The sequence below is a fragment of the Ctenocephalides felis genome, unplaced genomic scaffold (genome assembly GCF_003426905.1).
Source record: "Ctenocephalides felis isolate EL2017-DRISC unplaced genomic scaffold, ASM342690v1 CF-g0.4_SCAFFOLD_01492, whole genome shotgun sequence".
In the NCBI taxonomy this organism is placed as follows: domain Eukaryota; kingdom Metazoa; phylum Arthropoda; class Insecta; order Siphonaptera; family Pulicidae; genus Ctenocephalides; species Ctenocephalides felis.
In genome coordinates, this window is record NW_020537646.1 from 13,138,741 (window position 1) to 13,202,122 (window position 63,382).

A 63,382-nucleotide genomic window follows, 5' to 3' on the forward strand; every position below is an offset into this window, starting at 1 on the left:
CAGAAAATTATGATTTTTTTCTTCAATACCACATAACTCTACTAATATATGTAATAACACATGCATATTCATGCACACGTCGACCTTAATAAGAAAATTGCAAGATCTATTTGAAATACTATTTGCTTTGACATATTTGATTAATTAATTAGCGATTGAGAAAATGTCAACAACAAATTGAAATACCTAATAAAATCCACTTAGCCGGCTGTACTATTTATAGTACTTTGGCAATTCTACATCTAGTAATTTTTAATTTAATGAAATGGAATACTTGTCAAATATTTTAAGCAACATGGTCCTAAAATATGACATATGGACTCGATTTACTTCAAAATCTTAAATTTTAAATGAAAAAAAATTTTGAGTGCACTAATAGTATATCGATTTTTTTATTTTTCATGGATCTTAAATTATGTCATTTGAATATTTGATGTAATATTTAAAATTGCTAGACAAAATTAAGGGAAACAAGATATTTTCTAGGCAACATTAGATCCTAAGAGCAACAAAATTTGATTTTTTTTTACCGATTGAAATATGCAGTCGATTAAAATTACTGTCTTAAAATATGATTTTACAGTGTTATATTTGTATTAGACTACATTACTTTTATGTATTTTTGATAATTTTCCAATTTAGCAATTCAAATGATATAGAGATTTGGGAATTCAATCCCTATAGAAATCATCAAAAAGCCATACATTGATCTACAATGTACTAATCATAATTATTTATATTCATTATAATATACTATTTATGTAACAAATATTTAAAAAATATATATTCTTTAAAAAATTATTTAAAATTTATCAAAAAATTGTGTAAATAAAGAAAATTTAAAACAAATGAAATAAGCAGTCAATTCCTATAATTTTCAAAGCTCACGAGCAATATAATTGTTTAAGACACAAAGAAATAAGTATTTGATTCGGGAACAAATTGCTTGACTGATAAATTGAATACCTAATTAATGTTATTAATTTTTGCCAAAATTTGTCAAAATTTACTTTCAAATCAGAAAAAACGGGTGACGAGACAAAAATGTTATAATAACTAATGCGTGTTCAATATTTATTTAATTAAAATAATAAAGAATTTGTAGTTCAATTATAAAGTATGACAAATATATTAAATAATCAGTTATCTTCTGAAATTTACAATTCTCACTAGCAATTTAATTGTATTTTTAGCACTTAACTTTACAATTAGGACAACATCACTACATGTCTTAGAAATGAATCGTTTGTTCAATTAATTTAATTAATTTTAAATATAGAGAGAAAACGCATTATTTTTCAAAACTAGTCAGAAATGAATACTATATTAAATCTGTATTTTACTCTTATCATAATAGCTTAGAACTTGTATTATTTTGATTGCTATTGATAAAAATCAATAAAAAGTCAGGAAGAAATGAGGTATGAGAAAAGCAAATTATTATATTCCATTCAATTTAAATTTTTATTTAACACATTAATTGCCATGTCAGCCATATGTGTCTGACGCTAAAAAATCTTATATAATCACAATATTTTACGTTAAAAATGTTGTTAAATTCCATGCCAGTTTTTATGTGTAAATTTAAAAATCCTAATGTTTTTTCAGGAATTTTGAAAAAAAAATTCGTGATACATTTTCAAATAATTTATCTAATTAAAGTCCTTTGAAAATTTTTATGATATATAAAATAATGAAGAAGTTAGCTTGAATTCAAACAATAACAAATTTGTACTTACTTTTTGACGACTAAGTTGTCATTCATAAATGTTGATGCAGATAATAAACAAAGTTTGTCCTCAAATTTAAAAACCACGACACATTTGTTTATACACTAGAACGCACACATATATTTCATAATCAGTTCACTGTTTATCAACAACTTCGGAAACACATCAGGAACCAAAACAGTACAAAATTTCAAGCAAAAATACCAAATCAATTATACTAATTAATTTATATTTATTAACCAATTAAACCCTCTCACTATTTATTTACCAATATATCTATTACTTCCAGTAACTATAATTGAGTACCTAACTCGATGAGTTCTCATTTACAACTGTGGCGCCTTCTCCTCGACCCGGTTGTGCAAGCGATGGGTGGAGCCTGATCTCGCCGTGTTAAAAAGCCATCAGCCCGGTTAAAAAAAGGTTTCTGGTGTAGTCCCACTAATTGAATCCGAAGAGGGGCCTCCAGTTATAACACACTAGCACGGAAGGTAGGCGGTTTCCTAAGAATGGTCGAGATGGTACACAGGTAAGTAACAATAAGGTGTAAAGTAGGGTGTGCTCAGGGTGCGAGGGTAAAAGTTTTGATGGGGTTGTTTGGATGGAGTTTTTTGGATGAAGTGTTTTGATTATATATATGGAAAGCAGTGATCCATATTGTAGAAATAAGTTGGTTGATATTTGATGTATTGTATTTTATGATTAAATATTGACAACACTATGTGTAATCATATTGATCATTTATAAAATGTAGTTAGCATTTGCGTATTTACAATTAAAAAGAAAAGGTTTCAAGAATTATAATTTTGGCAATTAGACTCGGGAGAAACAATAGAGAGATCCGAACTGACACTTGCACTTTTGTTTTTGCGCTGACACTATGATGAGCCCAAAATAATCTGTCAAGTTGAGATGAGACGTGTGTTGACAGGCCGCTATATATATATATATAATATATATATATATATATATATATATATATATTTATATCTCGATAATTTTTTGAACGTTGAAACATATTTAAAAAATTTACCACGTATATACGGCAGCATGATTTTATGCTAAATTCTCCTTTTACCATTATTTTTAGTTTTGTACTAAATTTTCGTTCAAAAAACACATTTTTATTCAATATTCTTAAGTGACATGCCCTTAACTTAGTGATTACTGAATGATGTGTGTTTGAGTGTGTGTGTGTGTGTGATTTTATATAGCGAATAATGTGCCTTTAAGACTAAGTCTAAAATACTAAGTCTTTTGTCTGCGTATGTCAAGCTTTATACCGCCTAGGCATAATTCTATTAAGGTGACCATATTAAGGGTTCCTGTTTGGCCAGGACTGTCCGGATTTGCACCTTATGTTCCGAGTTTTTTTAAAAGCAAAATTTGTTCCGGATTTTCTATAAATATAGGTTTAAATTGAATCTTCACAGTTAGTTTATAATCAAATTAAAGAAAAAATATGCCGAATACAAAATTACAATGACGGGTTATAATAGCATCTCACATTAATATATTCGAACTTTTATTTTCAATTTTACGAAAATTAACAAAAGTTCTGAAAAACCAACAGAATTTACTTTAACAGATTTTTATACAAGGCTCAAAAGTGAAAAACACGTAGAGAAATATAAGATATGATGTAAAATAAAAATATAGCATAAATTCGAATACAAAGTTCTTACTAAATCCTTGTTTTGACATAAAAAATATGATCACCTTAATAATACCTACTAAAACCTCCGCTTATCTTTTGTCTTTTGTCCCCACGGAAACCACCTTTAGGCACTAGTTTATGGGGGGAGGCTCTAGAATTTTATATTTCTTACTCTTCTTTGTCCTGAGGATGTGTGTGTATTTGTGCTTTATATAATTAGCATTTAATTTGTTGAATCAAAAATGGTAAATTCATTTTTACTTCTTTATTTATACGTATGGACATTTGGTATAAGTTAGAACACAACAAAAAATTTAATTAATAATATTTTTAAAAATAGTAATAAAATTAATTATCAACAGAAACATAACTACTACTTTAAATCAAAATCTGACGAAACGGACATCCTGAATATTTTCACAAAACAAATTATACATCTCTCCATTCATCCAGAATGAATTAAGTATCATTGTTTTGTAAAATTATTCCGGATGTTTATTTTGTCAGATTTTGTTTTCAACTAATAGTTAACAATTAATATTTGTTTATTTTTTAAAACCCGCAGATTTTTAACTTTGATTCTAAACTTAATATACAACGTTTTTTAGAAAATGTTTTGAGCCAAGAAGCTAGGTACTGCGTAATTGTTTAAATTGAACCAAATTTTATTTTTAAGTCTAAATATCTTATATATAATAGACTATATATAATAGACTAAATATCTTCTTGTTAGAAAATGATGACAAATTAGATTAAATAATTTATTCGAATACAAATACAGTATTCTTGATCGAGATAATTGTGTAAGGCAAAAAGTCAACTACATTTTTTCAATTTACGGAATACAATCTAAATGATTTTGATGCACCTTTGGGTAAAAAAAAAATATCACTTCTTAAATGCGCCAAAGTCTGAATTTTTTGTAGTAATTTTAAAATTTCTGATCAACTCGAGTTTTATTCATCAAGTAGTTTATCTTCACCGAATTTTCTTCATTTTTGGACGGTGATGTCTCAATAGCTTTTTGTCAAAATTGTATGGGACTAAATATTTTAGACCATAATAGCAAATTAAAGTAGATAATTCATTCTAATGCAAAAACACAGAAATAGCAGGTGTTTCACTTCCAAAATATCAACTATTCCTAAATGAAAAATACTTATAAAAATTGAGTCAATTGTTAAGAGGTAGAAGAAAGGTTTCAACTAATGGTATAAAATAGAAGTATACAAAGGCTTATTATTTTCCATATTTATCTAGTTTATTCCTTTCTTTTGAAAATTATGAAAACAAATCTTTTATTCCTTCCGGTTTAAATTTCGCAGGTACTATATGTGCTAAAGTATATAATTGACAATATTGAATATTACATGAAAATTTATGACTAATTTATAGTAAAATAAATTTTATTAATATTTTTCAAATTAATTATAATTTCTCTTTATTTTAACTTTTTATAAAAATAATACATTTTATTTAAAAAAAAAAAATAATATTGGTGAAATATAAACAGACCAGAGATACAGATACACTGTCCGTAATGAATTTAAAAAATTAATTTTTTTTATGAAAATTTTTATGAATAATTTATTTAATTGAGTAAAGAGTTTTTGTCATTTTTGTTTATGCCAATCCATAAGTTTTTTATAAAGTCAAATTTATGTAAGTTTTAACTATAATTTATTCAATTTGTGACAGATTAATTGACAACAAGACATAGTAAATTTTAGATAAATTGGCCTCGATTTAGCTGAAATTAACGGTTAAAAAATTATAAATTTTAAGCAAAAATTTATGTTTTTATATTTTAATCAGGCTTTATAGCTATTAAAACAATTTTTAATAACAAAAAATACAAATATTCATTTTTGTATTAATTTATTAACGTTTTTGTATTGAGTTGTACTTGAATCTTGATATAAAAGTTTATAAAATTAATTAGATATTGTAAAAGATATATCAGTGAAAAAGAATAAATTACTTTATTTAAAATACTATTTTTATGCGTCTGCTTTTACTGATATTTTAAATGACTTAATTTAAAATACTATTTTTATGCATGTGCGAAATCTTTTAAAACTTAAACCTTTGAAGAACAAAAATATTTTTTTTCCCATATTTTTCTAATTATTGGTATCATGAATAAAATGAGTTATTCATGATACCAATAATGAATTATAATTATATTTGAAATGATTTTGTTACCAAAACATTAATTAGTACTATCTTTTATAATGACCAAGCAATAATGTTTAAAAACAAAAAGTTTAAACACAGATAAATTATATTGAGAAATAATTCAATTATGTGTTATCCAAATCTTTTGAGTCATATGTAATAATAACTGAATTGTTCGAAACATGATTATTTTATTGTTATTCATAATATAGAGCAGATAAATATGAAAATTTACAATCTTACATTTCTTTTATTAATGCAAATTAGACGAGCTAATTTACAACATTTCTAATGAACATGCATTCGAATAATAATAGATACAGATTTGTTTAAGAATAATATATGGACAGTTCATTGACCATAATATTTCTTTAATAAGTATGTGTTCTTTTAATACAACATCTTGATATGGCTTCTGTTTAATCACAACTGCACTAATTGATAAAAGTTATTGAAAGAAATAAAATAACAAACAATAATGAGAATCAGTAACGACTGATTAAAATATAGCGATCTGGTTTGCAGTTTTATATAAATAATTATGTTCATTGGGAATTAATAATTATTCTATATTTATTTTAAAAATCAATTTCTTTGATTGATATCAACTGTGAAAAATTATGAAAATAAATATAAATTATATTATCAATATAATAAGTTGAGGTGTATACACCTTTTGCAATAACCCTGCAAGGCCAAGTGCTAATGTTTTGTCTTTTCTGCAATTAATTTCTAAGATCTTACAGTAAATCACATTTCTGATATTATTATTTTGTTTTATAAAATTTTAGAAAATTGATAATATTTAAGTTTTTGGACTAATAAAATAAAAATTAATTATTATGTGGTAAATATACTGAGAAATGATGCATTTTTTGTTGCAACTTTTTTCTTTTTAATCATACCTAAAACAATTCTGTGAGCCAAAATTGTAAAATAATAACAAAAGATAATTAAACAAATTACATAAAACTTCAAAAATCAATTCGAGAACATAAATACAAAATTACAAGCAAATTGTGACGAAATTTGCATGGTTAAGTAGTTAATATATTTATTTTCATATCAAAGATTTGCTGAAGAAGTTTCTCAATTTTTTTTACTAAATTCTCCTCGTTTTATTTGTCATTGTTTATCGCTTACATATAATTAGAAAATTAAAAAAACGTAAGTAAAAAAAATCAACATTTACCTAACATACAGAGTATAAATAATTATTGAAATTATTTTTAAGTATTTATACATTATTTTCTTAGAAACTTCTCTTATAAACCTAAAACAAAAATACTTTTTGTAAGTAACAAAGTGACGTTTGATGCATAATAACTATTATTAATAAATCATCAAAGTAAATTATAATTTATCGACTAGGACTATATTGTTTGATTATGAAAAATAACAGTTTTCTCAAATCTCTATTTTTGACTTATTTATGTTCATTATATTTAATAAAATTGAATATGATGTTCAATATTACTGCTCTTGCCCATTATTTTCAATATAACAAGTAGCTATTATTTCGTAAACTTTGTAATATTACAAAATAGGAATAATGGTTATTTAATTTCTTTTTAAGTAATAAGGTTAACCTTATTTTTTTTTAAATTTCAAATACTCTAATCTCCAATAAGATGCTCTTAATTATTTTATCAATATTAATATATTATCAACTAGGTATAATTACAAAATAACAGCAAAACAATTACCTGCAATGTCAAATCTTTTTTGACTACTTTTTTCGTTAATTTGCTAAAAATTTACATTAATTACATTTTGCATATTTTACACATATTTGAATGCATTATTTTCAATTAGCTGATTTTTAAGTTGGAAAATCTTGCAAAGTCCTTAATAGATATTTGATAGATATAAACTTCCATTGACTATCTATTGATCTTCCAAAGTCGATTTTCATGGTTGAATGTGGCAACAAATTTGAAATTTAAGGGTATTCAAAATTTAAAAAAAAATAAGGTTAACAAATGGTTTTTTACAATACAGATGAACATGTATTTTCGATTCTAGTCTGCACTTTTGTTATAAAATCATCTAATAGATTGCCATAGATGTTGTCATTTACCCCTAAGGTCATCCTTCATCGACTACCTAAGTAATTTTTTATGCTTTAATACACGAACGTATTTTACTGATATAGATAAACACGAAACTTTTGACTTTGCTCTGTATTTAGTTTTAAAATTATTTAATAGATTACCATAAGAGTTGTAATTTTGGCCTAAGGGCCATCCTTCTATCCTTCCTAATCGGTTGGATCATCTCGACTACTAATGGATCTTCCAAAGTTAATTTTTATGGTTTAATATACAAATATATGTTACAATAACCATGAAACCTTCTGATTCTACTCTACATTTCGTTTTGAAATTATTTAACAAATTACCATAGAAGTAATAGATTGCCCATACCTAATCGGTTCGATGGTCTCATTCATCGACTACCGATGAAGCTTCCAAAGTCAATTGTATGGTGTAACACACAAACGTATTTTACAATATGGATAAACATGTAAACTTTGATTCTAATGTGCACTCTTGTTTCAAAATTACTTAATAGACAGATTACCATAGAAGTTGTCATTTTCTCCCTAGGGCCATCCCTTTGTCCTTCCTAATCGATTGGAATGTTGGATCATCTCGACTACTAATAGATCTTCCAAAGTTAATTTTTATGATTTAATATACAAATATATTTTACAATAACCATGAAACCTTCTGATTTTGCTCTTCATTTAGTTTTAAAATTATTAGAATAAAATAGAAGAAAAAGATTACCATCCCTCTACCTAATCGGTTCGAACGTCTCATTCATTGACTACCGATGGATCTTCTTCGACAAACGTATTTTACAATAAGGATGGAAATGTAAACTCTGATTCTAATGTGCACTCTTGTTTTAAAATTACCTAATAGATTGCCATAGAACTAGTCATTTTCCCCCTAGGGCCATCCCTCTGTCCTTCCTAATCGCCTCGATCGTCTCCTAGGCAGCATCGGCGCTGACCGTCGATATGGACCTTGTTGTCCGGCCGTACGCGATAAAACTTTAATAACGCAAATTCCGTAACGCCGTAACATCTACAAATATCCGTCCGATTTGATATATGATGCTTTTAGCAGACGCCATCTTGAAGACATCAGGACTGTCGGTGCGGTTAGTTTTGTTATTTTTGTTATTTTTGTTATTTTTACTGTTTTTATTATTTTTGTACATAATCCCATCCACAGACGTACTGCAAACGCAAAACTAATATAACAGACAGAGAAACGGTATAACTGGACAAAATCCTATATCAGTTCTTCATATCGAGAAGAGGAACGAGGAGATAATATTGAGTATGTGTTGATTAGACTGGTTTTAGCAGAAAAGATACCTAGGTGCTGATTATGTTAGAACATTAAAATTACCCTTAGCGAATGCCTAAATATTATTATTAGTAATAAAATGTTAACAGCATTTATATTTAATGTATAGGAATAATTCCTGGCAATGCTAGATTAGAAAATCTAGTATTAGGCGCCAATTCTCCGATAAAATAGAAATGTTACGGTAAAGCTATCTTATGGGTCTATCTTCGTATGATTTTATTTATTAATTTTATTCTTATTATTATTTGATTTTATTTTATATTAAATCATCATACTATGGATATCATTTTAATGTAAATTCTATCCTTTGTACTCTTATTTATTTAATTTTATGTTATTATTATTATTATTATTGCTAGATATTATATTATTTAACAGTTGTAATAAATATTATAATTAAAAAAAGAAATCTTCGTATGATTTGGTAGTAACTGCTGTGACGTTTTACACATAAAACCTAACCTACAAAACTCACAAACATCAAATAACAATTTTATCATAAGTGAATCTTTCTGATTTCTCATTGATAACACATACGTGAAGCAAATACATATCTTTTTGACAGTTTTTACTACCAATTCATACGAAGATAGATCCATAATATAGCGTTACCCATAACCGTTCTATTTTATAGGAGAATTGGCCTCCTAAAATTAATAATAATTGATTATTGTTAATAATAAAAATATTTCACATAAAGATGAGTTAGCTTTTGGGTTGTTTTTTTATTAAAGCGATGCTGTTAAGAAGTTACATCACAATAGAACTGCTGAATTTTTTTTGCTGCTAAAATAAGATTGTACTACTGGTGATGGCAGGTGTCTTAAGGCAAATTGCTGAAACTTCTCGCACCATCACTCAAATTGAAAAATTTTCAATAGGAATCGAATTGTTTCTAAATCATTAAAATCGGTTGATCTGTGCCCCCAAAATCGTGCACAAAAAATTGTTCTATTCTATTTTTTGTGATTACTATTACTTACCCTACGTAGAGTTAAAAATATGTTCTTCGATTAACCATTCAGATAAAATTTTTCTACTTACAAGGAAACGGTTCATAAAAATCTTGCAGTTCACAAAATAATATTCCTATATTTAAATTAAATTGAACCAAAAAGTTAGCATTTCTTATTTTCTAAAGTTTCATAAGATTTTCTAAACTTTTGTTCCACATTTTGTTAAATACTGAGAATATATTGTATTATATCTTGATTAATTAAACTGCGCATTTTATACTCAATCGTGTTATACAAAGAAACTTTCATCAATTTAAATAAAATTAATGATTAATCTAAATTCACATAAATACATTTATTAGTTTTCTTTTGAAAATAGATATTTTTATTAAAATTTATTTATTGTAAAATCCCAAATAATTAAAAAAAACTTCTAGTCTATAAATCTGTGTAGCAGGTTATGTACAAGTAAAACTTAATATTCAATTTGATTTTATTAATTTTAAATATATTAAATACAAAAATCCGATAGCTCATATTAATGTGAATAACGTAACTAATCAAAATATAATTAATTGGTATATTCCGAAATTGGAAAAAAAAAATTGTAAAAACCAGAACCAGGACAATTAATTATCAATGTTGTTTATATCAGTTTCTTATAACAAACAATATAACATATGGGAAAAATAACACTTTTGACTTTCTTAAAACCTTATAAAAATTTTTTAAAATAGAAACTGAATCCTTCTGATTTTTCATTTGATAATTGAGTATATTGTAATAATGTAGAGTATATAGCAGAACAAATTCTATAAGAAGACTCAATTTGATTAACATAATTATTGAAACCGATCATTTTCGATAATATGAATAATAGATAAAAATGAGTTAAATTAGTTAAAATGTTTTGAAACTGCAATTTGATTTATCATGAGTTTAAATATAAAAAAAAATATATGAATTAATGAGATCTTCAAATGAACATGCCATGATATCTTTAAACGTTTTCTTGTGCAAATGATATAAGAATTAATATCATAAGGACTTATAATATAATAAAAATATTATCTGCAGAATATAATGTTTAAAAATTTTATGTATATATTTAAAAAAAATTATATATAATTATACTGATGATGGGACAAATTATAGCCTCAAAACGTTTGCAACTCTAACATCAATATAATATATTAGTGCCAAAAAGTGTGGTATGTTAAAATTCTCAAAGGTAATATTATTTCCACTCATAATACAACTGACTCAATTATATAAATCAATATAACAACATTCTTATTCAAATCAATAATCTTTACAAATATGCTAATATATCCGTATGGCATACCCACCTTATTGCTCACTACCGTACAGAAACCAACGCCTTATTATCAAATTATAAAATCAACGTCTCGATTATATATAATATCAGATAATATTTATTTCTAATTTACAATCTAGAATTACCATGTTTTAATTTAAAAAACTATTTAAATCGAAAATAAAGTAGCTCTATTGCAAACAATACCGATACGAATCGATTCCACGATAAGCGTCGCTCGCGAGTTGCGATAAGTATTCGGGCAGTAGCATGTCGCAACCAAGCGACGAGGTGGCCGAGTGGTTAAGGCGTTGGACTGCTAATCCAATGTGCTCTGCACGCGTGGGTTCGAATCCCATCCTCGTCGAAAATTTTTTTTATTATTTTTTTTTTGAAAATTTAAATTTTCATTTAAATTAATTAAAATAATTTATTTTTGTATATAATAGTATTATATTTAGTTACGTACTTGATGTTTTTTTATGTTTCACACATTTTTCTTATTTTGATATTTGTAATTTATTTTATTGAGTATTCAGAAAAAAGTTGTTAAAACTAATAATTTTTATTTTTATAAATACATAATTTCATATTATATTAGGGGATTTGGACATAGTTATTGATTTTATTTATTTATTTATTAAAATTTTTATTAATATATTTTTTTCCTGTAATGAGGTCAATCCTGCATCCGAATGAAATTTTATCAACATCAAATTTATTAAAATAATCTATTTTTGAATAAATTATATTTAACAATATAATTAAAACAATTATAAGTAAAACAATTAATTTTTTTATAATTTTAAATATTTTTATTACATCGGCCAATGTTTGAACAGTAACGACAAATTTACTCATTTTATTTAATCAAAATTTGCATTAATATTATTTTTTTATCGCATTGATTATGAGGTTAATTATGTAAACATCAAATTTACTAAAATAATTTATTTAACATACTTAATGTTTTTTTAGGTTTCACACAGTTTTCATATTTTGTTATTTGTAATTTCTTCAAAGAAAGTTGCTAGAACAAATAATTTCCATTTTTTTAATTTAAATATTTTATTCCGTCATGCAATGCGTAAATAGTAGAGACAAATTTACTAATTATATTTAATTCAAATTCTTTTAATAATTTTTTTTTACAGTAGTGAGGTTAATTTTGTATCCGAATGAAATTTTATCACCATCAAAATCATCAAAATAATTCATTTTTGTATAAATTATTATTATATTTTGTTACGTACTTAATGTTTCTCAAATTTCACACGTTTTTCTTATTTTGATATTTGTAATTTATTTAAAAAAAATGTTAAAACGAAAAGAAAAAATATTATTATAAATTTTAAATTTTATTATTATATCAGGTAATGTGTAAATGTAGAAACAAATATCATAAAAATTTATATTAATTTTATTTTTTTACTTTAATTATTTATATATTTTGTTTCATATTTCATGTTTCTTATATTTTTCATGTCTTTTTTTGTTATTTGTAATTTATTTAAAAAAAATGGTAAAACGAATGATTTTAATTACATTAGATAATGTGTAAATAGTAACGACAAATTTACTAATTTTATTTAATTAAAATTTGTATTTGTGTATTACAGTAAAAATACTGTATTGATTGTGAGGTTAATTCTGTATCAGAATGAAAATATTATCTATATCAAATCACGACGGGGTCACCAATTTAGCGAATTTGTTTACTAATAATATTAATTATATATGAATTTATATATGTATATATATATATATATATATATATATATATATATATATATAAGTAATATATATGTTATAAATGCAATATATAAAAAGAGTATACCAGGATTATTTTTATTATTCCATCATTTGACTTTATCAATCAATATTAATAAATTAAAATTCAATAATTAGTCTGATTCATTTAAAAAATTTGCATACCTGGGTTTTTTCAGATAATTTTTAAGGTCGTAATAATAAATAAGAGGTTAATTACCCAAATATTTCTACTAATGTTCATTCAATATTCGATATTAGAATGTTTAATAAATTATTGAAATTGATCGTTTTTTAAATATATATTTTTTGGAACATGTTCTTTTATTATGTGAATGTTTTTCTTGATGTGTCATTATAAAATCATTTAGAATAATACGACAATACATTAATAATAAATATATACCAATACATTATCCAAAGTTATTAAAATAATATAAATCATCTAATTGTATAAAATAGTAAATAACTGGTAAAAAGTCTTTGATGTAAATCCTATTATATTTCCCTCATTTTTACTATTGATTGATTAATACAAAAATATTATTATACTCTTTCACATTTTATGGAGACTTTAAAAAATCAGGTAAACTAATTTTCACAGTATAATCGGCACAACTACATGCTCTATAGAAATTTTCTCTAGAAAATTTGAGTTTAATATTATACTGCAGTTTTTGTCCTATTATAGTAGTAAATATATGATTAAAGCATTCATTAAAAAATTAAATCTTAAATATCTATACCCTGGCTTATGCTGTAGTATTTCTTGAATTAAACAAAGTAAAAGCTGTAGACAAGCGTAAGAGAAAATTATTGAACTTAAAACTTTTACATTCGAAACATAAGATTTATTATCCGAGACATTTCGACATGAAAAGGAACTCCGGAAGTTTCCTTCTCAAATTAGTTAATGTAATCTGTATCGATAAAATTGCAGACAAGATTAATTTTTGTCATTAAATTTGCAACGATCATTTTATATATTACTTTGTTGAATTTCCGTAGGCACATGCATTTGATAAATTGCCATTCAGGCTTCAAGTCTTATGAGAAATATTGGCAATAAACCTACGTTGACTTGTATTAATGATATTCATTGATCAGATAATGCATTGAATTGATTAGGCATTAAATTATTTATACTCTAATCGTATCTTTGCAAACTATGACTGTTTTGAAATCATTTAATAGAAAACTATAAACAAATCTTATTTAAACCGACATTAACAGGATGGTAGTTAGGGAGGATGATCGGTCTTAAAGAAAAAAACAGATATTGTAAACTGCTCAAATGTTATTCTCAAATGTTGATTTTTTCCCAAGATTTTTCCATAACATAATAAAATATAAAATTTATACTTCCGAACAATATCAACATAAATTGCAAAAAATCGAAATCAAAATGTTTTGTACGTTTTACAGATTTCTCAACATGTTGGTACACTTTGCAAAAAATCGATGTATATGTGTGTGCATTTATAGTCTTTCGACGATTTTGGGAGCACGTACCAACCGATTTGAATAATTCAAAATTGATATTAATGTGGAGACGATAGCGACGTTGTTTGATTTAAGGTGATGGTTGATTACATACCTTTTTCCCTCTACTTTGTTAAAAAATGCTTAACTTTGCTTGTTTTTGAGATTTTGCTTTTACACCTTTTTAACCGCGGATCTTTAAGCCCCGCTTCTCCTTATATGACAATGTTATAACAGGGACGTTACAAATACATTAATGGATGTTTCTTCTTATTATGCATTTTATGATAACAATACCAAATTTTGATGATGACAAAAATGATTTTTTCTTGTCGTTCGAACTTTACAAGTACATGGGAATAAAATCACTAATTATGTATGAAATGTTGCATAACTTGTCATTAATTACATCCACTGTTAATCAACATTTTCAATCGTTTTGATGAATCTGTGCGCAAATCCCATTTGACAACTTTCTGATATGTAGGAGTATTTGTGATAGCGGCTGTCAATAAAAGTTCATAATTAAGTATCCGATATAATAGATCTGGTTCTTCTAATTTAATCAATTAATCATATAGCAAAGTCGATTTCTATATTTTACATTATCTAGTATTATATGAATAATTAAGTTAGGTAGAGGAAAGTGGATTGAGACCATCAATCAGGGGAAAATAAGGAGGATCTTCAGAGGAAATTCACCCAAGCTCTCGTACTGCTTCATTTTAATTCAAAAAAATATTAGATATCCTTCTCAACTGATAGATTTACTGTATATGTGTAAAAAAAATAAAAACAAAATTTGTGCTAATTATTAGAATCTCTTTAAAGTATTATTTTAGACCGCCAAATTGCATTTTTTCCATTAGATTTCTGAAACCGCTAGACCTGCTCCCCCAAATATTTAATCAATTTTTTATTTTGTCAATACAAATAAAAATTTGAAGTTTTTAGTTTCTTGAATCATTCAAATCGGACGCTACTCAGTTCTCTTGAAAACTGAATTACCATTTTTAGAACTTTTTACCCCGTACTTTCAAAATGGCAAATTACAAATTTTTGAAAAATAGTAAAAATTTACATTTTACTTTCCGTAGGGTAAGTTGTTGCAATGGGGCAAAAATAAAAAAATTAAAATTTTTGCATATCTTCATGTTTCAAAGCTTTCTGAACATTTTGGCATATCTCAGAAAAAATGGATGTGTGTGTGTGTGTTCTGTGTTCGAAATTTTTTGTACATGTTTTCGGGCGCACGGGTGAACAAATTTGAATGGTTCCAAAAACATTCGATTTCTATTGATAGGGAGATGTGCTGATTAGTTTTTGGCATAAGCAGGTTCAGCCGTTTCGGAGATACGGAACAACATTCGATTTGTAATTATTGGGAGAAGTGCTGATTAGTTTTTGCCAAAGGCAAAAAGGTCCAGGCATTTCAAAGATACGGAGATAAATGTACAAAAAATGGCTGTTTTTGAGAGAACTAAGCATACGATTTGAACTTTTTTTATATCGAAAATAATTCAAATTTTAATCTTAATTCTAGTTAAAGTTCTAAAGCTCACTTATATAGTTTAAATAAATAATTTGAACTTTGCAATTCAGCTTATATAATTCTTATAAATATTAGACAAGGTTACAATATTTATAATAATCTATTTGAAAACATTCAATATTCCTCGAACATTTCATTACGGTACGGGAAGTTCCAGCAATTTGCCTTAAGGCACGATGTCATACACCACTAGTTATAATTAGGAATTAATTAGGAATTTAACTGAACATAGTACGATAGTTGTTTGTTTGATACCTGTAAGGTAGTTAATTTGTTTTAGACAGTATAATAACTTAAAGTCAAATTGGACCCTTGTGGTTCGCCCTCTTGTAACCCTATCACTGTAATGAGAACTTAATTTTTGCTTTGAATTAAATACAGACTTGTAAGGTATTGAAATCACATTGTTTTAAAACTAGAACTTCATATAAATCCAACGCTAATTCCTAACAAATTTGCAATGCACGTCTCGATAAAAAAATAAACATCCATTAATGCATTTTTTATGTCGGTGCTTCAGCATTGTCATATACCTTCTTAATTAATGTCAATGTTTCGAAACTAACGAATATTTTAGACGTGCCCGCGTTTTCACGGCACATACATATTTATGGGGGAATCAATGAATGAATGTAACAAAAAAGCCTACTGGCGCCTAAAGGAACATTTCGATACCTGTTTCTGGCCGGGCGGAATGTAACCAATACTATAAAAATCGTGTTAGATCTTTCCGATATATATAAATATCTCTGTTTCTTATTCCTTTTATAATTCTCGTTTTCGGTTCTCAGAATTCTGAGCCCTTTACCGAGAAATGCTTTTGAATTCGACTCCTAAGAATCTGATTGTGAGGTGATGACTCAGTCGTGGAGCGGAAAACTGATGTATTTTGGTGCCTCCGGAGATCTTTTTATGATATCAGATTTTAGAGGTATCCATGCAGAAATTTTAACTGATAACCGGGTCTAATTAGCACCTAGAAGTGCTTAGATTTATGCTACTGTGTTTTCTAAATGATAAATCATATTTTTTGTGAAATATTTCGGATGCGTGGTAGAACTTTTGTTGGTTCTCTAAATTAAGTTTTCAAAATTATTAATTGCTACAAATTGAATTAGGAAAAATAATTAGAAATCAATTCTTTATTTTTTTTATTAATTTTCCACAAAGAAAACAAATATTTTCTGTTATCAACTATCGCCTTAAATCAGGAGATCAAAAACTATGCTTGAAGATCTATAACAAACGTATTTTCTTTTGTTGTTAGATTTTTGGTTGTGAGCACTGTTGTTTAGTTTACGAGACCTTAATATAATATTTAAGTTTACTTTATTTAAAAGTTTTATAAAATGTTTAGTTTATTTCAAGTTAAACTCAATAGATTTTCTTATATAAACTCTATAATAGCTTACAAGTGAGTGGGATAGAAAGAATTAATTAAACCTTTATCAATTAAAAATTATTATCACAAAAATCTGTTTTATCTCAGAAATCATCATGACAAATAAGTATTTATTATACATACGTATACCTATATCATAGTTATCATGAATATTTTTATTTGTAATAAGAAATAGAAATTTTCGCAATTAAGAGCTAGGAACTAGGATTACATCAAATAGGAAATATTTAAACGATTTTTGATTGGAAATATTTATACAGTTAAAGTGCCAGTGGTTATTTATATTTGAATCAATATTTTTCTAAATATAAGTACATTTTTGAAAACACTACGTAATTTTTGAAAAATTATTTTACGATATTAGTGAAACACTAGAAGTTATTTTTATGCATTTTTAAGGTACTTTCAGGTATTTTTGAGTAACAATTAATTTTTGATCACTAAACCCAATACATATATATATATATATATATAATATATATATATATATTTAATTTGAGTTAAAAAGTTGGGCGTTACATCAATAAAAATAGTATGAAGTTTTTAGAAATTTATTTATTTAAAATCTATAGGTTTCGGCTAGCATCTTAGCCTTCATTCAGTGGCAATCAATTTAACTATAAAAATTAAAACTAAATAAATAATAACTAAGAAATTTCATAGAAAAACATTACGGCTCTGAACGAAACAAACACGTGGTTCCTAAAAATTTTAAAAATTGTTTAAATTTGTTTTTTCATAATAACTGTTTCTTTAACTCAATTTATCATCCCACATAATTATTGACTACGTTAACTAATGTAATCCTTTTGTATTTAAAAATTATTCATTTATCCTTCGTTTTGCTTGCTTATTTCTTACCTAAAAAGTCACTTGTCACATTCCGTATACTATAGTCCAGAAAAAATTTTAGTAGAACGAAATATAATGTTTAATTTAAGTGACTAAAATTTTATATAGTATAGTTATACATTTTTTCGCATAGATTTATTATTATGTATTTGTAGTATATGTCGCCAGGTAATAATTAAATGTTGTACGATTGACTAATTCGACTTAAAAAAATATAGTGTATATATTTACAAGATATCACCTCTCTTTGATCACACGTGGTTATAAATGAAACAATATTTCTATTTATACATTATATATCTAAAGAATTCACTTTATAATAAAAATCTTTATCTAAAAAAAGTTCATTAATCCACAAATAAATCATAACAAAAACTATATGCATGCCACTAATAATCCCATAATTACTGAACCACTGCATTAGCTCATGGCAAAATCTAATCCAATCAATAATAATCCGTCATGATTAATCTCCATCTCCACGTATTGCTAATGCATTGCGAGCAGAACCGGATTTGTGGATTTACTCAAAAATGGATTAAAATAAAAAGAGACTGATTAATATCGATCGAATCCATTATCGATTCGGATATCGCGAGATAGATTCCTGAATAAAAAGGAATAATGTTGTTCTTAAGATGCACCCACACTCTTGAGGAGAATGGAGACCTGCTAAAAGGGACATAAATTCAGTCAGACGCGACGCGGCGCGATGCCAGCGCACGCTGTGATATAAAACGCGAAAGAATTCATAATGGGAGGGCTGGAAGAAAAATGTTACATTAAATTCTATATAAATATACAACATTTACATTCCCGAATTTCTTGTCCCGAACACTGGAGTACCGTTTTGTTCAATACTCCTGCGGCTTCAATAAATTTTCTTATTATTCCTTGAAGGAATAAGTGCAAATGATTCCAATAGCAACTAGTGAGACATGGCATCGTGCCTCAAGGCAAATTGCTGGAACTTTCCGTACCAAAATTAAATATTTGAGAAAAAAATTTAATAATCAATAAATATTAATCAGTAATTAATATCAATTGTCTTGAATGTTTTTAAAAACATAATTGTAATTACTATATATTTTATCGTTGAGAATGTTTAAAGTAACGAGAAACCGAATGAAACCATCTGAGGTTATATTTCTTAGAATCATGCAAATAAAATATGAACATTTTTTTAACTAAATTGTAAATTTTAAATTTATATTTAAAGTATAAAGCTTTGTATAATTATGAAAAAAATGTTCTAAAAATTTTGAAACTTGTTTGAACTTTATTATTATTTATTAAAAATCTTGGCACGAAACCCAAAAAATTGTAACAAAATTTGTACTTATTTTTAAAATCTTTATAAAATATCTGATAATTTTATGTGCATATGTCTAATGATCATTTTTGACCGCCAAATATCATTTTCTTAACTTTTTCCTCTGTAACCCCAAAACTGATGAACCAGCCTTTCCAAAAATCTAATCATTTTTTTATCTTATCAATGCAAGTAAAATGTTTTTTGATTTATTGAAATCAGACGCTCTGTTCTCTTAAAAACTGAATTACCATTTTGGGCACTTTTTGCAGCGTACTTTTGAAATGGCTGGACCTGCTTTTGCCAAAAGTAATCAGCACGACTCCCCGTCAATACGAATCAAATGTTTCTTTATTATTAAAATCGTTCATGAAAAATTGTATCCAAACATATACACACACATAAATCGCTTTTCTCCAAGGTATGCCAAAATGTTCAGAAACCTTTGAAACGTAAAGATATATAAACAATTTTATTTTTGATTTTTTTGCGATTACTATAACTTACCATACGGGTTAAGTTAAAAATCGATTGTTTAATGTTCCTAAAAATATTGACAAAAGTTTGTATCACATTCATTTTTTATGCTACAATGTTCAGTAACCTTTGAAACGTAAAGATATGCAAAAATGTTCATTTTCGCTTTTTTGCGATTACTATAACTTACTCTATGGGAAGTTAAAAACAGTGTATTATTTGATATATTTGAAAGTATAAGTGTCTGCAAGAATTATCTTTATTTTCATTATTCAAGCAATTTCAAATTTAAATATACATTTAATTTTTATCAAAAATACATAAAAGGTTATGATAATATACAAAAATTCCAATAAAGAGGTTTGATGCAATGCAATTCGATATTTTCGATTTATTGATGAACGATTATAAAAACAACCATGTCTAATTTAGATTTTCACTCATTTAATATGGACTAAATTGATATATTAATTTTAAACCATTATATTTCAATATTTATTTATTTATTTAATTATTAATTTTACAAGCCGTCGGTATAATAATATTATAATAAGGCTCAAGTCAATATTTTGCGGATTTAATATAATTTAATCACCTATTATCTATTTTATTACTTATTTTTTTATTATTTAACTTATTTACTATAGACTTATTCATATTTAGTTAATTCTATTTAATTTTTTTTATTTATTATTTAATTTATTTACTATAAACGTTAATTTTAATTATTTTTAAATATAACTAGTTTGTTACAAGTATTTTTTAAAAATCTATTAAGTATTTTAATAAGCTTTACAATCTGAATATTGGTTTCAGATATGTTTATATCAAGCATATGCAGATTTTAGAAACTGGATTTTCGTGTTGTTTATGAAATTACAATTACCAAATTGAGATTTTTATTCACTATGTCCTATATTTATTAGAAGAATGAAATGGACTAGACTCATATTTTATTGTTATCAGCATTGATTCATCTGAACTAAAAGAATTTTTATGTTGAAGTAATACTATCTACGATTGATTAAAGACAATTTGCAAATTGAGATTTTTACTCACTACTTTCAATATCATCTAGAAGAGCTATATAAACAAGTTTAATCATTTAATAAAAAAATTAATAATATCAGTATTTGCTGTTCTAATTCATATGTAACAAGAATGTTCAAGTAGTATTACGTTTATTACTCGTAGTACTACGATTACTACTCGTAGTACTACGATTACTACTCGTAGTACTACGTTTACTACTCGTGGTACTACGATTACTACTCGTAGTACTACGTCTACTATTCATTCATTCATTGAATATTCCTCGTATACTACTTTTAATTCTTTCATTGTAACTACGTTTACTCCTCGCAGTACTACGATTACTACTCGTAGTACTACGTCTACTACTCATTCATTCATTGAATATTCCTCGTATACTACTTTTAATTCTTTCATTGTAACTACGTTTACTCCTCGCAGTACTATGATTACTACACGTAGTACTACGTTTACTACTCGTAGTACTACGATTACTACACGTAGTACTACGTTTACTACTCGTAGTACTACGATTACTACTCGTAGTACTACGTTCACTACTCGTAGTACTACGATTACTACTCATTCATTCTACAATATTCTTCGTATACTACTTTTAATTCTTTCATTGTAACTACGTTTACTCCTCGTAGTACTACGTTTATTACTCGTAGTACTACGATTACTACACGTAGTACTACGATTACTACACGTAGTACTACGTTTACTACTCGTAGTACTACGGTTACTACTCGTAGTACTACGTTCACTACTCGTAGTACTACGATTACTACTCATTCATTCATTCAATATTCTTCGTGTACTACTTTTAATTCTTTCATTGTAACTACGTTTACTCCTCGTAGTACTACGATTACTACTCGTAGTACTACGTTCACTACTCGTAGTACTACGATTACTACTCGTAGTACTACGTTCACTACTCGTAGTACTACGATTACTACTACGAGAAATAGTTTGGTCTAATTATTGATAAAATAGCATTGTATATACAAATTGAAATTTTTGCACTCATGCACATTTGCTTGAACTATTTATAGGTAAAACTAGAATAATTTGATATCTTATCCAATGCTCATCATTGTATGATTTATATTTCTTAAATAACGCTCGTAGTACTACGTTTACTACTCGTAGTACTACGATTACTACTCATTCATTCATTCAATATTCTTCGTATACTACTTTTAATTATTTCATTGTAACTACGTTTACTCCTCATAGTACTACGATTACTACTCGTAGTACTACGTTTACTACTCGTAGTACTACGATTACTACTCATTCATTCATTGAATATTCCTCGTATACTACTTTTAATTCTTTCATTGTAACTACGTTTACTCCTCGCAGTACTACGATTACTACACGTAGTACTACGTTTACTACTCGTAGTACTACGATTACTACTACGAGAAATAGTTTGGTCTAATTATTGATAAAATAGCATTGTATATACAAATTGAAATTTTTGCACTCATGCACATTTGCTTGCACTATTTATAGGTAAAACTAGAATAATTTGATATCTTAGTTTGAAATAGTTTATTAGTCTATATTAATATAAACTGTAACAAGAAATTTGGTATTCAAGTAACAGTGCCCAATAAACTAGGGATTTTCCATCATATGATCAAATTCTCATTGATCCAATGATCCAATGCTCATCATTGTATGTTTTATATTTCTTAAATGACGCTTTTTAGAAATCAATAGTTTGGCCTATTGATGTTCTATCTATTTTTGATATATTTTAATTATCAAAACTTCTCTGATAAGGTAATGGCAGTTACAATTATTGAACATGTCTATCCAACTATACTTCTCTGAAACTGATAAATCTATTACCAGCCACCACTCTATTCTCCAGCCTGGCGTGTTCCATACAATAAAAAAATCAAACCGCGTATATCTCCGGCTCGCGATGTGAGATAATTGAATGGGCGGGGAACAAAACTCATTTATATTCTTGAAGTTTCCATTGGTTGCTATGTTGATATCGCGGTCCCAGAAAACCAAACCCACTTGATTCATTATTCCGAACGCATCAATTTTCCTCTTCTCTGAGGGCGACGGCATTTCCATGCAGCGTTGCATCCAGATTGGACGAGGCAGAGATCGCCAACCGTGAATTGATGATGAAAGAATGATATATTGTTATGACGGTGGTTTAACAGAGCATATAATAGTGTAAATTTAAAATATAATGAAAACTTGCGTTGAAGCTATTTGTAATTTCTTGGAACCAGGAGTTGATAATGAACGTGGGTTAGCAATTCCTAGATTCCAACCTCGGCCAGCTGAAAAAGCACTTCTCATAGGCCTATAATATTTTAGGGTGTTTGGTTTGACCATCAACTTTGATCATCAGGCAAAGTCTTATCAAAATCTCTGAAAAGTAAAACTGAGGTTCTCCTTGTCAGTATAGGAGGCGTTACCAGATTTTCTTTCTTAAATGAAAATAGTCTTTTGACAGTATCGCTGCGATATACACAAATAACTTAACTTTTAGATGTGTATTGTGATCTAATCTAATACAATCGCCTTATATATGGAAATGGTTAACCAATGAGTTGCCTCTCGTAAAACATTAGGTCAAGTGTTCAACAGCTTTTTAATATTTTTATGACAAGTACTTTTAAGTCCCTCGCATTTATAACTTTCCGAAGGAGAAAATTATGTTTTTGCGAATAAATACAATTTGCTAACTTTATATTTTCTTGACGTTTCAAGTCATTCTCAATCGAATGAGACCAAATTTGGAAGGGTGTGTGCATGTGAGGAGATTTTTGATTTGTATTGACGTTTTCTCAAAAAACGGCTGGACCAATTTCAAAAATTTAAAATCCATTCGTTGCAATTCGATAAGACTATCAGTTGTCCGTTTTCTTCTAATTAGCAAAAAAATAGAAATTTAAAAACTGATCGAAAAACTTTGGTTAAGAATCGAATAAAGATCGTTTGTTCGTAATCAAATGTTGGAATTCTTTTTTTTTACAATTTTGATGAAACTTTGAGTAACCATAAATTCTGTGATTCGAAATGACATACTATAATATTATAGGCCTACAATAAGCGTTGTATTATAAAAATTTATAAAAGCTTAGAATTTCGCAGCGTGCAAGGAATTCTGATCAGAATCTATGGCTATCGTCAATGTATACGTTTTGTGTTTCGTAGGTAGCTACTGATTACAGCTGATTTCCACCTACTTTTACAGCTGACACTTTAACAAAATACATTTAACATTGACGTCCAGATACTGACTACAGCTGACGTAGGAAGCTACTGATTACAGCTGACGTAGGAAGCTACTGATTACAGCTGACACTTTAACAAAATACATTTTTAGAACTCGAAATAATATTTAGAGAAAACTAAAATTTTATTTTCTAAATAAACAGATAAACATTTTATCTAAATAGCTGAATCTCAATTAACAGACCAATGTTATGGCAAGGCTATCTTATGAAGAACTTTCCGTACTAAATTTGACAAAAGCCATGTGGTCGCTGTGCAGTCAGACGGTTTTTCTCAGGTTTTCAGATAGAAAACCTAACCTAGAAATTGCACAAATGTCAAAAAACGATCTTAGATAACAGGGTCTTTCTGATTCAGCTTCATAACATACGATTGACGTTGCAGTTTCTGTGTGAAACGCCTGAATGCACAGCAAATACATGACATTTTTTTAGTATTCAGTATGATTCATCAGCATAATGTATGCAAGTTGGAGCGTAACATGGCCTTGCCATAACATTGGACTGTTATGCGGCAAGATCGGCCCATAAGTTGATACGTATCGGGCAAAATGCTTTGCAACTAGTTTGTTTCATCAATAAGCTACTTTTATATAAATCTTTATTCAAACCAATTTGGTGTTATGGTATGCAATTGTGGGGCAGTGATCATAAGACTAATATAGAAATTATACAGAAATTTCAAAACAAATTTTTGAAAATTGCCTTAGGAGCTCCTACACAACTACTGAGTTGTTTTTTCCAACATGCCCTTGTAGAATACGATGTCCCTTTTCGGCCGACTATTGTAAATTCATCAAATTTATTGAATGTCCTTTACTGGACAGTTGTAAATAAAAGAGATAATAAAAAAAAAATACATCATGCAAATATAGTAATGAACATATATTATATTAATTAACTTAATTTTTTTTTTCTAAAATTCCAAATACATCCCCAGTCCCGTACGTTATGTCAGTGCACTTTATTTCAAACCGTATGCTTACATTTTATACCATCATTGTCGTTAATAAGTCAATGATATCAGCATATCAGAAAATCCAATGTCGGGATGAGTAGATATGCGTGTAGAGTAGAGCATACGCTGGCGCCCGGCTTCGGTGGCGCCTGGAAAGTGGACATATGCCTTTTTAGTATTTGGTATTCGACTAATATAAGAGAACGAGTGGAACCAGAAGCCGACAAAGGGATAAAATATAAATTAGGAAAGTTCATCAGCGATCTGATACTGAGTAAAATGACTGAGTTATGAAATACTATGCTACTGAGGACAGAAGGTACTTGATGTTTAATGTTTAGGGTTATGGGTTATGGCGACATATGGTTTTTAATAATTTTGAATTTTTTTGTATATACCATTTGTATTTGAAGCTGTATAGCATTTACAAGGTTGTATGTATGTATTTGCTTCTGGCGTAATAAATGCGCATAGGGATCGTTCAAGTATTACGTAAGCAGATTTATTACAATTATTTACCCCCCCCCATCCCCCTTGTCAGCAAAAGTAAGCAAAGCTCTTACCCCCTACCCCCATGCTTACGTAAACATTTTGCAATTAATGTAAAATAAACAAATCAACAACCCCCCCGCCCCCCTATTGTGCTTACGTAATACTTGAACGTCCCCATAGTTTGGAAAACGTTATATATAATATACTTCAATACTGCTCATAATATTTAATTAAGTTTTCGCCCAAAAATCGAAAATAAAATTTGTTTGCATATCTTTACATTTCAAAGGTTTCTGAACGTTTTGGCATATTTTGACTCCTACTCATGGGGAGACGTGCTGATTAATTTTTGGCAAAGACATTTCCAGCCGTTTCGGAGATAGGCTCTATCAAGTAAATATGAACTAGCTGTAAGTGGAATTCTGTCTTAAGGCAATTAAGGCATCGTGCCTTAAGGCAAATTGCTGGAACTTCCCGTACCAAAATTTTTTTTTAAAAACGATTAAGATTTTTGAAAAAATTTTACTTCAAAAAAATAAGATTTTTGAAAAAATATATATTGGAGAAAAAATTACTTTTTTTGAAAAAAAAAATTTTTTTTTAAAAAATATTTTTTTTTTTATTTTTTTTTGAAAAAAAAAAGTTTCATTTTATTTTGACATATTTTGGAAGATCTAAACTTTTTTTCAAAGCAATCGCACTGCTTTAACTGCCTAAAGACGAAATATCAAAGCGCGTAAGCGCCGCGTCGCCGTCTAACGCGTAAACATTGGTACGGAACCCATAGGAATGTAAAAAAAATTTATACTTATTGTTAAAATCTCTATAAAATATCTGATAATTTGATGTGCATATGTCTAATGATCATTTTTGACCGCCAAATGGCATTTTTTTTTACTTTTTTCATCAGATCTCCGAAACCGTTAGACCTGCCTTCATAAAAATTTGATTTGATTTGAAAAGATATATAAAAATTTTCATTTTCGATTTTTTGCGATTACTATAACTTGCCCTACGGGAAGTTAAAAAACTATATTTTACATCTTGAAAAAATTGAATAATGATAAATATTTTTATTTAATTACAATTTTATTATACCATAAAATTCTTACAAAGTAATTAAACCGTCGTCGGTATTTCCTCAAAAATAAAGAATTCTAATTTATTTAGCAATTTATGAAAATATATAATTTTTTTATACAAATATAATGTTTTACATTCTTAATTCAAAATTAATGCATTTTTAAGTGAAGTTTTGCATGTTGGTTGGATATTACATTATTCATTTAGTTTGGTCGTGCATCAGTATCAAGTGAATAAACCATTTAACTGAGTTATGACTGTAATAATTTGCAGAGAGAATAATCATACATTTTATATGAAAATAACTTTCAAAGTAGAACAGAATCATTAATAAATTTTACACAAAATTTTACATAACCAAGTTTAAACGTTTATGTGTCTATATATTGAACAATTTATTCTAACAATTAAAAACGATATAATGTTCAACATAACAATTTCGATTAAAAGATACATTGATGCTTTATTTATTTCGGTTTTTTAGAAATATTTTTCTTTATATCATTTAGGTCGTTTTTTGCTCAAGGTGATATAGCAAGTTTTAAAATATCACGAACAATGTTTATTATTAACTAAAATTATAACTACACTAGTAGTCCATGGCATCGTGCCTTATGGCAAATTGCTGGAACTTCCGGAACTAAGATATTCAAAAAATAATAAAAGTTCTCGATTAGATTATTATTAATATTGTAACTTTTTTCATTTGTATTTTATAGATTAAATGTAAGAGCTTGTAAATTGGATGACAATATTTAAGTAAGTTTACGTGAAAAGTAAAAAAAAAAACAAAACTTTATAAAGCGAAGCTTAATTTCATCTCATAGTTTTAGAAATTATATAAATTGAATAGCAAAATTACAATAATTTATTTGAAGTATTTTCAAAATTACTTATATTGTGAGCTTTTTAACATTTTAGCTATAATTACAATTAAAACCTGTATTATATTAGATATTTAAAAAAAATTTTATTATAAATGTTTTTTTTTGTGTTTCCCAAAAACTAATAGTTTCTTTATACTGTCAACGCAATGTTTCTTGAATCATTCAAATCAGATACTTCGTTCCTTTAAAAACCACAATTATTTGCTTATTTAACTCCCTATCTCCTAAACGGCTGGACCTGGCTTTGCCAAAAACTCTTTCACCTCTTTTTCCTATCATTACAAATTAAATGATTTTTGAATCATTCAAATCGGATAGTCTGCTCTCTCATTAAATTAATTTCTATTTTCTGCACTCTTCATCATTGCATTTAAAAAGATACATGCATTTAAAAAAATACAACAAAGATACAATACTTTACAGCCAGAAATATTGATAAATGGCCTACTGCAACTTGTTTATAAATTAATAAATAGTACAACTTAATTGGATGGTTATAAACCCCATTGATGATTATAAATTTTGCGAAAAAATAGAAGTGCTTTTGCAGTTTTTTAAAACCATTTACTTTATTCACACATAACTTTATTCATTTATGATTACATTCTTCATACATGTAAACAAAAAATTCTTTTGGTTCCGTTGACTAGCCACGGATATAATAAAACTAACTTAAATTAATACTCAAATTTAACAAATATTTTCACAAAGAATTGACTTAACCCTAAAATAAATTAAATTTATACTTTTTACTACACTATCAACTCTTAAACATTCATAGTCATGTACTTATTTAAAATATAATATTTTCCATAGCTAAAACATTTTGTTAAATTTTTTTATAATTATTGACATATATTTTGTGACCTATATTAAATTATTTATTAATATACATATTATTCCTACTGGGTTGTTATTAATATTATAACAAGCTATTACCATTTTTATCATAAAAATCTGTAATAAATTGCACTGTTGGACTATTTTTAATAATTAAGTTTTCTTATCGTTATGGTATTAATCATTTTTAATTTTAATTAGTGCTACACACGTTTCTACAAAATATTTTCATACATGTACTCTTGGAATATTTTAATATTGAAAGTTACATGTTTTAAATATTTTATATAAAAGTAGGCAAGAATTTTATGAATTATAATATACAGTAATGGTTTGAAAATGTTTCAATGATTTTACTATAAATAAAATTTTATTATAAAACATAATTAAAATAGACTATAAATCCATGTAATAGGATGATTATTATTTTATTAAACTAAATATGGAATATATACCATAATGTATTAAATTTGTCCATGGATTTGTTAGACTATATTTTACTCATCCATTTCTTTGGTTAAATAATAAAAGCTTTAAAATTTATAATTAATATTTATAATTTACATACACGGATTGAAATTAATTAGTAATTAAAAAATACAGGAAAAAAGGAAGAAAAACACTATGGTTGTAAATCAAACTAAATTGCATATATAAATATAAATTTTAATATTTTTTAATTAATCTAAATTGAGAATAGCACATCTTCTGAAGCAAATGAAATAAATATCCCATAAAAACGATGGCACAATTATAATTTAATTTGAGCACAATTATCAATTTAAATTGAGAATAGTAATATAAATATGAAAATAACTTATGCTGATGGCTAAGTTCGTACTTCAAAAATAATAAAAAAATCATAAATAATTTTTAATAATTACAATTAATACATAATCCCTGTATATTTGCCTGTAGTATGTTATAGTTTATTTTATTGCTGTAATTTCTTCAATTTTATTAATTTTTTCGAGTCTTAGAAATTGTCTATTTAGAACTTATTCAAATTCGCGGTCAAGTGAATTTTATGTTTTTAACGGAATATGTATACAAATTAATTAAATATTTTATTATTAAGCCTTTATCCAAGGCACAGAAATTTATATGATTACAACTAAACTATAAATCAAATTCACATAAAAATTATAAACTATAATATAATTATTTCTATAGTTCCTCTACGTCAGTTCTTTATATTACTTTCTCATATATACCCTAATCATACATATTCCTACTCTAAAAATATTTTTAATTTATCAATAATTCGAGCAAGAGTAATAAGCACTTTGTTTACTCACTCTTGTATTGTTTTATATATTTATTTATAATATAATTTTCAAAAAATAAATCCTAATTCCTCGTACTTTCGGCCATTGTCGAAGAAATCCCCGTGGATGTGATGACACTGGGTAAATCTGCACTTGTGGTTACCCTGGAAACTATCTGTTCCATCGGCTGCTGGATTCTGTAAAAGACAATTTTTGTCTGAGAATTGTTTATATTTAATACTATTTTTTATCAAATCGATAAAGAAGAATAATTTGCGCAAAAAGAATCACTATAATAGGCAAAATAATAAATCTTAATCAACTTGGTCAACTTGATCCACAAAATAACTACCAACTTCACCAATACATTAAATGCTGGACTAAAAGATTTTTTTTTTGTTTGAATGGTGAAAGTAAGGTTTAGAAATAAATTCTATTTCATTTTATTAACAAATCTTTTTACTCACAAAGGTATGTGCGTAGAAAGGTGAGCTGATGTCTGTGCTGAACCAATGGGAGAAGGACAACTTGAATTTAAGGAGTAATGTCCACCGTTGGTACTGACTAATATATCCGGTTTTATATCACTCTGAGTGATGTACAAAGATTGCTGCAAATTAATTTTTGAATCTGAAAAATTATGCAGTAATAATTAAATTAATAATGCTACATTATTTCATTTCATGGTCAGAAAAGACATGGCCAGAAAAGACATAAGTAAATGATTTAAATAAGTGTGAATAATTTTGTTGAAGCTATTATTCTCCTTATGGTACAGCTAGACATTCACAAACCCTTAACAATTTATGAAATCATTAAAATTTAAAATAATGAATCTAATGTTTGGGATATTATTTTTGAACTTGTGTAGTAATGTGAACAAAATAGTTCCACTGAATATTAGGAATTCTATGCAGAAACTTCATTTGAAAAAATAATCCAATATTGTTCGAAAAGAACTATTACTGTAGGAATGTCAAAGTCAACAATAAAAATGTTTATTCTTGAATTAATAATTAAATTGTATTTAATGTATTCTTGAAGTTTAAAGCTATTAGATTTTTTTGTGGTTAATTAAAGCAGGTTTTTAATGCATTTTCTGAAATTGCACTATGAACAAGAATAAAATTTATTTCAATTAACTGAATTGTGTTCTGAATGATTGTTAAATATCAATTTTTTTGGGCTTTCGTTGGAAATAAGCCCATTTCAGGCACTGCTGTGTGAAATGGCAATAGAAAATCTCTCACACTATTTTTCCCTGAATCGAGTTGGAGTTTAACTCAGCTTTAACTCATTTTTTATTATTATTATCATTTTTTTTATAAAATCTCACCTAAACTATGTGCTTTGCCATGATTATAAGATGTTTTTGGTTTGCGTTTCCTCGTTTGAATTCCTTCTTTTTTCATACTCATTGGTCGATCAACCTGTATTGAATATATACACATTAAAAACTATCTTTTTATTACAAGTTAATAGACAATATGGTTATTTAATTTCTTATAAAATAATTCATCTAATATTGAATGGTTCATTGCTTATTTGTTCCTTAAGTACACTTTTACTGCTACCTTTCATATGATATTTGAAAATTATACTTCAAAACACTTTGATTATAAAAAAAATTAATTATAACTTTAAAATACTCATACTTACATTATGCAGTTTATAATATAATCCACAAGCATTACACACTGGTTCTCCAGAATGATTTCTTCTCCATAAAGTAGTATTGGTTGTCTTACAATTTGCACAAACTACACCAGTACGACGACTATTTCCAGACTATAATAAATAAAAAGAAAATTTTGCCAATTTGAAATACATAAAAAATTATTTTCTTATATTAAAACCAATGATGGAAGCACGGTAATGGAGGTATAAAAAATAATGTCCTTAATAATGAGTGCACAATCAGTGACAAAGTCTTCTGATTTTGGAGATTCTTCTTAAATTGTAATTATTTCAAGATTGATATTTATGATGTTAACTATTCATTGTTTAAAGTATCATTTCATTAAAGTATTTAATGTTTAAAGTATCATTTCATATAATCCACTTTTATAATTCAAAAGATGGTCGATAGATTTCTCTGACAATTATCTTTGGATTGTGAACCCAAGTCTGACTGGGTCGTTTTTTCTACAATATAATTTTTTTGTTCTACTTTGAAATTTATAAATATCTATTCAAACAAAATAAAATTTATTTTAAAATTTTTCATTCTTTCAAAAAATTATTTAACATACTTTGTGCGGGGCGGGTACTAGTACTCGATATTAGGACTGTTAGTTAACTGCGGGGCCGGTATTTGTATAAGTCGGTATAATTCATTTACTTCAAATATTAAAAAATACTAGAACTGGCTGAGATTAAAGAATGAAGAAATAAAATGGAGGGAAATTAGGAGTTGAATAGAATTATAAATTTGAAATGAAAGAGAAAGAATTGGAGAGAGAGAGAATGACGAATTGAAGAAAATAATTGTAAGAAATTAAAAAAGAATAAAAATATAGAATCAAATATATAATATTGAATATGATATAAAAAATAATATAGAATATGAATATATAAAATGTTGTAGGTGGCTAAATGCTCAGATTAAGCAAGGCCAAATAAAATTAAAAAAAAAGTTAACACACGTTACTGCATTAGTTTCACGAGCAATTTCAAGTTTTAATGAATAAACATGTTAATTTATCATGTTAATATTATATGTGTAACATATAAAACAATTTGCGTAGACTTACATCTATAAATTAGGCAAACATACAATAAACTTAAATCGTTTATTAACGTTAACACGTACATCAGAAATGTGTTATTTTCACTATAAGTGTTAACAGAAAAAAAGATCATTACACTTCAAAATCAATAATAATTTTACTCGTCAGAATAAATATTTTCCATTCTGTCTGTCTGGTATTTCCTAAATATCTGGGCCACATTTGACAATAGAAAAACGACGACCGCACCTTTGTTAAGTAAACACGCGTTTTCTTGTCGGAATTGTAAGAACCGTAAATTTCTTATTAGTAGTAGACGCAATTCTTCGAAAACGTTATGAATTGGTAAAAATCTTGATTAGGATATGACAAGCTTTAATTATTGAAGGTCGATGATAAATGAAACTAGTGGTTCATGGCATTGAGCATTGAGGCAAATTGCTGGAACATCCGTATCGAAAACTAAATTTAATAAAAAAACTGTGCAAAACTTAGATTTTTTAGAAATTTTGAAATATTTGACAAAATTTGACTTTTTTGAAAAATTAGATTAAAAAATTGTATCCGCACACACACACGTACATACACATACACATACACACATACATCCATTTTCAGAAATTTTCAAAATGTTCAGAAACCTCTGAAACGTATAAATATCTTCTTGTTTTAATTTTATTGATTTAAAAAATAATAGTAAGCATTTTAATTAATTTCGATGGGTCTATAAAGCGTGATTTTTAATAAATTTTTTACTTCAAATATGTAGTAATTAAATACTAAATACTATTAAATTACAAATAACCTATCATTTATTGTATTTTGGTATTAAAAAGTCTCTGAATTTGGGATAACAGAATTTTGCACAATATTTTTGATAATACATTTTTGATTTATTTATAATAAACTTACCGCAGATGGTTTATTTTTGTGTCCCCTGACTGGGGGCCTGTTGACCCCATTTATTTTATTATACAATCCACATGCATTGCACAAATAATGCCCTGTTCCGTCCCTGCGCCACAGAGGCGTTACAGAGGCCGCACAATTCACACATTCTTTCACATTTTGGACATAAATATTTTCACCTAAAAATAATACAATAATTATATAAAGAATAAATGATAACTGTAACATATGAAAAATATATTACTATATTTCTATTGTAATTTTAATTCCATATAAATAATAATAATAAATATACATATTTCCAAGTAAAAATGTATGAAAAGTAAAACCAAGAGCATAATGCTTTTATGGTAAGAGATGGTACTATCAGTTCCGTACTAGTATTGTGTTTCTAGTCTTGACCAGTCTAGACCTTTATTTAAAATGATTTGATCATAATTTATGAATTAATTTTTGTTTCTTGAAATAATATTTTCTTTTTCTCACCATCAAAATTATCATTAACAACCCACTCCGACCCGCTTATCGGGTAACTTGTATAAACATGGGTTGGCGGTTCTTGGAGCAATTCCGAGGATCCTTGCTGCAAATAAGTTCCTGTACCATATTCCACTGATGATGCACTTACTGGTTGAGCACTGTTGACCCAAATAAAATTTTGTCCAGGATCGGCTTTTGCTCCAAATCGATACGATTGATTTCCACCGCTGTACAAAGTCACCTAAATAATAACAAGAATTTTTATCCTCATAGTAAATTATAATAAGATAAGAATTGTAATAATTTTGTATGACTATAAATTTAACTATCTATCAACTTACATGGGAGTTTGGTGATCCTGGTGGTTGACTTTCGTATGTTCCATTTTCAGGAACATAGAACAATTGTTTAGTTCCAGGGTTGAGACTTGGGTCACCTTTGTACATGATTTGATGTTGGGCAGATGTTGGACTGTCGTCAGTACGAGAATGAATATATTGACCAGGGTAGTTTGTGATGTAACTTCCACTGGATTGGTACTATCAAAGAGAAAAATCAATTAATAATTTATGATTAGTATTCTGATTTGGTTTGGTTCCAATTTTGAAATTAACTGTATTTGATTCTTTTTTAAATGAATTATTATTTTTTTATCCTACTTACATGTTGGGGGCTTCCTTGTTCCGCGTAACTGCCAGCAGTTGCCCTGCCTGCTGGTCCAATTTGCATCTGGACCTGCTTCGACTGCTGCGGCATAGGTGTTAAATCAGTATAAACTGAAGTGGCCCCTTTACTGTCGGCCAATAATTCGTACTTGATTTCGCCTGCAGGAGAACTTGCATAAGTCATATGCAACTCTTCTGGATGCACTGCATTCAAAGGAGGTGTTGTAACCGCTGGGAAAAAATACATTCTATTAATTGCAATTCACATCTTACAGATTTTTTAATATTTTTTAAATTACATCTTATAATATAAGGGCATTCAATTTCAGCTTTTTACATTTTTTCATGTAGCTTGTTTGGATGGCACCCCAGTAGTTGTCTTAACCTATTTCTGACGTGAACGATTATACTTAATAGTATTTTTTGACTTGACATTTTTTATATGTAGACGATTTTTACTTGAGATTATTTTTGAGATCTATAACCTCAAGTGAAAGTAAGACATCATGCTGCTTGATGTCAAGCTTCGCTGAAGTTAGGACGAAAACTGGAGTGTTTGCTAGACCACGATTTTACCACTACTGGTCAATATTATAGAATATCATATATAAAATAATTTCTGCAGAAAAAAATGAGTTTTCTACTAAACTAACTACTACTAGACCGATTCTGCCGCGTAACAGACAAATGTTATGGCAAGGCTATCTTATGAAAAACTTTCCATACTAATTTGCTCTAAATATTGATAAAAGCCATGTGGTTGCTGTACAGTCAAGCGTTTTTCTCAGGTTGTCAGATAGAAAACCTAACCTAGAAACCGCACAAATGTCAAAACTACGATCTTAGATAACAGGGTCTTTCTGACTCAGCTTCATAACATACGAGTGACGTTGCAGTTTAGTAAAACGCCTGAATGCACAACAAATACATGACATTTTGATAGTATTCAAAAGAATTCAGAAGCATGATGTATGGAAGTTGCAGCGTAACATGACCTTGCCATAACATTGGTTTGTTGTGTGGCAGAATCGTCCCATAAATTTTAGGATTCGACTAGTTTATAAACGAAAACATGTTGCAGAAACCACAAGACATACGTTATTACATAACAAAAACATGCTCTAAGCTAGTTTTGTAGTACCTTTTGGGTACTTATGATTTTTTCTACTAACCAGATATAAGTGGCGAAGGATGCTCGAACTGAGGTCCTGTTTCATATGATCTTGTCAGCAATATTTGGCCCTCAGCATGTTCAGTTGGTGTCATATATCGTTCTTGGCCTTCTCCTGTCGCATATCGCACGGACATGGGGCTAATGTTTTCCATCCCATGATTGTAAGTTTCAATATTTTCGGAATATAAATACCTGAATAAAATAATAAATAGGTTAGAAATAATTTTATTATGAAATTATAGTAATTAGCTGCAAGTTAGCAATGTTGGGATCATCGAGATAATTTTAAGAATGGGGTTTGAATCCGATTTTTTTTCAGAATATAATTTTTTTTTAATTCTTTATTAATCCCAATATCAGTTACAACTGTTAAATAACATCTAGTACCATTAGTATTATAAAGAATGTTAATTTAATTGCAATTTTATTTTTCTAGCGTAATTTATGATTTTTATGTAAGTCTGATCAACAAAAGTGCCGATGGAGTACTTTCAAAGATATAGTATGCTTCCAAAACAAACCACTTCCGGTGCATATCATACAATTCAGATATTTGTGAATATATTAAAATTAAATTTGTCAGTAATTTTTGCAATTGCTTAATGAGAAAAAATTGACTCATTATTAGTTTATTAATTCATAAAATTTTAATCTAAGTCATCAGACTGAAATAAATTTATACGTCTTATTCCTTTATTAGAGTGCTGTTCTATCAATGAATACCAATCCTAATTAACACTTTAATATAAATTTATTTCAATTTGATTGTATATGAAACATAAATAAAGCAAAAAAGTATGATGAATATAAATGAAAAAAAAATTATTAACATTTGATAAAATTATGAGAAGATATTTATTCGAGTTATAGCCATAAAACATGTATGAAAATGGTATTGTTAATATTTATATTAAAATCTTAGTTTATTTTAAAAACCTATAATCTTTAACTGATAGTTTAGAATTTCATATCCTGATTTGATTATGAGCTTATTTTGTATTCAATGAAGATAGATAACGTTAGCATTTTATATTTTGGACAAAATGTAAGATTGAAGACAATTTATCGCATTGGATGCCCAATATGATTTTAGGCAAAAAGAACATAAGGGTATGTTTTATTCAAAGAACAGATAAGGATAAAACTATTTAATTTGAATAATTTACCAGAATATAGATTTAAAATCCTCGAACCACATTAATCTAATCTTTCATACTTCAATACGATTTTAAAAGGTTATATTACTATTTTATTCCGTTTATATCAAATGCAAAATTTATTTCTCGGTCACTCTTCATAACGGTTGTTTGTTTTCGGAGTTTATAAACATGTGCGCATTGACAATGCATTGCAATTTGTCATTCAATCGAAATAAGTCGGGTTTAATACTAGTTAGTGTCGATTTACATCTCGGTGTGGACAGTTGGATAAGCAAATTTAATTTCATGTGAAATTTATATAGCAATTCTTGAAAATAATTATTTGATTCAGTGACTAAAAGACAAAAAAATAGTGATAATTTTGCCAGAACAGACGAGCCCAGACAGAAACGAGAGAATTTATAAGGTAAAAACTATTGAACACGTTTATTATGTTCTTTTAGGAAATTCTACAATGCAGGTGCACGTTTTTGCAATTCTAATAATTCTGATCCATTACTATAATGATATATTCCAATTTAAAAACAAATAAAGCGCTAAGACCAAGTGGTTGGTATTAGATATCAGAATCAGGATATTAATTATTATTTGGTGATATCTATTCTAAAAGTTATTAATTTAAACGCTCTGAACTTGAAGTTTGATGATGTTCTAAAAATCATATATCATGATGAAGAAAAAGCCCCACCTATTTTTTATAAATCATGCAATTATACGGAGACTCCAACTAGAACTTTTGTTGTATACTTTTTAACCAATTTTTCAATTCATTTGCATAACAATTAAGATCAAGGAGTTTTTGGGGCGTCCATTAATCACGTGAGGTTTTTAAGGGAAAGAGGGGTTGGACAAAAAATTACCAAGTATCACGTGGGAAGGGAGGGGTATAGTAAGATATCACGTGTATTAATTTTTTAGCTGATAAAAATCGTATATTTTACCTTTTTTTTCACATATCACCAAGGGGGAGGGAGGGTAAACAAATCCTTCAAAAATCGATCACGTGATTAATGGACGCCCTCTTGACGATCTGTTGCAATGATACTTCTTCTAAACTACGTCGCTTTTTAGAAGACAACCCAATGGTTGTCTTATCTCTTGATGATGTTTTTATATTAAAGACTGCCCAATGGTTGTTTTTTCTAATCACAATGAAAGTGTGCCAGAAAGTGTTATTTTTACTTGAAAACATATTTAGATCTTCATTTTGAAGTGGAAATAGATAGGACTACTGCTTTATATCAGGTTGTCCGAAACGTTGACTTGAGAGCGGGATTTTATAATTACAAAGCCAGATTCTTACCACAATTGGGGTAGTTATATAAATTGATGTTTTTTCCTGTATTTTTGAACCCAGCGTCTTTTAACACGTTAATTGCCATGAATGGCAATATAAAAAAATATTTCTTTAAAAAGTTATTTTATTAGATAATTTAATTAAAAATGTATCAAGCAAACTTGATGTATCAAAGAAAAAAAATTGCCAAAATTTTTGGAAAAACATTATTTTTCATGTCACACATATGTGACAGACACTATTTATCTCCTTCTGCTCATGTAGAATTTTTCAGCTTCAGAGACACATGACTAGCATAGCAAAAAACGTGTTAATTTAAAATATAGTTATAAAAATACAGTAGCCGTATTAGTTAAAATTAATTTTTCACACCATTCCAACACCTTGTCGAGGTCGAGGTTGAATTGTGTTGCATAATAACACTGAAGTAAACAAACGCCTGTATGCAATGAATTGAATTTAGAAATCTTTTGGAAATCGATATTGTTAAATTATTAGATGATTTATTTATTAGATTATAATTTAAAAATTGTGGTGTCGGTTTGTAACATTCGTATAATTTTTTTTTATGATTTTTTAATACAATTTTCAATTTTTAGCATTATTTTTACATACTAGTTTTGAAGAAAAAGTTTTAATATAGGGTCATAGGCCTTTATATATGACTTGAAAAATAGTGTGTTTCCAGGAGTTTTGGCAAAAAAAAAATTTGATAGATCAATGGGCCGATTCTGCCGTAAGATAGACCAAATTTATAACACGGCTATGCTACGTTCTAGTTTTCATACAAAATGCTACTAAATACTGTCATGCAACTTGACTCACATGTTATCAAGTCATATCTCAAAAATCCAGTTACAATAATATAGTTTTTTTTTTTCGAATTTTTGCGGTTTCTAGGTTAAGTTTTCTATCTAAAACACCTGAATGCACAGCAACCACATAATATTTTGTTAGTTTTTAGTACCACCTTATATGAAAATTGCTGCATAACATAACCTTGCCATTGGTCTATTTTAGGGCAAAATCACCCATAATTATCTAATAAAACTACCAAGGTTTACGTAATTTTTTTTCTGATATAGTGGCGATTAACTTGTTAAAGTAATAAATTAAAATCATGTTATGTTTTAGTTTCCAGCATTCCAGAAATCATACCATACAGATTATTCTTGGTTTGCTACATTTTTGACGTCTTCTGGTCAATAATAAAGCAGTTGTAAATCAAAATGTTTATCTTTACCTTTCCTGTGGAGCGTATTTCCGTTCTGAACTCGTATATTGCAATTCATTTGAAGATTGTTGTTGTTGTTGTTCATTGCTCGTTTGTTGTTGAGACGCGGACGGACTGTAACTTTCGGCAACTGTAATCAATGTTTCGTGTTCTGTTGTATTTTCATTGTTGTACTCGTAGTGACTTCTCGGTATTGATTGTTCATAGGGCTCTGATTTTGGAATATCTCTCTGAAATAATATATAATATATTATAAAACTAGTGGGGCGCATGGCATCGCGCCTTAAGGCAATTGCTGGAACTTCCTGTACCAAATTTTTTTGTTTTAAATATAAACATTTTTGAAAAAAAATTACTCTGAAAAATTAGATTTTTGAGAAACTATAAATTTTTGACAAAAATTTACTTTTTTTCTGAAAAAAAGATTTTTTGAAGAAAAGTGTATTTTGAAATATTTTGGAAATTCTAAACTTTTTTTCAAAGCAATCGTACTGCTTTAACTAACTGCATAGAGACGAAATATCGAAGCGCGTATGCGCCGCGTCGCCATCTAACGGATAAGCATTGGTACGGAATAACCCATAGGAATGTAAACAAAATTTATACTTATTGTTAAAATCTCTATAAAATATTTAATAATTTGATGTGCATATGTCTAATGATCATTTTTGACCGCCAAATGGCATTTTTTTTTTACTTTTTTTACTAGATCTCCGAAACCGTTAGACCTACCTTCATGAAAATTCGATTACTTATTCATTTTGTTAATATAAGTAAAATTTTGAATTATTCAAATCGGTCGCTCCGTTCTCTTAAAAACTGAATTACCGTTTTTTGGCACTTTTTGCCTCATATTTTCGGAACGGCTAGACTTGCCTTTGCCAAAAATTAATCAGCACGTCTCCTTATCAATACAAATCGAATGTTCTTTGAATTCAAATCTGATGAATCAAATCGCTTCATCCGTGTTCCCGAAATCGTCGACGAAAATTTGCATCCAAACACACACACACACACATACATTCATTTTTTCTAAGGTATGCCAAAATGATATATAAAAATTTTTATTTTCGATTGTTTTGCGATTACTATAACTTGCCTTACGGGAAGTTAAAAATTTGCTAATGTTTCCTATGGAATTGATAGAGATATTAAAAAATACACACAATAGACATACTAAAAAGTAGCTTTTTATATTAATTAACTGGCCTCAGACCTTTTATAAGTTTTATTAATTTGTTATAATGATTTCTTAATAACGTGATTTTATTTGCAACTTATTGGGTTGCCATCTATCAAACAGACTGATGTCAAGTCAAAAATTAGCCAACCCTTATAGAACTATTAGATTCTGATTGCTGGTAAAAAAAAGTATGATTAGGGGGCTTAAATATAAAACTTCTTTCCTTTGCCAATGATTAAATTAATTTAAAATTTTCATTATTTACCACATGTTGTGCATCTTCACGATCAGGAGTAGCACATGTTGTTGTAATATGTCCAGCAGTAGTTATGGTCCTTACAACCTGCGGCTGTCTCCTCAATGTGATGACAGTGTTTGGATATTCCAATTGTTCGTTCTTCTGAGGAGATCCGTTATTTTCTTGCAATTCTTCCAAATTATTGTTATTATTTCTGATCTGCTCCTGGGGATGTTGAGGAGAACCTGCGGCACTGGACGGCTCCGATTTTGGAGCCGAGACCGCTTCTTGCTGTCCCGTCGCTTCCATTCTTGACACTAGTAATCTGGGGGAAAAAAATAATTTTAATCTATAAAATTATTATAATTTTTTATAATCTAAATTTAATATATTGAAATTATTATTAATATAATAATAATGGGTGTGCTGCCCTAGGGCAGGTCCGTGAGCTGAGTTAAACTCCAACTCGATTCAGAGAATAATGTGCGAGAGATATCCCATTGCCATTTCACACCGCAGTACCCTTAAGCTTATTTTCAATTGGAAACATATTTTTGATCTATATTTTCAATTGAAAATGGACATCGCGCTGCCCGATGTCATATTGCCGTTAACGATCTTCGCCACGACGAATCATACCATGTTGAGTATACCGGTTCTCGTCCGATTATTAATATATCTTAAAAATAGTCCCAAAATTGGAACAAATTATGTATAAAAAAATTATACATAAAATGAAAATGTCTAAACGAATTTGAAATTAATTTAATTTCAATATCACAAACGTAAAACCAAAAATTTCTCTGTTTTATTTATCGTACTTAAAAGCAGTTAAAACAGGATCATTTGTCTAGTATGAAACAAAGTTCAGTATATTTAGCATAATTTATTTTATAGATTTTTTAATTCATGTGTAATTACGTAATATAGACTTATTGATTTATTTACCTATGACTTAACTAAACCTATGACCCTGGGAAATTTTATTGATTATTTTGCACTTATAGCCTTATTTGCTGTGACTTATAGTCAAAGATGTCATATCTTATTTTCAAAACACTTGTTCAAAAAGATTTATATCTAACAATGATAAGATTTAAAAAAGTCCAGATCTACTGAGATCTTAAGAAATAATTAATGCTAAAATAATTAGAGAAAAAAATTGTACAAAAATTACGTTTTTTCGGAAATTTTAACATTATTCGCAGAACTTCTCCCAAGGGGGGAGATAACTACAATTGCAATGTTTCAAATATTATTTTAAAAATCACATTTTTTTACAAAATTTGTGAAAGTAAATTTTGTTATATCGGCTTTCGCCAAAGGCAGGAATTTTATAATTTTTTTAACCATATCTAGGAAACTTACAAAATCTCCTCTCAAAAGGGAAGAAACAAGAGTCTTGCATATCATTTTAAGAATCACTAAATTCTTTACGAAATTTGTAACAGGAAAATTTGCATTATATTTCATTATATGTAGGGATTTAGTTACACAACAAATTCTTATTAACAATGGCCATTTATATGTTGAAATTCAATCGTTCTATTTATTTAAACGTGTATGTTTACAATGCTTATTAATTTCTTCATCGACAGCCTATTGAACTGATAACGATTGTACAAATATGATGCATTAAGTGCTCTACAAATATTGCTCTATATTATTAATTTTTTACTTAAGCAAATTATATGAAATAAGTGTTTTACTAAGAATTTCATCTTGAGTCCGTTTTTTTTTAAAGAATGAATAATAAATGCTTCGTCTTAATGCAAAGGCTATTGTCAAGTGCACACTTAGAATTAATATAAGCTTGGTAGAAATTTATATTAGAAATGTTAGTATAATAAAATATGTTAGTTTCTTTGGTCTCAAGATATCACTGATTTGAACATGTCTATCATAGATCTTCTAGTATTCATTACGATTTTTAATTAAATTACACAAAATGTTAGCTGTATTTCATATTTTATGACACAATTCATTAAATTTATATGAATCTAGAGTTTTTCTGAGAATATCATATTCAACTAACGTGTATATAGTCCATTTTTGATCTTTCTTCGACGTTTTTTTAAAAACGGCTCGACCGATTTCAAGAATTCAAAGCCATTCGAAGTAGCTCGATAAGGACTACCGTTTGTCAGTTTGGTGCGACTATCAGCCAAGCCGTTTTTCTGTAATTAGCAACAAAGTGTAAAAATGTTCTTCCACGTTTTAGCCCACAATCTTAAATCGATTTTAAAATCTGTTTTAAAGATATTGATTGGGAATCGTGTTGATCACTTTTTGGTAAAGATCGGTCAGGCCATTTCTTCATAATTAATTATTGAATTTTCTTTGTCAATTTGTATACCTACTCATAAATTTGTGTACTTTGTATACTCATTTGGTAGTCTGAAATAACATACTAAAATATTATAGGCCTACGATAAGCGGTTCAATTATAAAAATTCATCAAAGTTTATAATATCGCACCTGAGTGATTCTAATCAGAATCTGTGCCAAAGCATATGTACGATCTGTGGTGTTTCTTAGATGCCTACTCATTACAGTTGACGTCCACACTTAAAAAAAATATGAAACATGATTAGAATACGAAATAGTTAAAACAATTTTTTTTTGTTTTACAGATGAAATAAAGTGTTAAGCAAATTAATTTAGTTCATACAATTACAGATATTTCATGTATACTTCAGAAATATCAATTGGAAATAGTATTGATTATTTTTTAGTAAATGCAAAATAAGGGTCGTCCATTAATCACTTGAGGCTTAAAAAGTGTGAAAGGGTTTTGTCAAAAAATCTGGAAATAGCAATAGTGGAAGGAGGGGGGGAGGGTCTTGTAAGATATCATGAATTTTCATTTTTTTATATGAATTTGAAAAAAAATCAAAAATTTCTAAAAATTTAATGATTTTTTCTAGAAGAAAGAGAAATACAAGAGATATTGGGTAGGGAAGGATAATTTTAAGGGGTGGGGTCCAAAAATCCTTGAAAATTGACGTCCCCTAAGCAGTTAAAAATTACCTAAGTATCTTAATCTCAATTTTTAGTTATTATTTTGATTATGTATACGTTCATACAACTTGCCTAAAGGCATAGCTGATAATGTTACTTACAACTAGTTGATTTAGTTTTTTTTTTGGAACCGTGTTGAAATCTTTGACAAATGATTAAATATTGATATTTCTTTATCGATGGAAAGGTAATTTTGGGGGGAGGTTCCAAAAATTCTTGAAAATTGACCCATTCTAATTAGAATCTGTGCCGAAGCATATGTATGTATGGTCTGTGGTGTTTTGTAGATGCCTGCTGATTACAATTGAAGTCCACACTTAAATAAAATATAATTTTTAGAATACGAAATAACAGTGATGAGTATTGACGTCCCCTAAACAGTTGAACATTACCTAAGTACCTTAATCTCAATTTTTATTTATTAGGTTGGTTATGTATACGTATAGATAAGTTCATACAACTTGCCTGAAGGCAAGGCTGAAATGCTACTTGCAAGTTTGTTTTTTAATATAAAATTTCTTTATCCTCAATGAACCTTCTTTTGGCGTCAGTTAACATCAGCATCCGCAATAACAACATCCTAATTATTTAAGGTGACATAAATAATGACCGACATAGGTGGCCGGACATGGCGAAAAATCTAGTGCACGTCAGTTAGGCGATAAATTTTGTATGTAAAAAAAACGTTTTAAATGAGTTCATTTTTTTCTGACTCCGGAGTCAACGCTGTAGTAGACCAGCTATAAATCTTCCGATGAGCGCTTAGCTGAGACGTTATAGGTTTTTATTTCGATAGATGCATTTATTGTTTCGGGTGTCGCGTCCTTACGGCGTCATGTGTCGCATACCGTCCATGGCGTCCAGTTACCGGCCATCGCGGCCAGGTAACTGGCGCCCGCGCTAAAGTGTTTTACTGTGTAACGCTTGGGGATCACACCTCGTCGTTTTTGCTGGGCACTGGGCAGGCGCGCGGACTCCATAGTGATTGGGATACATTGAATAATCGATTATTATAAATTCATTAGTAATCAACATTATTGAGGGAATATTAGAATATTAATAAAATCGCTAGAAATATTTCAAACAAAGTTGTCTGATTATATTATATGTATTCATAGATTAACACATTTCAATGTAAGATTTCCCTCATTATATAAATGTTTCATTTTAAAATTCTATACCAATAATACGCCTCGATTTGGTGAATTAACAAAAATTGTAAAAATAATCAAATTAAGGGGGTATTCTAGTGTAGAAGTTCAAAAAAATCGATTTTTTTATTTCATATTTTCAAAGTTTAACTATCTACGAATATGGGTACGAAAAGGTTTTTGAAAATTTGAATTATTTTCGGAGATATAGGCATTTTACGGTCTCCATACTGGTTTGGCTTCACGCAAAACATTAAATGCGTTTTTCTCAGAACAGACTTTTTCAGTACTGTTGACACGTTTTCTCGAGTTTTAATCGACCGATTCACTTGAAATGTTCAGAGAGTCTTGTTTATAGACATATCTATAGCCCGAACTAGGATTATCCCCAAATTCCAATTTTTACTATTTTTAAAAAATTCTAGAAACTCAAAAAATAGTAAAATAAACACTTTTTTTCAAATAGTCGCCAATTTGTAAAAAAAAAAATTTTACTCGTCGCTAGTTCGGGCGATTGCGACATCATTGTAGATTAATAATCTTTTTATTTTTTGCATTTCCGAATGCTAGGAGGGCTGAAATCATGTCAAGACTGAGGTGCCAATTTTTTGACACCATCCACTTCATCAGCTGCCAGTTTCTACAATTTTCAACTTTTTTATTTTTTAATTTTTGTTTTGTCTTTTAATAATATTAATAAACAAGTTGTAAAAAAATGGATAGTGAAAACATTCATTGCTTTCTTTTACGCCACTTTAAAAATAACCTAAAATTCATTGCTCTACACTAGAATACCCCCTTAATTAAAAAGAAAATTGAATAGATTGTTATACAAGGCCCAAAGCGAGAAAAACGGATATAAAACGTATATAAAAAAGTATTACATATAAGTTCTTATAAAAAGTCCGCAATTCCGATTAAAAAAATTATTAATATAAAAAAGTGATTTTTAGTGTGTCCTTAAATAGCATTTGTTATTATTATTAAAGCCGTTTCAAAGATAAGGGACAAAAAAGTACAAAAACTGCCAATTCAGTTTTTCGAAAAACGAAGTATCCGATTTGAATGATTCAACAAACATTTCACTTGCATTGACGGAATGAAGAGTAGATTAAATGTTTGGGAAGCCGAAGGCAGGTCCAGGGGCCCAGAAAAATGATCATCACATACAGGGCCGGATTTAGAAATTTGGCGCCCCGGGGCACTGACAAAAATGCCGCCCCATCCCTGAAATTTTACGAACTTTCGAACTTTTTTTTAAAGCAATCGCGCTGCTTCAGCTGCGTGGGACAAAATACAGAAGCGCGTAAGCGCCGCGTCGCAGTCTAACTGATAAACAATGTTACAGAACTTATATAAATGGAAACAAAATTTATACTTGTTATTATATCTTTAAAAAATTTATTTATTTAATATGTTAAAATAATTTAATGTGCCTATGTCTTATGATCACTATTGTCCGCCAAATGTTTATTTTTCAAATTTTTTATTGGATCATCGAAACCGCTAATTCTGCCCCCACAAATTTAAGCAGTTATTTATTCTGTAAATTTTTTTGAATGTTATTGGACGCTTTTTTCTCAAAAACTGAATTATCATTTTTGGCATTTTGGCCCGTATCTTCAAAACAGTTGGACCTGCCTTGACCAGTAACTAATCAGCACGTCTCCTTATATCAATAGGAATTGAATCATAAATCGGTTGATCCGTGTTCTCGAAATCGACTTGAATAATTAAAAAATATTAGATTTGTATACAAATTGATGGGGCGGACGTGCTGATCAGCTTTTGGTACAGGCAATTACGAAAAATGGTAATTGAGTTTCGATACTTCTTCTATGAAACAGCTACGCAGCGTGATTGCTTTGCAAAAAGTTCATAATTTTCGAAAAATTTTAAAATAAAAAAATGTGTTTTAGAAGTCTTTTTTTCATTTTCCAATAAAATTTAAAGCTTTTTATAAAATGTAATTTTCAGTACAATGTGTTTCAGTAATTTGTCTTAAGACACAGTGCCATGAGTCACTTAGTTAAAATTTTTTTTTTGACGCTATAAGCTTGGAAGTGCACAAATACGTATATTTTAAGAGGGCTCGAGAACTGAAGAACATATTTTTCTTAAACTTTCAGCTTGTTTACAGATCTCAAAAAACTACTTTCAAAGTTTTCAAGAAATTTTAGGGCTTAAAAATATTAAATTGCGGTACGGGAAGTTTTAGCAATTTGCCTTAAGGCACGATGTCATGCACCACTAGTTTGATTAAAATTCAACCTTTTAATCACTCTAGTATTTTTTGTTAATATTTTTACAGATTCTTACTATTACTAGCAATGATTTGAATAAAATAGGCTAATAAAGCTTCTCTTCAAGAATATAAATAAAATAGGATAATAAAAGCATAAATAATTCAATTATCAATTTTTATTACAAAGTCGCTTATAGAAAAATTGAAATTCTTGTTATCAGTAAGAAACATTTTAGAAATATATTTGTTTATGACACTGTCCAGGAGGCTTATATGGAATTAGCAAAACTGCTTAAATTTCTGTAATAAGTATTAATGTGTCAAACTAATACTTTTTGATAAGATGGAAAATAAAATAATAAATATAAAGAATTCAAAATGACAAACGTTCTCTATAAAAGACGCTTTCGAAAATGATTGATTAGTTATATTTTGCTAATCATTTTGTTTATGGATGTTTTAGCTTTTATAATTGACCACATGGTAAATAATTTTTTTTCATAGTTATAATTAACATCTATTTCAGAATAATGTAAATAAAATATTTTACTGGATTGAGAATGATAAAAAATATAGTATAGCTGAATAGAGAAAAATTACTTATTAACTCTGCATTATATTTGGAGTAGAAAACTCAAATTCGTGACTAAATAAAAAATATTACTTGTAGGGCTGTAGGTTAGTTAAATTATTAGTCATATAAGCCATTAAGATTAAATATTTAAAAAGTAAGTTTTTTAAAATAATGTTAATAGAAATGAACCAAACTATTCCACCCGCCGGAATGTCGTAACAACCAAGATTACATTTATTTAAGGTTTCTTATTTCCAGATCATACCTAATCTTTGATCAATCATTTAATTATAAATACAACTTTTCAAAGGAAATTATTTGTTTTGTGATAACAGTATTAACTGATTATATATTGAATTTTGGAGATAAGAATTAGGAACACTTGCACGCAATGCGGCTTGTAGTGATTCATTATTTTATCTATTTTTTAAGTGATGGTCATAAAATGAGAGTACTTGACAGCAAGTCGATTTTACTTTTAATATTTTTGAAGGAAAAAATTAGAGATAATTGAGACGTTACACAAAACTAAAGATTTTAATTCTTTTCATATTTTCTTCATATTTTTCTATAATTTGAACAACAGGTATGAGAGTTTTATTTCTCCCTAAAAGTTTACGAAATGTTACTTTGGAATTTTACTAGATATTTCTAACTAATGTACTCGTTATAAAAATTGACGAAATTTTCATAAAAATATAAATCAGTACATGGATAATGATTTAAATTTTATTAGCTTAATTTTTTTCGTAGCCATTGTTACGTTTATAACTTTTTTCGTAAGAATTTTTACTTTATTTACTAAAATAAGATATTAAAGTCTTGATTAACAAAAACAAGCTATAACAAAAAAAACTTTATTAACTGACTATGAGCATTTGAAATAAGACCATTTTATATAGCAAAAAGAAAAACATAAAACAAAAAATACAAAGACAAAAATTCAAAAATGAGAAAAAAAATTTAAAGAATATTTTTTTGAAATTTTTTTTTTTTTGATTATAATAAAATTATGATTTTATAAAGAACTTTCTACGAAGAATTCAACAATACGGTATTTATTTCGTGAGTCATCTACAAACAGTCTCCTCAAGTTCTTTCATCAAAGACGCTTACCATTTTGACCGGAGTCCAGAAAACGTTTGAATAAAAATTTAAAATTAACCGCTAATTTATAAACTTTATAATGCAGTGGTTTCCAACATTCTCGTACAATGAATAAAATAATAATGTATTGAAAATTATTTAATTAAAATATTTTTTTTGCCTAAGGTACCATGTGAAATATGCTTTATTACTCATACACGTGAAACCACTGAAATTTTTGTTGATAATTAATCGCACATGCATTAATTATCTTTCATCATTATTTTTATATATAGATATCTATCGTACATAAAATTGTTCAGGTTGAATTTAATTTTTTTTATTCGTAAATTTTATAAAATAGATGTTTTTTTATAAAAGAAATCAACAAATCAATTGAGTGCAATTACAAAAAGAATTTAAAACTAAGCTATAAATAGCATTAAAAATATTAATTAAATTAATTTATTAAATAATATAATTTTTTCACAAATTGACTGGGTATTGTAAAAACTCCTTTGTTTTATTTTTTTGTCTCGTTTTTTGTAGAAATAAATAATTTTTAGTTTTTATTAGAGATTATGATCAACTTTTGAACAATTCAAAATTTTGTTTTACTAATTCAAAATGAATGTATTAATACGAATATTCCAAACCATACTTTTTTCTTTATAAAATTAGTTTTATACTAGGGTCTCGAGTATTTGTATATTACAACACTAGTTAAATTTTACATAAACTAGTAAAATTTTATATTTATGTGAGATATCACAAATTTTATGGCAAGAATGTATTTACAAGAGTATAAATGCATAAAAAATTTAAGATTCACCTGGTAGACTGATAACTATTTTTAGAATCATACCCTGATTAATGCTTAGTTGTTAGTAATATTCTTTCATTTATTTTAATATTTTTTTTATATCCATGTAAGTTTTCAGAAATTCCAATTTATCATTATCTATTAGCATCCATTGAGCGATTTCAATAAAACAATATTTGAGAAAACTTCGAAGTTGACTTTCTGTTTCAAAATCTAAAATATTTCATGCCTATGAATTATGGAGTTTTCGGAGAAATCAGAAAGTACGTCATAAATTTTACCTAAACTGATCGTTTCCGTGATTTTATACAGGATCTTAGGTACAAAACGATGCGTTTATTTGACTTTGGACGAGTCAGTCGAAGTCGAAAAGTCAATATGAACACAAATCAAATATGTAGCAATAACATATCCGTTCGCGTGGGCGCAGTTCATTCATAAAATCGGTCTGGTAAACGTAAGGAATGATATTTATGGTTAATTGGAGTTTCTTGCTTGCTTTCTTATAAAATTATTTGAAGATTATATTAAAGCTATCAACAGTTCATTCGTTGAATTAAAAAAAATGATAAAAGAAAAACATCCTTCATTGATATTACATTTCGACACCTGATGCGTATCATCATTCAGTAATTCTGATATGGTATCCAAAATGCATTTCAACAATATTAAAGAACGAAATCTGAACCCGAGCAAGGATCGGGAAAAAATATCCAGAGTAGGCATTTGTCAATTGAAAACTAAGGAGGATGATTTTGAAGAAAATGCCGAGGATGAGATCCAGAAGGATGATTTAAAAATCCACAACTTTTCCAAGAACCTAAATAATCATCAGAAGAAATTAACTAGCAAACCTCTTAATAACAGAGAACTATCGACATAGATTGAAGAGATTTTTTTGGCGATATATATCATGGTCTTATAGAACTTACTGAAAATTTACGGCCTTACTACAAGTAGTTTAATTTTAAAAATTCATCAAAGTTTGAGAAAATGAGTAGTATTTTTGACGTTGGTTAAAATTAAAATTACACGATTTACTTGCTATAATGATCGAGTACTTGGTCTTAATGAACATACTAAACTATTAAAGTCCTACGGAAACTGGTTCAATTATAAAAATTGTTGATTTTTGAAAATTTGCTTTTAAAAAATACTCCGAGTTAATGTGTTCGTTCGTTTTCAATTATGTGCCATAAATCCACCCGGAATACTTTGAATCACTCATAATTTAATTTATTTTTTTTGATTAAGTCGATTATTTACATATATCGGGAAGTTCATGTAACTTGTCTCAAGGCAAAATACCAATATCAACTAGTTATTTATAAGATAAATATAAATATATTATTTTTTATTAATTTAAGACGTGCACGAGTATTCATATTTCTTAAGAAAAGAGTAAAATTAAATAAAAATATTTTTTTCTAACTACCTGGAACACAAGTTTATGTTCGTCTGAAAAATTGACTTGCTAATTTGCTTTATGTACTTAATTTGTTTCAAATCATTGTGATTGGTTTGGGACAAAAATTATACATTTTTGGACGATTTTAATAAAACTTAATATATAGAAAACTACCATAACAAAATATTATAGTCCTACAAATTTGTACTTGATCTAAAGTTGAATAAAATAGTTACAATTTGGAACAATGAAGCTTTTAGGATCTACAAGTGTGTGAACTAATACATTTACAGGTATAAGTCTTTTGGAAAGATACGAATTTAGAAACAACTTTATTGGTTTTTAATAAAGAGCGGATACTTCATTTTCGAAATAAATAGTTGAAAATTTGATCAATTCAGCTAAATCAGTATTTTTATTATATAGTTTACTTTTACTTATCGGGAGGTTTTAGCAGCATACTTTAGGCCAAAATATTACTTAAAATTAGTTGTAATATAGATCAAAATAATATAAAATCGTGGTAACTGTGTTAATACAATATGGCAAATCACCTGTCTAAATTGTACCTACTTAAAATATTCATATGCAAGATTTATAAGGGTTGCTCTAAGAGATATACATATGAACTATTTTGGTTAGACCTAATCACTAATATCATAAATATTGAAAAAATATAATTATTTAAAATTTTATATGTTACAATCAATTTTAGATAGTTAATTTTCTTATGGCTATTGATCAGTTATTGCTTGTTTGTTGTTTCTTTTGTTTTTCATTCATTTTGCTGCATTATAGATACAAAATCTTTTATCTTTTCAACTATGAATTAAACCCGATTCGTTTGAGTTCCAGGTATTTATTTGTTTTAAAGATGATGCATGTCCGTGCAAACATGAGCTCGCTCGTTCATTATTTGGTCATAAAACGACGTATTTGGCTCGGTGCAGTATTATTTTCCTCTCGCGGTGTTATTGAAGTTTTGTATCCGGACATGTCATTTCCGGACCAGAATCCTTTGCATGAGACTAGAGACATGTCTCACCTTTTCACCTATTGTTCGCACCTTTATATTTTACCAATTTTCAATAATTATAAATTGCCAAATACATCTTGCTAATAGAAATGCAATAGAACCTTGTTAAAACAATCGTGTTTTAAACTATTTCCTTAGAACAACACTTAAAACTTTATGAACATTTTAAGAAGGTACAATGCAGACAATTTGATACTTCACACCGGTCTCTGCATTTTGAAACATATTGTCCCATACCTACATAATATGCTTTCTCGCTTAAGACGCGTTTTTAGTCGGAGTTCTTGATAATTATATCTAGAGGGTTTTAATGTATATTTAATTAACTTCCCGCAGGGCAAGTTATAGTAATCGCAAAAAAATCGAAAATGAAAATTTTTATATATCTTTACGTTTCAGAGGTTTCTGAACATTTTGGCATACCTTATAAAAAAATGGATGTGTGTGTGTATGTATGTATGGATAAATTTTTCGGTCACGTTTTCAGGCGGACGGATCAACCGACTTAAATGCTTCAAAAAACATTCGATTCCTATTAATAAGAAGATGTGCTGATTAGTTTTTGGCAAAAGCAGGTCCAGCAGTTACGGAGATAAAGAGCAAAGAGTGCAGAAAATAGAAATCGAGTTTTTGAGAGAACGGAGCATCCGATTTGAATGATCTAAAAAACATTCAATTAGTAATGATTGGGAGAAGTGGTTATTAGTTTTTTGCAAATGCAGGCCCAGCCATTTCAAAGATACGAGGCTAAATGTGCAAAATATGGCAGTTTTTGAGAGAACTAAGCGGCCGATTTAAATGATTCAAAGAACTTTTTGCTTGTCTTAACAAAATAATTGATTTTGGAAAAAAAATGTTCACAGTTCATATAATTCATATAATTCTTATAAATATTAGACAATGTTACAATATTTATAATAATCTATTTGAAGACATTCAGTATTCCTCGAACATTTCGTTACAGTACGGGAAGTTCCAGCAATTTGCCTTAAGGCACGATGCCATACACACCACTAGTTTTGCTATAACTACTTGATATAATAAATAATTTATAATAATAAATTATATATGTACCTATATAACAAAAAAAACTTCACGTTTGGTAATTGAATAATTTTTGAAGAAATAAAAGATTGATCCATGAATGATTCCTTCTGCCGCCTGTCTGTCTATCAATACGGTTTTTTAAACAGCTTTAAATAAAAAGAACCATAAAAGTTTAAATAGTTTACATATTTAGACTTTTAGAATTTAGTTATATTATTAGATTTCTCAGACTTTTCGGCATAAATTGTGATAATTCGGTAAAATTCTGAAAGTTGTAAAAGACGTGCTTGTCACTTCAGTATATCATTTTATACTATATAGATTCTTGATTTTACAGTTTTAGTTCTTATATGTAAAATTGTATTTATTCAACTATATCTTCAGATACTAATATTAGTACAGTTTCATCTTGTTGAAGTAAATAAAAATTTATTGTGCCTAATACTACACTTATTTTTAGAGATACCTTTTGCTTAATTTCTTTATTTGTTTATATGCCAATTCAAGAAACCAATATAAAATAATTGTCAATATAAGAAGCTTCATGAAACTTTGCAAATGTTCAATAGCGTTATATTACATCTTTTAAATCCTTGGAATTATAAAACTTTTGTTATTTAAAACTTAAGTACTAATAGTTTCATTGATCTATATCTTCATTATCTGTATCAAAAACAATTAATTGTAATTTAGTTTTTTTCATATTCTATCAAAATCTTAATGTCAGACAAAATGCAAATAAAATGAGTATCTAATGTAGTAATCTCAAAGTTCAGATTTGTTTATTTGCAAATTTAGATAAAATTAATTTTATCATGTTATCAATTTTATTTAATTTATATATCTCTTATATTATTATTTAATTTTTCTCTATATTACACTGACAACATTTTCGATGTCGTTCAGTGTTTTGGCAATGACTTTTGAATCTCGTTTTATTTGTTCAGATGTTACCGACAGCATAAAGAAGACCTAAATGCGACAAATTTAAATTTAAATTTTTAGTTGTGACATAATTAAAATTCGTGCAATGTGTACTGTCCTCGTTTAAGAACGGTTTAACAATAAATAACACGTGCTAAAAATGTTCTGGCGGATCGGTTTAATATTTCATAATAATAGCAGAGATAATTATTACTAATGGGTAATAAATGATTAAAATTTATATTAAATTCGTATTAAATGACATTGTTAAAAAAATCTAAATTTTAATTTCCAAGTATTGTTAATGTTTTTGATCTTAAATAATTTATAGCGAACGTAACAATGTACTTGACACTATTTTTAAAAATGTTTTCAAAAGGTATGAAGTTTAAAAAGCAAAAAAACGCAATTATAGAGAATATTTAATAAGAAAAATCTTTAGAGGTACTTTATTAATAATTATAATTTCGCATTTTTTAATATATATATATATATATATATATATATATATATATATATAGTATAATTGTTGACTTTAAAATAATGAAATAACGAATATTACCAATACAATATGGATAGACAAAAAATTAAATTATATTACAACTATATTTCATTTTAATTCAAGGATACTTAATTTTTTAAAAAATTGCTAGTTGCAATGATAATTTCAAATATAATAAAAAATAAAACATCATAGAACTGTCGAATTTTGATTTGTAAATATAGTAGGTAGTGCATATAGAAAACTTATAAAATAATTAATATAGATATAATCATTTTTTTGATTATAAATATATACAATTTGCTACAACTTTAAATGCTCTTAGTTAATTTTGCCTTCAATAAATAAGTTTTTTTATTATTACTTTATTGATTTTCTTAAATATTTTCAAAACTATGTAGGTTGTATTTTTTAATAAATTCTCATAATAGTTTCTAATTCAAAATTCACTAATTAGTTTAGTATTCTAATTTTTGTTCAATTTTTGTTTATTTATGTGGCTTTACTCTAATTTTATATCACGTGCGCGCCAAGCCATACATATTTGTTTTGTTCAAAATATATTTTAAATTTTTAAGTAAATATTAATTGTCCAATGCGTTTTTTATGTAACCCAACATGATGTTACCATTTTAATCCATTTATTTATATAAATTCTAAAATTACAAAAAAGCTGCTACTTCATTGCGTAATATTTGAGACAACATACTTACTAATTTAATTCTTAATAATTGCGTGTTTAAAAGTGCAAATTATAAACGACCAATGTTTTTATTATTATATTTATTTAATTAATTTTTTAATAGACAATTCGATATTATCTATTTGTTTAAAAGCTCGGTGTCTACTGCGATGATTATACAGATAAAAAGAATTTGATACAGAGAAAACAAAAATTGATCAAATAAAAACAAATTGAACGTTAATTCTGATAAATGCTAACTTCGTTCAACTCTATTAACGTCATATCTAGTTATTCGTTTATTGTCTCTAAATACACTCTCTATAATATTCATCTCTAATAAAAATCAACTTTTCTGGAAATTCCTGATAATTGTAGTATTTAAATGCTACTATGAAGTAATAGGATTGACAAATTTGATTTTTTGGTAAAACTTTTCACCATGATTGAATACAATCAGAATTTTGTATTTTGTGACTATTGGTCTAGTTTTATAGTTTTTAAACTTTTGCATAGTTTATTGTAAACTACATTATGTTTTGTATTTAAATGCTAACTCCGTTCGTCTCTATTAACAAACCTCATGTCTAATTACTCGTTTATTGTCTCTAACTACACTCTCTACAATATTCATCTTTTATAAAAATCAAATTTTCTGAAAATTCCTGATAATTGTAATATTCAAATACTACCATAAGGTGTAAGGATTGAAAAATATGATATTTTGGTAAAACTTTCAAAATCATCAGAATTTGGTATTCTGTGACTATTGATCTAGTTTCAAATTTTTTAAACTTTTACAACGTTTGTTTTGAACTACATTTTGATTTTAAAAAAATGTGATAATTTTCATACTTTTTTAAAAAGATCAGTAATTTATATAAATAGCATTATATTAGAACGTAAATCAGTTATGAAAGCTTCTTTGAACAACCATATAATTAAGGTACTGTTTTTCTGTTATTGTAAATTGTGTTAATTATATTAAGTTTTTAAATATGCAAGTTTTTTAATAGTAGGAAACGTATTAATAATTATTTATAATAAACGAAAATAATCAAACTTTAACTAATTTTTTTTCAAATGCACCTCATCAAGCTCGAATTGCTCGTCTTCTTCTATCATCATAATAATAAAATTTTAGCAATTATTTAGTTTGAACACTATGAAAGTGTTTATGATCATTTTTTACTAAATGATGATTCAAATAACAAAATAATCAAAATTTAACTAATTTGTTGTCAAATTTACCTCATAAACTCTCGTGTTCTTTTATCATCATAATAATAAAATTATTTGCGTTATTTAGTTTATACACCTTGAAAGTGTTTATGATCATTTTTTACTAAATGATGATTCAATTACAATGCCACTTTAAGTACTGCTTTTATTTTAATGTCCAAATAGTATATTCGTAAATATTACTCAAGGGGTAACATTATTTAAAAAAAACGATATTTTTGTATGCATTTTGTATGTAAAATTGCATTTCGGATTATAAAGTATTCTTGGTTTCACGCCATAAGTACTTTAAGTGATTTTACACAAAATGCGTCATTTTCCAAGAATTTCCATCACCACTCACCTCATGAAAACCTTGATACTACTTCCTCCACAAAACAATCAACAACAAGTAGCAACCTGAACTTCAGTTTGGGACCACTTCACTAAATTGTTTTTTAAAAAATCAGTTTTTTGACTCAAATGAATTACAGTTTAGATTTTGCATAACTTCCATAACACCACTAAACAACTAAAACCACACACGTTTCCACCGTGTTCCTAGTCAATCTACCACTGGCGCGACCACTATCCTCCTCGGGGGTTAGAACTAAACAAACTCGTATGCAAACAATATTGGATTCTTCCTTATCAGAGCTTATCGTTACAGTTCATGTCAGAGAATCGATCTAGGTACTGTCCGATATGATTCACGACTGACTGATTCTGAAATATGTATTTTAGTGTTTTCCTCTTCGAAACCGAGAGCACCCAGGCCGCAGCGCTTATCAACTGAGAGCTCGGGGCTCAGCACCGCGAAGTCATATGGTTAAGCAAATAATTTGTACTAATATAGGTGGGATGTACACTAGGTGTATTAGTTTAACACATATGAATAATATATATAAGGCGAGTATATGGTTAAATGAAATGTTTTAATTAAAAACAGAAATTGCGATTTTTGATATCAACAAAACAATTATTAGTTTCTATGCTCATGAGTCATGAGTATTATCAGGAACTTGAGGAAGTAGAAGAAGACAAATAAGAACATAAAAACAATAGAGCATATTACAAACAAATATATTTATATATCAAATGTGCATATATCAACTAATTATAGAAGTTGAATATACCAGTAATTTTGGTCTCAACATTTGAATTATAGAGGAAAGTCACTACATATGGAATAGTATCCTAATAAGGAATATCTTCATTTCTCTAAGACTATATGTATATATATATATGATAAAAATTCTGTAGCAGCAGTCAAAACATCTTCTCCCTACAAAAATAATTTAGAAAATAAAAAAATGAAGAAACAAGGAAAAGAAATTAAATTAGTCAAGACAAAGAATGATAAGAAAACTAAACTAAAAGAAGAATAAGAAGAAAACTTCGAAGAAAAACAAACATAAGAAGAAAAATAAAGATGAAGAATAAAGAAAACTCTGAGTTGATGGACCAAGATATTAATGTCCATTTTTGTTATAGTTATGTTGATTTATGATTGTGACTTGGAAAAGCCACATAAAAACAAAAAAGCAGCAAATAATGATCAAAATGAAAGAATTTGATTGGCTACTGCGCAAAAAATCTCTCGTAAGCTCCCTGTTGAAAATAAGTTGCTGCTCTATAAATCAGTCTTTAGACCAATCTGGACCTACGGAATTGAGCTCTGGGGATGTGCTTACGAATCAAATATAGCTATAATGCAGAGAACTCAGTCAAAATTTTACGTACAATACTTAATTCTCCGTGGTACGTTACAAATGAAATCATTCTCAACATGAAAACGGTGCAATTAACGTTCAAAGAATTTAAGAAAAAATACAAACGTAAACTGGAATCACATTCAAACCCATCAATAGGCGACATTATCCAACCATTTGGCATTAGAAGATTGAAACGTCAATGGCCTTTAGATTTAGTCTTAGATTAACTTCAATATATAATTATCTTTTTAATTGTTAAAATAAGAAGATCTCATTAGAGTTTTTCTTAGACATCGCTCTCAAATATTGTCAATTTAGCAGCTAAATTTTAGCTTATAGGAATTCTTATGTATTCCTGATTGCTGAATAAAATAGAGTTATAAAAAAAATGTGATTTTGTTTTTGTGTTAGAATGCAATTTGATAACTAATATATTTGATTAAAGGCTGTTAATTACTACATATAAATGATCACTGTATCACTGATTAGTAAAAACATTAAACTGATTTAATTAATATGAAGTTTTTTCACATCTCAAAAACAAAATGGTATTCTATATTTGGTGACTTTTCTCTAATATTTCATATCCAATACATTAGCTACCTACTCTTAGATTGCTATAATAACTATATTGCTATGCTATAATACCATCATGTGGTACAGCTTATAAGAAATTCTTAATCAACATCTACGATTATTTCTATAATATTGTACATTTAGAATTCTTGAAGTTAAAAACAATAGCTTTAATGAAAACAATGTTTATTGTTAGATATTTGCCATTGAATGAGCAAACTGCAAGATTTTTGTTCTAATAAGAATTCATAAAAGTGGAATATAAAATGGATTTATTATAAAAATTATATTCTCGTAGGGTAAGTTCTAGTAATGGGTCAAAAATCAAAAATGAAAATTTTGCAGATCCTCACGTTTTACAGGTTTCTGAATATTTTAGCATACCTCACAAAAAATTACAAATACGTTTTTTTCGTAAATTCGAAAAATTCGTTCGGAAAATTTTTACTAACTAAAAATACGCGTGATGTTTGGTGGGGGGGGAAAGGGGCAATTCTAAATATCACTACGTATCACCAAAGGGGATGGAGGGTCCAATAATCTCTAACAAATAGATCACGTGACTAATGGACGCCTCCCCCACAAATTGTATTTCTGACGCTGTCATTTTGTGTTATGATACTTGTTTTTAGTCAACTTGGTACAAATTTTGCAGATGTATAATTTCGAATGTCATTTCTTATAAAACGTCAAAAGTGCGAGCAAACAGCACAAATTTGTTTAGGCAGAAAGAGCGAGCTACATACAATATAATACAATAAAACTATATATTACGAAATAAATACACTCGTACTTGTACATTCAGCAAACAGATCTTTTATTTTATTACAGTATATGCCAAGAGTTCGCTCTTCATGCACATTCGTTTCTTGTGTACATTGTCACGAAGAAAAAACTGTTCATACATAGAACAAATTACTGGATTATACAAGACAAACACTAAACAGTGTACACACGTATTGCTGAACAAATGCCTTAAGTACGTTTCGTAGTCTAAATTTAATTTTTTAGTAAATTGTTTTATGATTTTGACGTGAAGAGGTATAAAATATACACACACGCTCTAGAAATGACACATGGAAATTTTTATAGTTCGCGCCATACATTGTGAGACGGAAATTAGAATTCGTAATGTTTACAATTTGGAATATTGTACCTATTTGTGATTGAAATTTAATAATAGACTAATTATTTTTAGTGTTCGGTAATTATCCACTAGCATTAAATGAAATGGCAATCGGTAATGTAGGTATTTCAAACAATAATAAAATACAAAAATATTTTTTTTAATAGTAACTAATCAAAACCGTGTTACTGCTAAGTTTATTAACGAATTACCTTGCAATATATAGTATTTATTAATTATAATATTTATTTATATTAATATATATAGTAGACGACTAGCACTATTTTACTTAAACCAAAACCCCTTTTAACATTTAATGACTTAAAAATCTCGTCTACCAAATAAATTGCCTGGACTGTAATTTAATTTACAAAGGAGAAACAAGCCAGAACTTAATTAAACGTATACAACGACACAAAAATAATTGTAAAAAATCACAGACAATTTAAAACTATGCTTGCGGACCACATTAATACTTTAAAACACAATATAGACTTTTCTAACCCGACTGTACTACAATTCGAAAATTTATGTAAACGAAGAATTATAGAAGAATCATTTATGGCTATTTATAACAATAAGGAAATAAATAAGCAAAATGAATTGAACATGCTGTGCGGCTCCAATATCTTTTATTTATTCCAAATTTCTCACAAAACAATAAAAATGTCGCAAAGGATTCGCAATTCGCTCCACACATGTATAGAATCTTGGTAAAAATATTTAAAAAAAATCTTTTCTCCATTATGTCTTCAACCAGTTTACAAACAACACATACATTACACACTATCTATATGTGATTTTTTTTAAGTTAGTATTTTGTAAAATATTGTTTAATTACAAGTTTAATGTGTATATTACATAGTGTAGTGCATTACCATGATTACATTCCTGATTCCATTTATTATTAGAATGTTCTAATTTAACACTAAGATTAACTAATTGTAAGTACTTTTTACTCTTTATATATTTTTTGCTTTTTACTCCAATTCAATTGTTTTAGTTTTTAATTTTATTTTTAGTTATTTTCAAATTCTATTTTAAAATTAATCTATCACAACCAGATACTCTAATTGCCATTACTTTCTCAAATTCATTATATTTTGCACTTGACAAAACACTTTTCCGGGTATAACTTTATCTTTGGCATTCAGATTAAAGACAATCTAATCTTAATTTTCTTTTTTAGTTTATATACATAAATAAAAATGATATAAATAGATTATATTTGATAATAAAATTATCTAAGATAAATAAATAGACATTGATTATTTACATAATTTTTAAAATAGAACAAAAGCATGATTGAAAAATCATTAAAAAAAGAAAAAAACTAATCTTTGCTGTAGTGCAGTTTGAGTAGACTAATGAACACTAAAACACACTTATAATATAAATTATGTATTTCTTATATCAATTTTTATTAGTAGATTCCGTTCTTTTCAAAATTATATATTTTTATCATTGAAAATTTTATTGCTAAAATATAGAGGCCATAGCATTGTGTTATACAATATATACTTCTTCAACATCTAACAACAAACAAAACTTTTCTTTAATTTTTCCAAAAATTGTAGTAAAAAACGTAATTATGAAAAAAAATTCAGTGTCTTTTGTACAATACTGTAGGTTTCCGAATTTAGAGTTTCAATTAACTCATTTATAATTTAACAATCAGTTAGAAGATCAATTGGTTTATGATAATTGCATAATTGTAATTTCCTGGTGTCTAACACATACGTGAAGTCTAACTAAAGTGAATGACGTTTGTGCCTTTTGGAGGTTAGGTTTAATGTGCGCAACGCTTGATCGAACAGCAAAGACATAGCTTTTGGATAGTTCATAACTAAGAACTCATACGATTATAGACCCGTAACATAATTTCTAGTTTTTCGGGAATGGTGTAAAATTGATATAAAAATTTTATATGTAATTTACTTCAGTACTTCAGTTCAGTAATTATTGAAGTATATGGTATTTATTTTCACTTTCAGAATATTATGCTTATAGATAAGGATATATTCTCAAACAAATAAATAAAGTTTTTTATAATTTTATATAAGTAACACAAATGAAATGAAATAAATCTCTACTCCCAACATCTTAATGATCATTCGACATGATCTGATACATCGACATCAATTCTTAGAAATCGTGTGGAAAATTTTCCAAACCGCCAAAATTATTGTGTCAGATTTCATAAACGATATTAGAAATATGTATTCGAATTGAACTTGATAAAAAACAGAAAACAGGTACATATTTATTGGAATTATCGACTGGTCTTATCGCGCAATAGATACGTCGATCACATTGATTTATCAGCGCCGCCAATCGCGGCAATTTGACGCGCGCGAGGCCGAGTCATGTGCTACACGATTACAAAGTCTACGGCAAATGGCTGCTCAAAATGGCCGACAAATATAAAAAGCAAATAATATTGATGTGAAATATTAATAAATAATTTTTGATCGATACCAATAATACTTTATTAGCCGGTTCCTGTTCATATGATTTTGTAGAAATCTTGCACGTTTATAAAATTATTTTTTGTAGAATCTCAATTATAATATAACCGTGTTTTTAAACCAATGAATATGCGTTAGTTTGTTAATGAATTCATCTACGATTTTTTTTTATTATTTCTTTTATTTACAACTATCCAGTAAAGGACATTCAATAAATTTGATAAATTTACAATAGTCGGCCGAAAAGGGACATTGTATATTACAAGGGCATGTTGGAAAAAACAACTCAGTAGTTGTTTTTCCGTTCGATATAAAATTCACAATATTTTATTGATAATTATATCATCTACGATATGACCACTCGAAGATGAAAATCTTTCAGATTAGCATCTTTTACATGACTTAAGATCAACCCTATTCGCTTTAGAGAATATTTACTGTCTTTAAGAATATTATAATAAATAAACTCATTCAAAAATTATATTCTCATATTGTTCAATAAGGAGCTAAATATTGAAATCATATCACTTTTTGGCGGAAAACATTATTCATAACAAAATTGTACCAATAATAAGAGTATTTGATGGAACTTTATTAGTCCTGAAAGCAAATTCAAGCAATTTAAAATTTATTAAGAATGAATGGAAATTTGGTCTATTGAAATTAAGTGGTGTATGGCATTGTGCCATAAGGCAAATTGCTGGAACTTTTCGTAACGTAATGAAAATTTCGAGGACACACACACATTCATTTTTTCTGAGGTATGCCAAACTGTTCAAAAACCCTCAATACGTG

General features: G+C 27.7%; 1 protein-coding gene and 1 non-coding gene across 2 annotated transcripts; one reads left to right on the top strand and one right to left on the bottom strand.

The window, feature by feature from the left end:
* Nucleotides 1–11,510: 11,510 nt before the first annotated feature.
* Nucleotides 11,511–11,592, top strand: Trnas-gcu. Its single transcript has one exon. It is a non-coding gene; the product is annotated as a tRNA-Ser (tRNA).
* An 18,236-nt stretch (nucleotides 11,593–29,828) lies between these two features.
* Nucleotides 29,829–57,116, bottom strand: LOC113370856. The gene is made up of 12 exons (XM_026611537.1): nucleotides 57,067–57,116; nucleotides 41,010–41,307; nucleotides 39,571–39,791; nucleotides 35,869–36,062; nucleotides 34,695–34,927; nucleotides 34,373–34,570; nucleotides 34,038–34,272; nucleotides 33,555–33,730; nucleotides 31,573–31,701; nucleotides 31,250–31,343; nucleotides 30,381–30,543; nucleotides 29,829–30,110 (listed from the first exon to the last, which is right to left on the bottom strand). Exons 1-12 carry the CDS (start codon nucleotides 57,069–57,071, stop codon nucleotides 29,996–29,998), a joined length of 2,061 nt encoding a protein of 686 aa, XP_026467322.1. The 5' UTR covers nucleotides 57,072–57,116; the 3' UTR covers nucleotides 29,829–29,995.
* Nucleotides 57,117–63,382: the final 6,266 nt, after the last annotated feature.

Bases quoted from the DNA above. Each gene is read 5' to 3' on its own strand.
- LOC113370856 (XM_026611537.1), bottom strand. The intron at 34,571-34,694 runs GTAAGTAGGATA...TCTCTTTGATAG, and splicing joins AACAAGGAAGCCCCCAACAT to TACCAATCCAGTGGAAGTTA. The intron at 30,544-31,249 runs GTGAGATTTTAT...ATAATTTTTCAG, and splicing joins TGGCAAAGCACATAGTTTAG to ATTCAAAAATTAATTTGCAG.